The sequence below is a fragment of the Schistosoma haematobium genome, chromosome 1, assembly GCF_000699445.3.
Source record: "Schistosoma haematobium chromosome 1, whole genome shotgun sequence".
In the NCBI taxonomy this organism is placed as follows: Eukaryota; Metazoa; Platyhelminthes; class Trematoda; order Strigeidida; family Schistosomatidae; genus Schistosoma; species Schistosoma haematobium.
This window is the reverse complement of record NC_067196.1, coordinates 83,154,166-83,226,254: the sequence shown is the minus strand read 5'-3', so window position 1 is coordinate 83,226,254 and position 72,089 is coordinate 83,154,166. Positions and strand designations below refer to the sequence as shown.

At 39.1% G+C, this 72,089-nt stretch overlaps 1 protein-coding gene across 1 annotated transcript; it reads right to left on the bottom strand.

The window, feature by feature from the left end:
• Positions 1–19,769: 19,769 nt before the first annotated feature.
• Positions 19,770–58,716, bottom strand: MS3_00002290 (uncharacterized protein). Its single transcript, XM_051209862.1, has 12 exons — positions 58,519–58,716; positions 58,425–58,485; positions 58,277–58,386; positions 54,504–54,607; positions 49,376–49,592; positions 48,384–48,436; positions 46,324–46,691; positions 44,066–44,434; positions 37,443–37,811; positions 30,015–30,496; positions 26,776–27,133; positions 19,770–20,788 (listed from the first exon to the last, which is right to left on the bottom strand). Exons 1-12 carry the CDS (start codon positions 58,687–58,689, stop codon positions 20,592–20,594), a joined length of 2,859 nt encoding a protein of 952 aa, XP_051075334.1. The 5' UTR covers positions 58,690–58,716; the 3' UTR covers positions 19,770–20,591.
• Positions 58,717–72,089: the final 13,373 nt, after the last annotated feature.

Below are 72,089 nucleotides of genomic sequence, written 5' to 3'. Positions count from 1 at the left end.
ACAAACAATTTGGTTGCCCACATTTGTGAGTCTTACCAACCATTGTAATTAGATTTAAAAGGTTTAAAAAGACACAATGATCACAATGTGAACACAAGTGTTAGTCAGGAGTAAAAAAAGGTAATCAGGACAAAATTTAGCAAAAAATTTCAAACTTTAACCAAAGTACTTTAAGTTAAAGTAGACCAAGAATTCTGCCCCAATTAACCAATAAAGGGGAAATAAATGAGAATATGAGTTGGAATATAAAAGGAAAATAGTGAGAAAACGCGCCAAAATGTCTGTCTGAGGAAATTAATGCAGAATTTCTTCTTTATGTCGTTTCTTCATGTGTTTCAAACTTTGCTGAATCGTTTACTTTTCGCCTAAATACACGCCGACTTATCTAATTTTGCTTCCAATTTTAAAACACCTTTGGCATAAACCTAAACGTCCCCTGTATCCGCCTTTATTTCCGTAACACACCACACGAAAACTACAATCGACGTAAGGGGTGGTATATGTTTAAAGAAATCTACTGGAACGTAAAAAACCTAATAATGTACAATATCATAAGTAGCTGGTAGATGCTGGAGAATCAAAGGTTGCGTATTGTAATTGTATTTGCCAAGTCTTATTGTGCTTTGAAAAGATCTACAAAAGAAAGAACAGGTGATGTGTTATTAACTAGGCACATGTACTTAATTGCAAGAGCATTTAAAATTAAACAGGCTTTCTCAACACTACAAATGGTTCAAATGGTTCAAATGGTTGTGGACGGAATAGAAGAAGCTTTCGCTTAACAGGTTTCCGTATCTAATAGCAGGGGATCACCAAATCCTCCAGGCAGGAACCTAGGTATGCCAACAATAAAAGAGGAAAAGAAATTAGTAAATCATAGTGTGATACTATCCTTAGTCCTTAAGAATAGATCAAGTTGCCTCTTAAAGGACTCCTGGGAAGTTGCTTGGACTAGCTACCTCGGCAGCGAATTCCAGCATTTGACAACTCTTAAGGAGTGGAAGTTGTGTCTACAGTCCGTTCTGCTATGTTGTGTCTCCAGTTTTTGGGTGTTACCCCTTAGGCTAGTGTTGGAACTAAGCTTAAGTAGGTGTTTGAGATGGTGTCCAGAAGTGTTAAGGATACTATATGTCATCAGAAAGTCACCTCTAAGACGTCTATACTCTAATGGGTAAAGGTTAAGTAAATGGAGGCGCTCTTCGTAAGGTTTAGATTTGAGTCCTCGAACTGATTTTGTGGCTCGCCGTTGGATACACTCCAGGGTATCCTTATCTTTTTGGAATGAGGGGGGAAATACTATGTTTCCGTACTCTAAATGGGCACGGATAAAACTATTGAAGATTATATGGAAAGTTCTTCCGTCAAACTGGCCAAAATGCGCTTCAATGTTACCAGTGCAAGGCTTGCTCGGAAAGCATTTTTGTCACAGTTAGCGTAAGACTTTAAATCATGGGGCACCAGGACTCCTAGATCTTTTTCGACTTGAGATACTACTAGAGAGGAGTTTCCTAAGTTATAACTGTAGTCTGTGACATGTCGCAGATAGACTACTTTACACTTTGAAATGTTAAGGGTAAGTCCGTTGTCATCTGCTCAATTTTGAAGTCGAGTCAGATCCTCCTGATGTGCCTGTATATTGTCTTGGCTGCGTATCTCTCTCCTAAGTTTCACGTCGTCGGCGAAAAGTAACAGGTCTGATGTTACCTGTTGAGGAAGATCATTTATGTAGATCAAGAAGAGAAGACGTCCTAGTACTGAGCCCTGGGGGATCCCACTAGGACATTCCATAGCCTGAGATAAAGTGAAATTAACCCTAACCTTAAAATGTCGATTTTTCAGGTATGAAGTGAGCCAATCGATTAGAGGTGGTCTGATACCCAATCGTTTGAGCTTATTGATAAGACATGTATGGTTAACTTTATCAAAAGCTTTTGAGAAATCTAGGTAGATAATATCAACCTTCTCCTTGTGATCGAGGATCCTTGTCCATCTGTCCACCGCAGTCAGCAGGTTGGTTATACAAGAGTAACATTTCCTGAAACCATGCTATTGGAGTGAGAAGAAATTTAAGGACAGTAAATAGTCATTTATACCATCGCATATCAGGGACTCCATGATTTTTGAAGGTATTGAGAGAAGAGCCACAGGCCGGTAACTTGAAGGTTCACTGCTTCGACCTCATTGAAAATTGGTGTGATGTGAGCGAGCTTCCAATTTTCCAGTGGTTTACCTCAGCTTAGTGAGTGTGAGAACATCACGCTAAGCGGCGTTGCCAAGGTTGAGGCTGCTTCCCTCAGTATGGCGGAATGGACCACGTCTGGGCCAGGAGAAGTGTCTAATCTTAAGTGCTGCAGTTTCTGGAACACCAAGTCAGCGCTCAGGTTCACTTCGGAAAGTCCTTTGGAGTCGCAGATGAAGCTTTCGTCAGTATAGTTTATGTGGGTCGGTTGAAATGTCCGAGAGTATTGTCCAGCCAAAAGGTTAGCCGCGTCGCCGTCGTAGTTGGTCGGGCTGTTAAGACCTACCAGTTGGGAAACTCCAGTTTTGGCTTGACAAAGAGAGGCTGCATAACAGAATAATCTTTTAGGATTGGAGGCAATTTTGTCCATAAGCTTTGTCTGTTAATGAAGCCTATCTTCTCTTATAGCCTTCGTGCATATGTTCCTGATGTTTTTATATTGCCTGTACGCTCCGTCGTTGTCAGTTCGTTTGTATTCCGCCCAACAGTGGCTTTTGCGGCTTAGCAGGCGAAGGGTACGGTTCTTGATTATTGTAGGTGGCTCGCAGCTTTTGGGAACTGTTTGAGGAACTGAATGGTTTGTAGCTTAGATTCCTTTCCCCGAGTGAGCCGTGTGACTGTTCAATTCTCCTCAGAGCATCCTGTCATTTTTGTCCTGCAAACTGGGAGGAAGGTCAGGGTTGTCTTTGAAGTTCATGACTATAAGAGAGTCATCACGAACCGTTATTGTCTTCCCAGGTTTTCCGGTGCGCTCACGTTTAGCACCTCGTTGTTTGGGGGTCGAAGCACGTTTATGAATCCTTGGCTCTTTGATGACCGGACGAACAATCTTGGGGGTAGACTGTGAGACCAGATCACCAGTTGACTTCCGTTCAACAGCTGGGATGTTCAACTTAGACTGTGACGCCTGGCCCTTTTTAGCTCTTTTGACATGGGTTCAATCACCTACAGACTTTTTGGGAACCACTGTCGCGTTCAAGGACCTTGAGCTGTGAGACCCAAGTTTGCTGATGGAGTCGAGTACTGTCGTCGTATACATGGTGCTAAGTTTCAGCGTGTCATCATTAATGCTGTTGCATGCTCCGTCGTTGGTAGACCTGTCGACATCCCAGTTCTCGTTTTCAATGGGCTCTCTTGTTTGTCTACCCATTTTTTGACTGTCTTTTCCCAAGTTTGCAGACAACTTGCTCTGCAGACCTGTCAGTAGGACAATGATATTACTCAGCAAGACTGCAGCATCCGTGCTGCACGTAACACATTCCCACTTATGATCCGACTTACTGAGTCTGTTGTAAGCAGTTGCTGTGAGATCTGTGCACGCTTCGTGGAACCAACCTTTGCAGTTGTCGCACTGCATGCCAGATGTAACAGCAAAACGGTATCCAGGTCGTTTGCATGAATTTTTCATGACTGTATTGACATAAACTGTGTTGTAGATGCTAGCAAAAGCCTAAGACCGTAAAAAATACACTAAAAAACACACTGAAAACGGACAAAAATGGATAAAACGGATGAGATAAACTGAACTAGTCTTTACGTGAAAACTGAAAAAAACCGAATAGTAAGCTGAGGCAAAACCACAGTTAACGATTAAATTGGGTGAAACTCAAAAAAAGTAATCTACCGAACGTTTAGCTCAGGACGGATTCTTTTGGTCAGAAATGGTACTTTTGTTGCGTAAGAACACAGCAAAAGTTTGACAAATGCAAATCACGTTGGGACTAAACTTCCCGTTCGAAAAGCGCGTGGTTAAAGTGTTTTCTTTGCAAGTAAGAAAGTAAAAGCACGTTTATTGAAAACAAAATTGAACATGATAAGTATTCCACTGGTTATTTCTTTTCGTAACGCCTGTTCGACTACTGGGAATCAAAATAATCTCGTGAAATCTGAAATTTATTGAACAAAAATTTACAACGATATCTAAATAACATTTTTTAAACACAAACTAGTTACATGAAGCTTCACTAACGGTCATTTTCGTTAACACTGAAGACTGTACCTATAGAACATTAGAGAATAATTATCACCTTAAATTAATACGTACATGTTCTTGTTTTCTTCAATTTTAGTTTGGAAAGGACAGGATGCTTGATGGTCTGTGTTATTCCTGGCAATTATGGTCTCTCAGTTGATCTGACTTTCTCTTTAAAGAGTCGATGGATGGAGCCTCAACCGCGTGCTGAATTAATGAATTTCACTCGTTGATGATTCAACGGGAAAGTCGATAGTCAGCTGACAAGTAATTTGCTCTGGGCTTGTGAGCTTTTTTGGAGAGTCTTAGTAAATTCTCTGTTTTAGAAGACAATAGAAATGAGGGCATATCTGGTGCAAATTTTTCACTAAGCAATTTGAAAACTGTAATCAAGTCACCTCTAGTTCCTCGATATGACAACGGGAATAGGTTTAGCTTGGTTCAGCTTAGTTGCTGTTCCCTGAACCTCTTCAAAAAGCTCAGTGACTTTTTTTAAACAGGCACTAGCCGCTTCCATGTAGCACTCAAGTTTAGAACGCACAAACACTGTATACAAAGTCAAAAATGTTTAAGCGTCGACATGACTAAAAGCTCTAAGTATTCACCATAAGGTTCTAAAACCTTTGACGGCTATTGCACGGCAGTGTGCGGTAGTCTTTAAGTCTTGACTAACGATAACTCCTAAGTCATTATATGTCTGGACGACAGGTAGCTCAGTGTTATTCATCGTGTATGTATCTGTGCCTTGACGACCGATATGTATCACAACACACTTGGAAGTATTTATCGGCAACTGCCATGTTTGAGACCATTCAGATAATTTCTTCAGGTCATTTTGGAGTTCTAAGCTATCACCGTTACATCTTATCGTTTTCCATATCTTGACATCGTCAGCATATAGCAAGACTGATGATATTAGGCGATGAAGGTCATTTACATGCATGAGAAATAACACTGGCCCCAAAACTGTACCCTGGGGCACTCCACTAGGCACAGTTCCCCAGCTAGACAACTTTGAGTTCACCCGAACTCTTTGTTGACGCCCAACTAAGAAGTTTTTTATCCACATCAATAAATTGCTTCCAATCCCGACATTTCTTAACTTATATAACAGCCGGTTGTGCGGAACCTTGTCAAAAGCTTTGCTGAAATCAATGAAGGCCACGTCTACAGGTATCTTTTGGTCCTTAAGAGCGCACCAGCCTTCACGAGCGACTAATAAGTTAGTGAGACAAGAGTAACCTATTCTGAAACCGTGCTGCTTCTCCGAAAGGATCCGGTTTTTATCGAGATACTTAAACAGCTCCTTCCGAATAATCTTTTCTAGGATCTCAACAATCACACTAGTTAGGCTAACGGGGCGGTAATTCTCAGGTTTGCGTTTCGTAATTTTTGAAGACAGGGCTTACTATGGCGTTTTTCCAGTCTTTGGGTAAACGATCCTGCGTTACGGATAGGTTAAAGCATATACTTAAAGGGTTCGCAGCGAAGTTAGATAATTCCTTCAGTAGCCTAGGATGTAATTCATCGGGCGCCGTGGATTTACCTATGTCAAACTTATTAAGCAAACCAAAGACATCGAGTTCTTTAATGGTCACGCTATCCAGTTTTTGTGTGTGTGGGGCTTTGTATGCGCTGACAGGGAGGGTGCTTCTATGGTATATACATTGCTAAAGTTGTGTGAGAACACTTGGGCCTTGCCAAAGTCGTCCTCCACTAGTGACGCGGCAGTACTGTCTCCCCATAGAGCAGGAATATTTCCTCTTCTCTTTGTCCTTTGGTTTATATAAGAATGCAAGCGTTTAGGACATTCTATGGATTCCTTAACAATGTTTTCTTCGTATAACTTTCTAGACTTACGGGGGGTCGAGGCACAGGTATTCCGAACTTTTCTATACTGGGATTTGGTTTCATCAGTCCCCAGTAACCTAAATCTACCCCACATTTTTCTTCTCTTACGAAGAAGAATGCGGACCTCCCTACCGAACTATGGTGGGGAGTTTCTCGGCCCCCTTGGTATAGTCCAAGGGATGTGGGGTGTGGTAACTTTTAAGTATGAACTTCGAAATGCGTCCCAGGCCGTTTCAACCGAGGACTCTGGGTCTATTGTCAAATCTACTAACGATGCTGAGTGCATGTTATCTGGTATATTTGCTTTCCAAACGTTAGGTCTGGATTGGGCTGACGCGTGCTCGTGACTGACAGTTATATGGAAGTCGAAAATTAAAATTGCGTGATCACTTTTACCTAGGGGTGGCATATAATGAAGGTTCGCAACGTCATCCACATAGTGAGTGAGTATCAGATCTAGTAAGGATGATTCAGTGTCCGGATCGTACCTAGTCGCTTCTTTCACATGTTGCACTAGAGCACATATGATAACCGCATCAACTAGTTCCTGCTCGAAAGAATTTTCTGACGATTCAGTTCGCAGATTTTCCCAGTCTACCATAGGTGCATTAAAGTCTCCTAGGATTATACATCGACCACTTTGTGACCAAGTATCGAGACTGCTTAGCAAGACCTCATTTACCTCACAGCTTGGACTGCGATAGACCAAACCAATCAGTAGATCTTGTCCCTTACATTTCAAGTGGCAACTAATTAATTCACATGTACCACTCTCATGGGATATACTGTCGATAATGACAAATAGAATAACATTCATAAGGAATAGAGTAACTTTCCCTCTTTTATGCTTTTGTATTCTGTCGGCTCTTACTAGCGTGAAGCCCTCGAAATCAAGTTCTACATTACCTATAAGCTGCATCAGACACGTTTCTGTGACTGCCATTATGTCTGCCTTTTCGAGTCAGTCTTGACACCTAGTTCTGACCACTTATTGAGCAAGCTTCGGGCATCGGTGTAACAGATCCGAAGCCTATTTAAATGGCTTCGTGCTGCACCCAGAGTGGCTTCGTCATCATTTTCTGCCGAAACCTCACAACCCGAAAATTCACAATTTTTAGGTCCTTGTCGCCAGTGTCTAACCTAAATTGCAGTTCTTTTTTGGCTTCCCGTCGTCTTTTAAGCGTTTTGCCAGCAGCAAGTTTTTACGGACAAAAACTCCTACACCCTCTAACTTATGTCCGTTCTCTTAAATTGAGTCCCGTTCATTAGAAGAGTTGAATGCTACTTTAAGCAGCATGGCATGATTTGGTTTCAAGTTCGCTTAACTATCTAGTCTATACAACGTTAGCAAGGTGACTGTTTTTCATGTTATCTCTCATATCGTTAAAATAACCTTGGATCACGACGTCATGCAGTTTTGCAAGGTCTTTTTCGTTGACAGATGGTGACAGGAATTGATTAGTTAATGCACGTGAGGTTTAAAAAAACATATCCCACCTCATGTGCAGCCTTAAAACCTGCACTTTTGAAGTGCTCTTTCCGATAAAGTGCCGAGTAGCGTGAAATGACTGGTAACTTCCGGTGTCATGATGTATGACAAAGTATATCTCATTGACGTTTTAGGATTATCATCCATTAACTGTATCCACATGCCCATCTGCAGCTGCTACATATTTGCACTCAAGTCAGAAATGCCGGGCTATATGTTCTGCAGCACAGTATGCAGTCTATTAAATCTCAAAAACTTAACTCAATCCGGCACGTGATTTACTCGGCCGCAAACGCACTGCCTACACGCCTAGTCTTGAACTTTGGTGGCGACGTATCCAAATGTGTCGAACTCATTAATTAAAAATTTAAAAGCTGGCAAGTTTACTTGGCAATCGGCGAGATAATAATGCCAAACAACGGGAGTTTGGGATATTGGACATAGCTATTTCCAACCTGAGTCTCGACCACATCCACCCCAACGGAATGGTAAAGAAACCCTTATTTACGTTTCAGTGCACATATACAGAATTGTAGTGAAATGATTGAACTGACCTCTTTGGCTTTTCACTGGTTTCGTCCCTTGAACCGTTTGTCCGATTAACATTTAATTGTTTAAAGGAAACCAACATGATGGCCTTACCTGCCCAAAAACGATTGTTTTCTTACATTAAACGAAGAACAAAATGTAGTGATTGTATTCCTCCATTTATTGATGTATACGAATCCAGATATAATAGCTACATCATGACTAGAGAAATCTGAGACTTCATCAAACTATTTCAGCAAAGTCCACTACATGTGTAATGTCATCAAGACCTATAATAATCACACCACTGAGATATGGGCTATATGGCCTGTGAGTGTGAGTGAAGAAGTTGCTCTTCACTTGATCAGTAACCTCAAGCCTGATAGAACACTAGGTTTCAGTGGGCTACAGACACGATTGCTGTCATCTCTTGTAGACTTTTTCAGGACCGCCAATGATGTTGCTCAACATATCCCCCCATATTAAAGTCGCTATGGATTCGAAGGATGTTTTAGTCAGTCCCATATTTAAGTATACACAAAAACAGACCGTATCTAAATACCAATCTGTCGATATAACCAGCATAGTAGATGGTTGAGTTGAAAGAATGGTTCAAGCTGTCATTAAGTCACAAAAAATCACACAATCTGCTTACACCCTGGCAACAAGGGTTTCAAAATAAGCATTCATGCTTAAACAAACTACTGATTGCGAGAAAGAATTTGACTGAAGCTCAAGATGGAAGTTTGCCAGGAGATATGATATTCATAGATCTTAGCAAAGCATCTGATAAGGTTCCTAATTTAGGCCTTATGCAAAAGCTCTCGAGCTCCCGGATAACTGGAGCCGTACAAGAATGAACAGGGAGACTTGTTTAGGAAGGAAGGCAGAGAGTGGAGGCCATTAGGACACTATATGAATGGTAGAAGACCAAAAGTGATTTATCCAAAGGCGACATCTTTAATCTCTCCTGTTTTAGGCATGGACATTATACTTTGCAGATTGTGTCAGACTCTGGAGAACAATAAGATGTGGGGCTGATCATTTTGATCTTCATGCTGATCTAGACGAATTAGTTAGTTGATCCTGAAGTTAATTAATTCTAAAAGGTGTTTGCTAATGCAAATCGGACGAGTCGATAATCACCAGTATAGTAACAACTGTACACCACTTCTATATGTGCGCGAACACAGAGCTGACAGTTATTCATGACTTAAAAACAACTGCGTATTGGGGCGCAGAAGCTCCCGAAGTGTTATAAGTTTTGGGGCCACTTTTTCGAACATTCAAGTGCTGCGACAGGATGTCTTGGATTTTATACCTCACCTACGCAAGACCACACTTAGATTATTGTGTCCAAGCGGCCTATCCATGTCTTAGTAAGGATATTAAGACAATTCAGTGTGTTCAGCGTATGAGAGCAAAGATGTCAAAGAGTCTTCTCAAGCTGTCCATAATGAGAGTTCAAAACGACTAAATCTTTTAAATTTATCGTATCACAGAAAGTAGAGTAACCTTATCTTAGTATTCCATATATCTAAAATCTACTTGGATGTTAATATGTCACGTCTCTTCTCTCCTTCAAGAACTAGTCATTTTCAAGGCCTTGCAAAAAATGTTCAAAAACCGTTGTCTTATGAACTGAGAGTTCGGTTCCGTTTTTCACACCGAGTGGTCAAAGACTGGAACGCCTTACTCGAAGAGGTGGTACAAGCCCCATCAGTGAACATTTCAAGGAGAAACTGAAACTGCACAGAAAGGCGAACTGTCAGGATTAGCACAGGTCCAACAACCATCCTTATTGCCGATGACTGAAGTAACCAGCAAACTTAAGGACGCCGTGCGGATGCTCGAATTCAGATTCAGATTTGTGTACTGAGGACAGAAGATCTACGGCCCATGTTAATCCTTTTCTATCATGCCTCTAGAAGTGTCTAGTCTTCTCCTGAACCAGATGACATTGTAGAATTATGGTTTGATTAGATATTAGCATGTTTATATTTGCTTCTATAGCAATAGACCCAATCTCATAACTGTAGACATGTCATGATGTGGTTACCTATCTATAAGATCTTACGCGTGAGTCACGTAATATGACGTCTAACAATTCTGAACAACACATTTAGGCTAGATAGATAGTGATATATTCAATCAATAAGGCAATAGGTCAAATAGAGTGACCACGTCATCTCGATTCTTTGTCGCCGCGTTCACCATTGTTGATCTTCCCTTAGCGTTAAGTGTACTGATACTGTAGTGTGAATGCCAGGAGTAGTTTGTTCGTTCTTGGATTTTGTACCAACCATTTATGTTCTGATCTAGTAGGAGGCAAAAGAGGAGACAAATCAGGCTCAAAATCATTTCTTAGTTTCCGTACATCAACATCAATTCATATCTTAATCTGCTGTAGGACAGAGTTATGAGATCTAGCTTCTCAAATCTCTGTTATTAAAAACCCTGGAGTTCTGAACCTGCACAAATGGCTGACTCTTGTACTTTTCCCGGGATGTCCAAGTCATCGTTTAAACTGGAGATTGCCACCTGAGCGAAGTTTCAAGTGTGGACCTCACTAATATTGTGTATAATATCGTCAAGATATTTGTATCTAGCTTGGTAAATATCGATCCTAAAGCCCTTAGCCCCGGGGTCGAGGCATAGGGCTGTGATCTTGATGTCATAGCTTACTGTTGCCCCAAGATCATTGTGCGACCAAACTGCGGGCACCGACTCTTCAACAACCCTATACATATTCGCCTTTATATCCCTTATGTGCGCGTAGACACCCTTTACTGCTCTGATGGGCATCAACCATTTTTAGACCAGCTAATCAGATTATCTAAGATCTACGACCTAGAACAGAGTGTTAAGGAACTCCTCCAAGTACCAGTTTCCAAGATGAACACTTGGAATTTATTCTTGCTTTTTGTTTACGACCTACCAAGATATCCTTAAGCCATTTTAGGAGAAATCCGTCAATTCTCAGATTTTCCAGCTTCAAGAGTAATTCTTATTCGGCACTTTTCTAAATGCTTTGCTAAAGTCTACGTAGACAAATTTCATTTTCTGTTGCTTAGTGACTGTTCATTTCTGTTTGGTATTATGAAACCTGTTGTGCGAATTTTTTTATTCAAACCGTGTTATTCGCTTTTTAACAAGTTTCAAATCACCACGAACATCATTACGGCCTTTTAGAATAATCTCACCAGTATTTTGACTATAATATTATTGAGGCACACGTGTGATATTAATGGGAAAATTGATAAAATAGTAGCCGTAAAAGCGATCTCAAAGAAACCTATAGATATGTATTTTCAGTGTTTCCAGCTTCAACGTTTCCTAGTAGAAAAAGTCAGATGTGAGTCATACTTAGATTAGTTTACATTAAGAAATATCAGGTTTGAAGGACTGTTGAGCATGGAATGTCCTGTACTACTACACAAATAGCACATCCTGGCCTGTGAAAAGGTTTTAATTATTGAGATCGCATGCGACTACCAACTTACTTTGTCTTCACAATAACTCTAATCATTGTCAGGGAAAATTTTGATTCTTACTCATATACACGTTTTATTTTCACGTCCTTATGTTTCAAAAGTTATGCACCTTGTGTGCATATTTGGCACACACTATTTTTCTGTCCCATTATGCATGACTTATTTTGAGCTATATTGACTTATATAACACGTATAAAGCCTGATTTGGTGCTTCTACCTTCTCCTCTCTGTCTCGGTTATTATACTTCGCTTCATAATGTCGGTCTGTGAAAATGTTTCCTTGAAATATATCGCTTTTTGTTACCACTGTCTCCAGAACGGTGTTAGCTTTTGTGAGATAAACGTGAGTCAACTGAATTTTTATATACATGGCATATTGCATCGTTTAGTAGAATAGCAGTTAGAATAACAGGCCACTGACAGCCTTTTACGAGAAGATCAACGGAGTGCATCAGTACTATAATCCACAAGGAGTTTTTTTCAATAACCTATTGATTCGAATCGCGAATAAATTTGTCCGAGGTCTTGTGCAAACTTTTGCGCGTTCTACCTTCTGTGGATGTCCTCTTAAGCGTGACTCGTGACTGGAGCGTATCAATGAACTATTTGGGGAATGGGGACTATGAACAATATGATATATAATAATCACACTTCCCTTGATTCTGTGACACTAATCTGGTCATAAATGAGAAATATATGGGTGAGTTCAACGTGTTTTAGTTTTTAGTGTGAGTTCCTTGACTGATTTCGGATCAGATTACAAACTGTTTTATGAAGAACCTTCAACATTGACTACTTACCATTGTTTTAGAATTCCTATGGCTAGACGTATTTTAAGTATCACAAAGAGTGGTGTTGTTGTCTTATACAGTGATGGAAATTGTGAATATGTAACCTGCCAATTATTCACAATTATCGTTCTGAATTTGTAAGAACCGAGGGAAAGGTTTTCGGTTGTCTAGCAGTGTATTCTATATAAAGCAAGGTATCATTCAAACCAACTACTTTGCTGCAGATTATCAGCTCAAGGGAGAGTTTGACAATATAAAGAGTTATGCAGGTCAATAATGAACAGTAGGAAGGGAAGTGATCCAAGGATTGAGCCTTATGGCACTCCTCTTGCTGTCGGCCAAAATGAAATAGATGGTTTTATTCCAGTGCGATGATTTAGCTATAGTGAGTAGTCAAAAGTTATGTGTTGCAGAATGCATCATGTAGAAAAGCGTGCTAATGTCCAGAGAAAATGGACTCATTGAAATGGTATTGAATATATGACTCAATAATAACTTTTTTCATCACCAGATTAAATCGGACCTAATTTTAAAATACTCTAAGAACTGTGGGCTAGTTCATCTGTGAAGTTGAAATCGTGTAATTTGTATTCAAGCTGTCCATTGTTATCCGTGCATCTCCTCAGATTTCGATGTCTCCGTAATCCAGTCAACTACCAAGAAAAAAGGAAGATGAGAGAGTAAGCAGCGTTGTCTGACTCCGATCCTCACTTGAAATGCGTCTGTGAGCTGTCTTCCATGAGCGACTTGGCAGTGTATGAATTCTGTATTCTGTTGACGATTTTCTCAGCTACCCACAACAAAGTGTGAAGAATGTTCCATGAGGTTCTACTATCCATGCTGTTAGATCCTTTATCATAGTGAGGGAAGTTGATGTATGTTGACGAGTTCTATTCAGTTGGTTGGTAAACTGTGATCTGTTTTCCAATCCAGTCAGTAAATTAACATCCACTTTATTCACTCCAATAGAAGTGTAGGAAATAACTGGTAATGTTGCCCATAAAAATCAAATCTTTCTGCTTTACTCTCCAGAGCCGGTGAAATGTGGCTAGGCTCTAGCCTAATCAACCAGCAGTCGAGTTACTAAATATCGAACAGTCCGCAAATCTTCGCCAAGGACAACAAACGCGCAACAGTTAATTGCACGTCATGGACTGTCCCATACGGCAGTGGTCGCACCCTGTCCCTTGTACCTACATCTACTACTATATTTCTGTGATAAAGTCGTTTGAGTTGCACGGTCGTCAAAGTTGCCCTAGAACCTGGATACGACAAAAGGGTGATCCACATTATGAACTAATCGTGTAGTGTGACTTCGTCGTTGGATGGCTGATCACACCATCCCCGTCTAACTCGAATAGGCTCACAATCATATAACACAGACTATTCACGATGGTGATATACGACGTTTACTATACAGGTTGGGAATTTAATGTTTACAGGTCAGCTAAGTTCGTTTTTGTTTCGGCTATCATTTAGACGCCGCACACTAGAGATATGTTAAGAAAGTGATACCGTTCTTAAATAAGGGATGTAGAAGTCATGTTATGGGCGTTAAGAGACGGGACTTCAGGTTCTGCCAATTGCACATCGGTTCTTGTTTATCATGATTAATCAAGAATATTGTCAATAATTCTTTCAGTAGGTGAATTTTCGTTATTAGACCCAAGAAATGATGGAATTTAATACTTCCTATTAGAAGAGACTCGATAGGACATGCGGCCATCTCCTTTCAAGACATGGCATGCTTCAACTGGCTTTATGGAGCCATACTAGATATTAGAGATGTCTTCACGCACAAAACTTTTCTTTTGAATCTCATGAGGGTGGATTTTTAAAATCACATATAACTCGAGACATATGGGGTGAAAATTTATTATAACTGTTTCAGAACAGCACACACCTTAACTAACGTGTTTTAAATGAGGCCTGATATAATGTTTACTCGAAACGGTACTAGTAGTTTAAACTAAAAAACTGCCCCACACGAATAACTGAAAAGATCGAGAATGTTTTCAAACATATCAAGAGACTTGCGGCAGCATAAGTTGTGTAATTAATTTAGTCCAGAATCTTTAATTTAAATTAGTTTTTTCTACCTCGTCATTTTGTTTAGCTATTATATTTCCCGTTACTCCATACTGAGTATCGGAAGATTTGTATGTTTGAAATGAGACCCCCATTGCATGTGTTACCTCTCTCGGTAATAAACCTACTACAGCCCCATTGAAACCTTTTAATGTATATGAACGAGGGGTAAATGTAATCTCAATAATCTGATTAATCGAGGTGGAGTAAATATAGAGGATTCTCATCTCCTATTTTATGTGAGCGATCTTCCGACTGTCACACAATAGTGTCAACGGAATAAAATTTAACCATAGCAAAATTATCGGTCAATCTAAACACACCAGAAGAATGGTCATGGTTGTCAGAGGCTAACATCAATCTAAGGGTGTGCAGCATAACTTGACCACCGCGACAGTGACCGTATTCTGATTCTCGAAATCTGCGGCATCCTAACAATGAGCTTCCTTTCCATGTTACAAGTGATTAATACGGAAGGATACCTGGTTGTAAGTCTAGGGTTCGTTAGGCTAAACAACTACCAAGTGATTTGACTATGACGTATGTCAGTCATTACACCACTTTTCTACAACCCAAACGAAATAGGTAAGTATAGCATAACTACCGCAAAAAACCCACCTATTTTGGTTTTTTGTAAGCAGATTGAAAGTAAAGAGGACTTGTCACAGTGGTGATGATAAATAACTGATTAAAAAATTCGAATACTCAGAGTAGACAGACCAATATGCATTAAATTCAGAGTAAGTTGAAGGTGCCTATCAGCTAGTATGAATATTCACTGCATTATAAAACATGAGCGACTCACTTGATTAAGATTCCTGACTATAAGAAATCAAAAATCATAATGAGTTAAGTAGTAATAAAAGGGAAACGTTCAGTTAAAAGTCTTAATGGAGGACATGAGAATCATCTAACTAATCTCCCAATTACTGAAGGTAATACATTACAACCTTATTGAGTAGCATAAAGTGTTTATTACAGTCAAACATATTCAGTAGTAGACTAAAGCTTCAAGTACCGTTTTACGTGTACCTTATCATAAAACTGTTTCAAATTGATGTTGGTAGATGCACACTACTACCCGACCGAAGATGCTACCTTGACGCGGTGGTTGGGCTTGCCTATCGTGATGAAGCAACCGAGCTATACTGGCTGGAACAACCGTTCCTCAAGGTCCTACCATATCAGACAGGTCGGTTGAAGAGCGGTAAGACTAAAACCAACAAACCCAAGGTCCGAAGGCGAAGTCGTACTGCTGACTGTGTGGGCAGCCGGGAAGTGACATCAGCCCTCATACCCGTAACAGCACACGAGACCAAGTTGGTCACATTCAAATCCTTCCTACACCTCCTAATACCTCTCTTATCTCCATGACTAACCCTCCTCACGTCTCTTTATCACCTCGCACCGCTAGGGCAAACGATTCGAGTACGCGGAACGCTATTCCTGGTCTCCTAAAACCACGCTTTAATCTATATGTAAGAGCTTATAACGTCTGAACACTGCCAAATAGGATAACAGGCTTCCTTAGCTAGGACGTTAGAATCTCTCACCATCGATGTGTGCTGCGTCTCCGAAACGCGCATACAGGATCCGAGTAGCGTCATTCACTTGACCTCACCATGCCAAAATAAAGAACCAACTCGATTCACGCTTCGTGTATCTGGAAGCCCTGATTCTGCTTCCCGTGGCCTCGCCGGCGTAGGTATAGCATTGAGTCCTAGGGCAGAACTAGCTCTCTTAGACTGGATCCCAATAGACAGTCGTTTGTGCGCTGTCCGACTAAACGGAAAATTAAGGATCCGAAAGATAGGGACACTCGTCGTTGCCTCTTCGTCGTCTCTGCCTATTCTCCCACTGACCGCAGCGCAGATGATGTAAAAGATGAGTTTTACAGAAAGCTCTCCGACCTTCTCCAAAAAGCTAGGCGCTGGGATGTAGTAATATTGGCTGGTGACTTTAATGCTCAAGTAGGTAAACTAAGCGAAAAGGAAAGACACCTAGGTGGATCTTATGGTGTTGTGGCTCAAAGAACAGATAACGGCGACCGTCTGTTGCAGCTATGCCCAGATAACCGCCTGTTTCTTGCAAGTACTAACTTTAAGCATAAGGAAAAACGTCTTTTAACATGGCGACCTCCTAATTCTTCCCAACGTTGGACCCAAATAGATCACATCGCTATCAGCCACCGATGGAGGGGCTCGATAGAAGACTGTCGCTCATTCTGGAGCACATGCCTAGATTCAGATCATGCTCTGGTGCGAGCGCGTATCTGTCTGCGTCTTACTGGACGTAGGAAAGACGCTGCAAGGAAACCTCATAGGGCCCTACTTAATGATAGTCAAGCTAAGAGCATATTTCAGGAACAACTAGAAAAACAGTTAGGCAGCCATGTATGTGATGCCCACCCTGAGGCAGCATGGAATGATATCCGAAAAGCCGTGGAAACAGCAGTTATATCTGCTAATAAGGTAAACCACAAGGTTAGGGAGAAACACTGGATCTCAGCAGCATCTATCGCACTGACAGATGCTCGGAAACTCATTCCACCTGGCTCTGAATATGACGAGCGGAGTGAGCTTGAGCGCATGCTGACAAGAAGTCTACGCAATGATCGTGAACAGTGGTGGGTAGCGAAAGCAAGAGAGATGGAAAAGGCAGCGGCAATAGGTAATAGCAGACAATTGTTCAGACTTGTTAAGGAAACCGGTATTAGGAAACCGACCGTTAGCGAAACACTCTCAGAGAAAGATGGACATATTATGCATTCTCAATCCAGGAGATTGGATCGATGGGCAGAACACTTCAGGGATCAGTTCAACTGGCCTTCAGCCACACTTCGGTTTCTCACGATCTCCAGTCAACCTGAATGGCAAGTTAATGTAGGTCCTCTGTCCCTTTACGAAGTTGAATAAGCTATAGGAAATCTGAAACGAGGGAGAGCACCAGGCCCTGACATGTTTACTTCTGAGATTTTTAAGGTTGGTGGTTCAGTATTAGCAGTGAGATTAACTGAGGTCTTAGGTAGAATTTGGGAACTGGACGTAATCCCATCTGACTGGTCTCAATCACTGATTGTGCCAGTCTACACGAAAAAACAAAAGTCATATTGTGACAATCACAGAGGAATCAGTTTGACTAATATAGTGTCTAAAATATTAGCTTCAATAATACTTCCACGGCTAACTAAAGCTCGTGAAGAGCAGACTAGAGAAAATCAGGCAGGTTTTCGACCTGGACGTGGTTGTATAGACCACATATTCACACTACGCCAGGTTCTAGAACACAGACACACATTTAGACGCCCCACAATGGTAGTATTTCTCGACCTTAAGGCGGCATTCGACTCTGTCGATCATAAGGTTCTATGGCAGTGTTTGTCACTGAAAGGAGTGCCAAAGAAGTACATTAACCTTATAAAGGCTCTCTACTCGAACACAACTGGTAGAGTGAGAGCTTATGGCGAACTTTCGTCAGAATTGATTACCTCAAGTGGTTTTCGTCAGGGCTGTCCACTCTCTCCATTCTTGTTCAACTTTGTCATTGACGTACTTTTAGAGATAACACTCTCCTCATCTAGATTTCCAGGGGTTGAACTTCTACCAGGAGATTCACTTTTGACCTAGAATATGCCGATGACATAGTTCTATTTGGTGAAGACGCTGACAAAATACAGAGTCTTCTGACCACTATAAGCAACAATGCAAGCATGTTCGGGATGCGATTCTCTCCCTCGAAATGCAAAATGTTGCTTCGGGTTTGGGTTGCATCGACACCTGAACTAATGGTAGGGAGTGAGGTAGTTGAGTGTGTCGACCACTTCACTTATCTTGGAAGTCTCGTCAGTCCTTGTGGTCTGGTGTGTGACGAAATCTCAGCACGGATACAGAAGGCTCGACTAGCTTTTGCCAACTTGCGTCATTTATGGCGTAGGCGAGATATCCGTCTATCAACCAAAGGACGTGTTTACTGAGCAGCAGTTCCGTCCGTCCTACTTTATGGCAGTGAAACATGGCCGGTAAGAGTAGAGGATATTCGTAAGTTACTAGTATTCGATCATAGGTGTCTTCGAAACATTGCTCGCATATCATGGGACCATCGAGTAAGTAACGCAGTTGTTAGGAAACGGGTACTAGGTAAGGATGGCAAATCAATTGATGAAGTAGTGAAACTTCTTTAGTTGAAATGGCTGGGACACGTGTTACGTATGCCCAACCACCGACTGCCTCGACGTGCGATGTTCAGTGGTATAGGAGTAGGTTGGAAGAAAGCTAGGGGCGGCCAGACCAAAACATGGCACAAATCCATGAAGTCACTGACAAGTGGACTGATTCATGTTGGTAGGTGTAGACTACCTGGTTGGGGACCGCGAGATGATAGCAACCGATGGTTAGAGACCCTGAATGACATTGCTCAGGTGCATTCACCCTTTGTGTCCTCCCAAATTCTAATCTTCTGAATTCTTCATATCCCTTTCTCGTTTTTTCTCTTTCCAAATTTATTTCACTGGATTATACTCCTTGAATAACATCTTAAAATCCTAATTTTTCTGATTACAGCTTATAATTTTACTACATCTAGCACTACGGAATTTGAATCGACCACTGCATCTCTGTGCTAACGTGGTGTGGCAACTCGAACTGATGTACGTACGTACGAAGTTCTACGTTGTTACTGACTGACTGACAGACTACTTGGTTGAGGTCCGCGTGACTATCGTAACCAATGGTTGGAGACTCTGGGTGACATGGCTCAGAATCGATCACAATGGCGTAGTTGTATACACTCTGTCTTCCCTTCAATCGTAAGATTAAAAATACTTTATACATTTTTTTCTGCGAACTAAACCTTTCTTCCTGTACTATATCATTATATACAATCTTCCTTTTATATATTACCACTAATGAATTAATTACTTCTATGAATTCGGTGTTAATCTTGTTATGCTAATGAGGTATGGCAACTTGAACCGATGCACATATACGTCTGGTCGTACGTTGTAGCTGACTGACTGATAAATTACTTCAGATTAGGTACGGTCCAAAATAAAACGCGGGTAGAATACTGTCAGTCACAATACGGAAATGTTCATATCTAGAGTCTACAGTTAACTAGAATCCAACGTACCACATTTTCGTCATCAAGTTTAAATAGAAGAACCACTTCTTACAATGTGCTCCTCTATAGATTAGAGGTAATCACAGGATAAACTGTAAATAAATCAGCTATATTCTAAACAATAAACCATAAATAAATATAATTTTTATCGCATAAAACTAACCAAATCCTCTCATGAAAGTAGACTACAAGATAGAAGATAAATAATTTTTTATATTTTATAAATAAATAACTTTAAATTACTAAATGATGAATTTCTATTTTTTAAAAGAATGGTGTTCAACGTTACAAAAGAGCGTTTCAATTTAAATATTACAACATTATAACAAAACTTTATAGTTGACCAACATAATACAAATGATTATTTGAAAAATCCTATTCATTATACAAGAAACTTTATTTAAAATGAAAATAACACTACTAACTAATAATATGAAAACACTACAAAACCTAATTGTAAATCATTCATCCAAAAAACAAACGAGGTGATGTAATATAACCATAATTGGGAATATCAAAAACAAAAAAAGGAGGAGAAACACCGTTTATTCTTTTCTTTAGAAGAAACTGTTTAAATTTTGTTTTTCTCTGCTTAGAATGGCTGCCATATTGGGGGGGAATACATTTATTGAGTCACTTATATTGGATGCGTATTTAAATATAAAAACAAAAACAAACATTTCCTTTAAAAAAGACAATAGATAATTTCCTTAAATAAATATATCCTAATAACAAATTTTCAATTATAGAATTAGTAATAATACAAGAGAAAACGATACTAAACAGTTAGAAAATTCCTAGTATGATATATATATGCTTTTAGTTATTTGAGAATAGTACAGATTTTAAATTCCTACAAAGTGTACATGACTCTAGTAAAACTTAAATAAATAAACAAACAACAATATACATCCATTTAAAAAACGAAGAAAAAAAAAGTAAACTTGGAAATTGAACATCAACTATAAATGAAGAATAAAACAATATATAAAAAAAAACATTGTCCGTACTGAATTATTATTCAATGAGTTAAACTTGTTTTACAATCATTTGATAGACTAACTGAATTTGAATTAGTTGCTACGATTATTGATGGCTCAAATGTATTCAATTCATTAGAGAGAATTTCATTAGATGTAATAATTGTTTGATTTGTTGAAGATGGAATATTATGATTATGTATTTCCGAAACTGTTGGTGATGTAAATATCATAAAAGCTAGTAGTAGAGAATGAAGAGAATGAAATATAATCATGAGTCATAAATCATAATAAATAAATAAACAAATAAGTTACGACTATAACATCAATTTCCTATATCCTGTTGACTATTCAGTCAACAATAAAATTATCTTAAATCAAACTTCAAAAACGTAGTGGCAAAAAAACATTATACAAGTATAAGTAATTTATGTTATGACAGAGAAACGATGGTAAACATTTAATGTACATAAGATGATTTCAATAGATTGATTGTTTTCTAAAGTTGAAAATGTTATCTGTCTACAGTATGGTGGTAAATGAAATTTCGTTTGGATTCAAGAAGGACAATTAAATTTCACATCACAGTGTTATATGAATTACGGATATGATTTTGAGGAAATTTAAAAGTCGATTACACATCATTTTAATGACAGTTGATTGTCCTAAGAAAAAATAACAATCAAAACTTAAAACGGCGTTAGAATTCAGAAACTAAGCTAAGAGTGAATATCTTAATCTGAGTGATTGAGTAGATTACAACAGATATAAGATTTTAAAATGAGTAGAATACAACTATATACTTAAGAGGAATTAACATATATTCATTTCCTTGTCTTTATATATACTAGACTGAATTTTCGCAGTCTTATAAGTCATATAAATAAATACAAACATAAAATCCTTTAAAAATAATTACGAGAAACTTGATTTCAAAATGAATTACAACTTTTTGTCAAAACGCAATCAAAAGACGAATAAGTACATGATAATAAGATCATCTGAATAACCACTGTAAAACGCTGTGAGAAAAACGATCAAATAATTTTCTACAGATGGTAGTGTACCCAACAATTTGTATACTTCTCCGTTAGATACGTTGTAGGAATTACGAACAATGAAATCCTTGTAGAATTTTTATAGTTTATTAACATTACTGTTAAGAAACTAACAATTTATTGAATTATCTTACTGGTACGTGTTTCTTGACATTGGGTCTGCCTTCTGTTCGCTGGACAGGACTGTTCTCTAGGATTATCTGTTGGACAAGCGTATATCTAAGGAGTGTATCAACATCGTGAAGACCCTACATACAACAACTAAGGAAGAGTGAGGGTGTACAACCACCGCACTCCATTTTTTCAAGCAGTGTAATTACACAAGATTGCCCAATCTCACCATTTGTCTCCAAATTTGCCATTGACAACTTTCGGGAAACAGCTCTAATGGATGTAGGTAATAGTGGTGTACAATTTACTTCGAGAAAAACTTTTCGACCTACTGTATGCGGACGATATTGTCTTACTGTGTGATGTACCCAAGCCATGGAATTCGCACTTAATCAGTTGGCAGTGTATGTAGGTACGGGGCATGTACCTTGGACCTTCTAAGTGAAAAATACTTTTACAAGACTAGAAGAACCCCGAAATCTGTATTCACTCTTGGTAGTCAGTAGTTAAAAATAGTCGCATCTGAGTAGCTGTGTAAGTGCTGATGGTGGCGTGAATGATGATATCAATTTACGTATAGTGAAACTTAGAGTGGCTTATGGCGCTCTGACCCATCTACGAATCCTTCTTAATATTGATCCCGGTGTAAAAGGTCAGATCTATAGTCAGTCAGCTACAACGTAGGACCAGGCACATATGTGCATCGGTCCAGGTTGCCATACCGCATCAGCACAACAGGATGAACACCGGATTCATAGCAGTGGTTAGGTCAAAGGTGGTAATATATAAGAGAAAGATTGCATATAGAGATATAATACAAGAAGAAAGAATTGGTTCGTAGAAAGAAAGATATGAAGTGATTTTAATCTCTTAGTTTAAGGGAAGACAGGGAGTGTATACACCGACGCCATTGTGATCGATTCTGAGCCATGTCACCAAGAGTCTCCAACCATTGGTTACGATAGTCACGCGGACCCCAACCAAGTAATCTGCATCTACCAACATGGCTCAGACTACAAGTTAGTGACTTCAAGCACGGATCCCACGTTTTGGTTTGGCCGCCCCTAACTTTCTTCCAACCATCTCCAATACCGGATAGCATTGCACATCGTGGTAATCGGTGTTCAGGCATACGTAACACGTGGCCCAACCATCTCAGTCGATGAAGATTCATAACCTCATCAACTGATTTACCATCTTCATTCCCTAATACCCTGCGTCTAACCTCACTATTACTTACCCGGTGATCCCAGCAGACGCCAGCAATATTTCTAAGGCATCTATGGTCAAATACTAGTAGCTTACAAGTGTCTTCTACTCTTAAGGGCCATGTTTCGCTGCCGTAAAGTAAAACAGAACGGACTGCCGCGCAGTATACTCGTCCTTTTATTGATAGACGGATATCTCGCCTTCACCAAAGGTGACGTAAGTTGGCAAAAGCCAAACGAGCTTTTCGAATCCGTGCTGAGATTTCGTCCGATACCAACCCATTAGGGCTGATCAGACTTCCAAGATATGTGAAGTTGTCAACGCGTTCGACTACTTCACTCCCTATCCTTAGTTCAGGTGTTAACGCAGACCAGTCCTGAAGCAACAACTTGCATTTAGAGGGAGAGAAGCGCATTCCAAACATCCTGGCATTGTTGCTCAGTGCTACCAGAAGACTACATTTTGTCAGCGTCTTCACCAAACAGGACTATGTCATCTGCGTATTCTAAGTCGATAAGTGGACCTCCTGGTAGGAGATCAATACCCGAGAACTCAGTCGACGAGAAAGTTATTTCCATCAGTAGATCTATGATGAAGTTGAACAAAAATGGAGAAAGTGGACAGCCTTGACGGACACCACTTGAGGTTGCAAAGGTAGATGACAGTTCGCCATAAGCTCTGACTCGACTAGTAGTGTTCGAGTAAAGAGCCTTTACAAGGTTTATGTACTTCTGAGGTACGCCTTTCAATGACAGACACTGCCACAGAATCTCGCGGTCTACCGAGTCAAATGCTGCTTTTAAGTCGAGAAAGACCACCATCGTCGTACGCCGATAAGTATGCCTGTGTTCTAGAATCTGACGAATGGTGAATATGTGGTCGATGCAGCCACGACCAGGTCTGAAGCCAGCTTGATTCTCTCGTGTTTGCAGTTCACGAGTCTTAGTTAGGCGTCTGATAATTATCGAGGCTAGTATTTTAGATACTATATCAGTTAAACTAATCCCTCAATGGTTGTCACAGGATGATTTTAACCCTTTCTTATATATTGGGACGATAAGTGATTGTGACCAGTTAGATGGGATAACGTCTAACTCCCAGATTTTAGCTAAAATATTAGTCAACCTAGTCGCTAAAATTGGACCACCATTCTTAAAGACTTCTGGAGCCAGTCCATCTGGACCAGCTGCCCTTCCTCGTTTCAGATTAACTATAGCCTTTTGAACTTCAGCGAGAGTTGGGGGACCTACTTCAATGTTCCATTCACGCTGTCTGGGAATGGAGGGTAGTTGTAGAGTCGCTGAAGGCCAGCTGAACTGTTCTCTGAAATGTTCCGCCCATCGTTCTAAACGTCTGGACTGGGAGTAGATGAGAGTATCGCCTTTTTCCGATATAATCTCACTTACACCTGACTTATTAATTCCAGTTTCTTTTATTAGTCTGTAAAGCTGTCTTGTGTTCCCTATAGTCGCCGCCTTTTCCATCTCTTTTGCTTTCGTTGCCCACCACTGCTCACGGTCGTTTCTTAGACTTTTTCTTAACCTAGATCTGATTTGTTGTCGCTCTTCATCATTTTCGGAACCTGATGGGACGAGTTTGCGAGAATCCATCAGAGTGATAGACCTTGAAGAAATCCACTGGTTCTTTGTAACTCTGTGGTTTAAGTCGCTAATAGATGTCACTGCTGCTTCAACAGCTGCTTGTATGTCTTTCCAAGCAACATCTGGGTCAGCCTCGTCTTCAGAACTACCTAAGTGTGAACTCAGTTGTTCTTGGAACCTACTTTTGGTTTTCTCGTTACTCAACTCAGTTCTAATGGATCTTTTTAATGTGGCTTTTTTGCGTCCGGTGAGGCGCAAGCAGATGCGTGCCCGTATTAGGGCATGGTCGGAGTCCAAGCAGGTACTCCAGAATGAGCGACAATCTTCTACCGACCCTCTCCAACGATGACTGATGGCAATATGGTCTATTTGAGTCCATCGTTGGTTTGGTGTAGGGGGTCGCCATGTTAGACGATGTCTCTCCTTATGCTTAAAATAAACGATTGTCTGAGCACAGTTGCAGCAGACGGTCACCATTATCTGTTCGCTGTGCCGGAATGCTAAAATATCCACCTAAATGCCTTTCTGTTTGGTTTAAGCTACCTAGCTGGGCATTAAATTCACCAGCTACGAGTACTATGTCTGAGCGTTTAGCTTTCTGAAGAAGTTCGGACAGCTTTCTGTAAAATTCATCTTTCACATCATCTGAGCTGCAGTCAGTGGGAGCGTAGGCAGAAACGACAAAACGGCAACGACGTGTGTCCCTATCCTTCCGAGTTCTTACGGAGCCGTTTAGCCGAACAGCACATAGACGACTGTTGACGGGGATCCACTCTAGCAGTGCTTGTTCCGCCCTCATGCTTAGTGCTATGCCTACACCTGCCAGTCCACGAGAACTGGCCATCGGGTCACCAGATACACGTAGGGTGTATCTCGTTGGCTCTCCGTTTTGCCGAGGTGAGGTCAAGTGAATGACCACACTGGAATCCTGTATGCGTGTTTCGGAGACACAGCATACATCAATGGAAAGAGACTCTAGGGTTTTAGCCAAGGAAGCCTGCTGACCGATTTGACATAGGGTTCGTACGTTGAAGGCTCCAATGTGTAGTTTGGAGCGAGGTTTCAGTAGACCTGGGACAGAGTTTTGAGCACTAGAATCGTTGGCTATGGTGACATTTGAGGAGGAAGCCGAAGGAGGAAGTTTAGGGTTGAAAGTCGATGTAGGAGGAATAATAGGAATTGAAGAGGAAGGTTGATTATGAATACAGTGGTCTTGAGTGCTGTTAGAGGTATGAGGGCGGTTATCACTTCTCGGTTGCCCACACCGTATAAGGGTTCTTCTGGAGGTACCTGAAAAGGAAATTGGATTAAAGGTGGTCTTAGTGACCTGAGAGCGTGACCGCAGTGCCCAAGGGACAACTGCTTGAGGCCGGTCGCGCACGGCCTTTTCGTGAGAGGTTTGTGACGTGTTAGCTCCGTTCTTCAAAGGGCCTTACCGCCAGAGACGGAAATCCGTGAGGTAAGGTGAGGTGTGAGATTTTTAGGGTCGACCTTTTCTAACCCCACCCCTCCTTGTGGGAAGGCAGCATCGCTGTCATGCTGGTTGTCTGAAGGAAACACCTTACTGCTGTCACACCTCTGTACAGTCAGCAGTACGACTTCGCCTTCGGACCTTGGGTTTGTTGGTTTTAGTCTTACCGCTCTTCAACCGACCCGTCTGACATGGTAGGACCTTGAGGAACGGTTGTTCCAGCCAGTATAGCTCGGTTGCTTTATCACGATAGGCAAGCCCGACCACCACGTCAAGGTAGCAACAACGGTCGGGATCTATAGTACGTCGATGAGATCAGTTTTGCTCTATGCTTGTGAAACCTGCCCTCGGAGTTGTGGATGTTAAACGACTCTCTATTTGATTATCGTTCATATATTATTTCTCAACGGTGATCAATTATTCTTGTAAAATGACCAACATGATTACTTATATTTCACCGGCACAGTATGATTTTGTAAGATTCAACACATGATCACAATAGCATATTGTGAAACTTTGAACTATCTGGCTTAGACTCAAGTTAAGAATTCCTTCGTATCTAATATAATATGAATAGAATTATTATTGCCTTACATTTACTGTAAAAAGAGCAAACCAAGGGATATAAATATGTATTCATGAATGCAGTCAACCACAGTGGGACGACAGGATCTGAAACATTTTTAAACAACATAAGAAGAGATTTCGATGCATTTAGGTGAATTACATAGTACAATTACGTCAAACACTACAGTCTGAAAGTGTATCAACTTACATAAAGGGTTACTTTGTGATTGTATAGAAGCTTGATCACTGGAATATGATGATTTAGTTGGATTATTAGATGTTGTTGTAGGTTGCACGTTATTCGAATTCGTAGGACAGAAATTATGACAACTAGTTAATGTGTCTAATTTCGAAATGCAATTGACCAATGAACCAGAATTTAACGGAGGTATCGGTAATTTACTTGAAGATGATGATTGAGCAGATGTAACAACTTTGCTGTTTTTTTTGCTTTGACCAGAATTCTTAGGCAAAACAGGACATGGAGGCATAGCTGAACTAGTACTTTTTGATGACTGAGGTTGTCGAGCAGCTATCGCTGAACTTAAACGAGCGCTTAGTTCCTGCTATAGAACAAAAATTGAAATAAAACGAAAAAATTGGTAGGAAAGCACAATATCTCAGTGATATGTTATAGTTCGTGATTATAAACAAAATAAGCCTTAGTAATAGTGGAGAATTTAAAGTGTAGTTGTCAAACATTAGTGATATACTCAGTAGTATTACATCATATTTAAGATTGATATGCAATTGAGAGTAAATGTGATAATGAGAAGTGTATGAAAGTTTACTTTGAAGGCAGTAAAAAAACTTAAGGCATAAATAATCTATAACTAAAGATATGATTAACAACAAAATCAGGCACATATCTATACATATAAAAATTTTCTTCAGTATTTAATTAAACGTAAATGCCTCATTAGCACAGCAAGACGAACACCGGATTCATAGAGGCAGTTAACTCAATGGTGTAATATATAAAGGCCTCGGGCAATGGAGGTCGTTACTTCGCCATAAACCCAATTCACAGTATTTATGACTACAAACATGTAAATAAATAAAGTATAACTATGCATGAATTCTTAACTAAAATAATTATTATGAGATCGATTGTTTTAAAATGATAAATGAACTGATTAAACTGTGATATATATTTCAAATTACATGTTACAGTTTAACATTAACTTTAAAAAACAAACTAAGATTATTAATTTTTAAATAGCCTTATTTATTTATTTGAACACATAAATATTGGTACGAAGGGGCACCAGATACATATGAGCCACACATGTCACTTGATTTGTGTGTGGGTTATGATACTGCCCGGGTGCTCAAACCGAAGCAGGTGATTTTCCTAGGGAGGTACACCTAGAGCCTTCGACATAAAGGTCTAATCCACAAGGCAGTGGAGCAACGTAAGAAGATGCAGTTCCATGTTAGCTGGTGACCAACAATTGCTTCATATGCCTTTGTTGCTTCAGGATACCGGAGCCCATGTGCACCATTGGTTTGGAATCAGGATTTTCCAACTCTCCTAGGTGGATCCTCCGTGTCCACCAACCCGGTCAAAGCGTCGGAAATTCGCTTTTTGTCCTCGGTTTCGTAAACAACACCCTCGCCACGAGAAGACAGTGAGTAAGACTTCCCTGTGAGTGGGTGTATACACGTGGTCATATGAGAGCATTTCGAGAGGGAGAGCTTACTTTCACCACTCTCGGTCGTACCAGGGCACGTTAAACTCAACACAATCAATAATTTACACGAACCAATTAATCGTATTTCTGGTTAGATTAGAAGATTTACGTATGAATAATTTTAATTAGTTTATTTCATAAACTGATTAAAACCCAATTCACTTTAAAAACAGATTGATTAACCTAAATTGCAACAACAAAGAAAAGGATCAAGAACGAACATGCACGTTTCTTAAAATCAATGGCAATACGACAAAGACTGGAAGAAATTCAGTAGATGACTAAAGAATATAAACAAAAAGATAAGAATGTACAAAAAAACAGTAATTGTGATCAGTTCTAAACAAAGTCAAGTGAGATGATGACTGGATTGATAAGTTTATTTAAGTAAACCTTTACTAAATCACGATGGAGTAGGTTTATAGGAGATATAAGATCATCAGCCGATTAACTGGGTATGAAAATATATATTACAGGTAATTGAAGGTAGGATTTACGTGATAAATATTTAAGCAATATAGTATCACTGAGTTAATTTATTTGACGACAAGTGATTATAAAACTCAATGAGGGGATAAACTGACCACACATCTATTGGTTTAGACATTCTTATACACATGAAAAATACTAGAAGGTATGAACAAAATAAAGATGATAAGGAAAAACAGTATACATCACACTAAACTGGATAATAAATTAATATTACTAGAGTAGATTTAGTGTAATTACAAATTGTTTTTGAAAAAAACAACAACAGGAGTCTGAATTTTCACAATTGATTGATCACTGGGTGGTGATCAATGTCATGTGTGTCAAGTCCTTATTAGTGCAGATCGAATGCTATCGACCAAGTTGCAATGTGGCCACCAGTCTAGTTGACTCGACACTGCGTGCGCTATATTGAGATTAGATGGTGGTTGGAATTAGTCGACAGAAAACCCTGGACTCGGGTTTAGTGCTACTTGGCACTCGTCAGCAAGGTTTACCTGTAATCTCGAGGGAACTGGTGCGCCCTGACGGACTCGATCCTGTGTCACCCAGCTTCACAATCAGAGACGTTACCACTGAGCTATCCGGGCCGCGACCGACTTAGTGTAATTACAAATTGTTTTTGAAAAAAAGAACAACAGGAGTCTGAAATTTCATATGGGTCAGGGGCTTAGTACTGATAAAATTTTACTGTCTCATTACATTAACTAAATTTATCAAATGAACTAACTGTTTTAAACAAATAAAAGTCATAATGTATGTAACTAATAATTTTCCACTTATGAATACCGGTAATAACAAAAATGACTAATACGATCTACATTATCATGATATTAATAATATTACTAAAAGATATATTGTAAAACAAGGAAAATTACTAAAAATTTCTACAATCTGGAAAACATTTTTTACAGTAAAAGAATCCAACTAATCCATAATTAATTGATTTATACAGAAACCTAATGGATAAAAATCATTCAACTTTCAATCAGTGAATCACATGTTTGCATATTCTGTCAGTAATTATAGCTCAATAATGAGTAAATACACTTTTTGGATGGCAAAGGACTATCATTATTATTATTACTATAATCAATTGAAATCATGAATCAATCAATGTTAGACAACCATTGGAAACCTGGAAGCCCTAAATGGACGTTTCGTCCTAGTATGGAACTATTTAGCAGTGAGCAGTGGACAAAGAATGTAAATGATAATATGAAGCGATTAAAATTTACTTATTACTCAATCATTAGATACTCACCAAATCATTATGATCAACACTTTTAGTAAAATATGTAGGATTTGTTGACGGTAACGTAGAAGAAGAACATGAACTGGATGGATAGTCAAAGGTTGATCTAGTTTGGTTATTATTATTATTATTATTATTATTATTATTATTATTATTATTATCTGGAGTGAAAGAATCATTTAGAAATGTATTCGGTTGATGTTTTATTAAATTTGAATAGCTTAAATGTGATTCATGTGAAGACTTCGAATAATCTAACGATGTACAAAATACTGGTTGAGTATGATTTAAACAATTGGTTGAGTGAATTTTATCAAATGATCCTAGATTATCCATAAGATTTGTTGAATCATGTTTTAAATTCGAATTGGAACAAGTTGTAGTATAGTCTTTCGGTAGAATTGGAACTTTTCTATTTCCATTAGTTGAATATTTTGCAAAAGATGGATCATTGTAATTGTTGACCAATGTGACAGATTGATTCGAAGAATCTTGAGCAAAAATAGATTACAGTCAGAATAAATACAAAATGTAATTACATGTTAAAGCAATGTACAAACACGTAAAATACTGATTATTAACACAACAATCAAAATAATGATATTTAATATTATCAGAATGGCAAACAATTATGTAAAAATCAGTCCTAGTTCACCACGATTTTTCGATTGTAATGAAAATATATACAAAAACCAACCCAAAGCCGTCAAACTAAAAATATTTCTGTATTCACTAACTTTGAGTAAATTTAGTAACAATTTTCTGAGACTCTCCAATAGAAAGCCATAACAATCAATAAATAAAGTCTGGAATAAGACAGTAAATTGTAGATAATATTCCTTGAAGATCATGTTCTACATATATATTTGGCGCACTCTTGTACCCCCCCCCCGAATGCACTGGTACGGCCGAGAGTGGGGAGAGTCCGCTCTCCCTCTCGAAATACTCTCACACGGCCGCGCGTATACAGCCTCTGCCAGGGAAGTCCTACTCACTGCCTTCTCGTGGCGGGGGTGTTGTTTACGAAAATGAGAGGACGAAAAGCGAATGTCCGGCGCTTTAACCGGATCACAAACCAATGGTGCACATGGGCTCCAGTATCCTGCGGGAACAAATGGCGTATGAACCAACTTTCGGTCACCGGCTACCATGGGAATGCATCTCCTTACGATGCTCCACTGCCTTGTGGGTCAGACCTTTAGGTCAAAGGCTCGGGGTGTGGACCCCTAAGATAACCACCTGCTTCGACCTGGGAACCCGGGCAGTATCGCAGCCCACACATAAATGATGAACTCTTTATGTCTATGGAAATTACTTTTCTCGCTTCGAAAAACAATCAAATGATTCAAATTATTATCATTACAATTATTGTCATTATTAATACTATTATTATTATTACCATTATTATTATTATTATTATTATTATTATTATTATTATTATTATTATTTTCCACATTATTCACCCTCTTTTATACTTATACAGCGGCTCGTCTTTGGTGGAAATTCGACTGTATCTAAACGTCCTCGAGTCACTGTCCGGTTGAAAATTGTATGTTACCACCGAATACGAGAACTGAAGCAGTTTTTCTGAAACCACGTGCACCATTCAAACTGGCTGCCTTCAACGTTCGCACATTTATGCAGGTCGGAAAACAGATAGGACTGGCTATGTCTTTGGAAAGTCTCAATATTGATGTTTGTTGTCTATCCGAGACCCGTATTCAAGACTGGCGAAGTACTACAAATTCGATCTCCATCTGTCGCTTCAAAAAGCTTGTTTTACGTGCGCTTATCCAGGGACCCTGTGGCATCTTCGTCTGGTCTTGCTGGCGTCGGTGTCGCACTAAGCGCTAGAGCTGAGGCAGCACTAATCGATTGGATCCCCATTAACAGTCGGTTATGTGCTGTTACATTAGAGAGTTCCATCAAAGTGAGAAGAAATCGGCGTGAGAAACTATGTCTTTTCGTCATCTCCGCCTATGCTCCGACAGATTGCAGCCCGGATGCAATCAAGGATGAGTTTTACCACCAGTTATCTGTTCTTCTCCAGAAAGTGCGTTCGACAGATATTGTAGTACTAACCGGAGACTTGAATGCTCAGGTCGGGCGTCTAGGCACAGAAGAGAGTCGTTTAGGTGGCCGATGGGGACTCGTTGGTCGCAGGTCAGATAACGGGGACCGTCTACTGCAACTATGCACAGACCACAACCTGTTTCTGGCTAGCACTAACTTTCGGCACAGTCATCGCCGATGTGCCACCTGGCATCCTCCCTCTGCATCTCAAGCCTGGACTCAGATTGATCACATCGCGATCAGCTACCACTGGCGTGGTTGTGTACAAGACTGCCGCTCCTTTTGGAGTACCTATCTGGACTCTGACCATGCCTTGGTCTGCGCCAATCTTGCCTTACTTTTCAGTGGCCAACGAAGTGACCACCACCAAAAGATTGATGTTAGCAAGCTGGTTGCAACTTCTGTTGCAAGTAAGTATCGAACCGAGCTAGCCTCTAGGCTAGCTACCACTCCACCGAAAAGTATAGATGAGCATTGGTTGCAATTGCATGACGCCATGAAAATGGCGGGAACAGTCAGTTGTGGGCTTGCGAAACGTCCCGCTTTTAAGCACTGGGTTTCTTCTGGTTCCTTACAACTCATTGAAGCCCGTCGGTCTACTCCGGGTGACCGTGAGTTTGACCACAAACGAAGGATGTTACGTAAGGAAATTGGGCAAAGCTGGCGTAAGGACCGAGAAGCCTGGTGGTCGGAGCGTGCTAATGAGCTGGAAGCAGCAGCTGCATCTGGTAATTACCGGAAGCTCTTCCAACTCATCTGAGCCACTGGCAGCAAGAAGTTTGGTGTGAGTGAAACAATCTGCGAGGATGATGGGATGCCAATCACTAACATCCATCGACGTCTTGGACGATGGGCAGAATTTCTCGAAGAGCAGTTCAACTGGCCTGCTGCTCCGGCAACATCGGTTAGACTGTCCTGCCCTCAATGGCCGGTGACGACTGATCCACCAAACGAGGCGGAAGTCCGCAAGGAACTCCAACTCTTGAAGCGTTACAAATCACCTGACCCAGATGACTTACCTCCGGCTCTTTTTAAAGATGGCGGTGACTTTCTGACTAAGGAATTGACGACGTTGTTTACAAAGGTTTGGGAACTAGAGAGTGTACCAACGTCATGGAATGAGTCGATAGTTGTCCCTATCTTTAAAAAGGGTTCACGTCGTTCCTGTAACAACTATCGGGGGATAAGTCTACTTCCGATTGCGTCCAACCTATTGGCTTCCGTCATACTTCGTAGGTTGTTCAAAACCCGAGAAAGATTGACTCGCGAGGAGCAGGCTGGGTTTCGTTCTGGTCGAGGATGTATTGATCATATCTTCACCCTCCGCCAAATGTTAGAACACCGCCATACTTATCAAAGGCCAACAATCGTAGTGTTTCTTGACATCAGGGCTGCCTTCGATTCGTTGGATAGGACTGTTCTCTGGGATTGTCTATTGAAGAAGGGTGTGCCTGAGAAGTATATCAACATCCTAAAAGCCCTATATACAAACACCTCAGGCAGAGTGAGGGCATACAACCACCTTTCTCCATTGTTCCATTCGAGCAGTGGGGTTAGGCAGGGTTGCCCAATCTCACCATTCCTCTTCAACTTTGCCATCGATGACATTCTGGAAACAGCTCTGATGAATGTAAGTAATGGTGGTGTGGATCTGTTGCCTGGAGAAAGACTTCTCGACCTTGAGTATGCGGACGATATTGTCTTACTGTGCGATAATGCCCAAGGCATGCAATCCGCACTTAATCAGTTGGCAATCAGTGTCCGTAGGTATGGTATGTGCTTTGCACCTTCGAGGTGCAAAGTACTTCTACAAGACTGGCAGGATTCTAATCCTGTACTCACTCTGGATGGTGAGCAGATAGAAGTAGTCGAGACGTTCGTGTATCTGGGTAGCTGCATAAGTGCTGGTGGAGGTGTGAGTGATGAGATCAATGCACGAATAGTGAAAGCCAGAGCGGCTTATGCCAATCTGGGCCACCTTTGGCACCTTCGTGATGTTAGTCTGGCTGTAAAAGTTCGGATCTACAACGCGTCGGTGAGAGCAGTTTTGCTCTATGCTTGTGAAACCTGGTCTCTCCGAGTTGAGGATATTAGACGACTCTGTGTTCGATCATCGTTGTCTCCGAAGGATTGCTGACATTCAGTGGCAACACCATGTTAGTAATGCAGAGGTTCGGCATCGTGTGTTCGGGCACAGAGACGATAATGCAATTGGTGTCACCATCTTGAAACACCGACTTCGGTGGCTTGGACATGTTCTACGAATGTCGTCCCAGAGAATTCCACGTCGTGCATTATTTGCCGACTCTGGGACTGGTTGGAAAAAGCGGAGAGGTGGTCAGTGCATGACATGGTGTGGTGGTATGAAAGAAAGCTGCAAAGGACTGGCTTCTGTCGGTCCTTCACAACTCCCTGGTTGGGGTCTGAGAGATGGTGCTACACAGTGGCTAGAGACGTTATCAGATATGGCTCAGAATAGAAGCCAGTGGCGATCCTGCTGTAACCTTCTTTTACTTTCTTTGTAAAAAGTGGTTGTATCTTCCTAAACTGAAAGATTTCTTCTGATTGTACCTTTCCGTTCCCTCGTTACTACCACACTACCTTACACCAATCTCTTCGTTATTGTTCTCTTTTTCGTCTGCGCTCCTTAGTTTTTTTCTATTTCTCTTCGAATTCTCATTGTTTTGTGTGGCGCATATATATTGGCGCTCTCTTGTACCAATATTCATGTGTTCAAATAAATAAATGTTCTACAACCGATTTGATTAAGATTGCAGATGTGGAGCAATGTATTCTGGCTCAAAGGTCTATGAATATCGTGTTCATGAAGAAATTTAGATACAATGCACATTCATGGATATGAAATTCTGAAGAGTGCTGAACTAGGAATGAGACACTTCACTAGTTTTTCAGTTAATATCAGCTAGTGATTAAAATCATCCTAACATTTATTTGTAAGAAATAATCTACAAAATCTTCAACAATTCAGTAGGAGAATACATAAATAATGCTAAACAATCAAAATAATTATTGTGTAGAAAGAGTTTTAAAAAACTAGTAAATTTTCAAGTAACTATCAACTTATAAATAATCATCGTTAGATGATGAAACAACTTAGGGGATATCAAATAAAAAAGGAAATTCCATCATACATGAGAACAGGATAGATGTAATCTTAAAAGTGTATATACAAAACTAAATGTATTTACTTTCACAGATTAGAACTAAAAAATGGCCAAAAAAGGATGACGTAATTTCCACTACATAGAAATACAAATTCTTAATGTTATTAGCTTGTAATTAGTTTCAAATGGTATGACAAAACCCTACAATCTATACATGAGCACGTTATCATTTCCGGACTGTTAAAATAAATACGACTTATTCCTTAAATGTATGTTAATGCTTGCAGTTGTGAATAGCACTTATTGTATATTAGGAAGAGAGAATAACACTCACTATGTATTCGAAAGTTCAGTGGAAAAATATTTGGCAGTATTTCTATTAAATTTAATTATAAAAAGCAGTTATGTAAAGACCGAAAGCTATAGTCCTACCAATAATCAAACAAAGACTTTAATGTTACGTAAATGACACGGTTGTTATCTTCAAGAGAAACAGACTTAAAGATACTCGATGACTGATTGACAACATTTCACAATAGAAGAATCAACAGTTAACCAGTATCGTAAATACAGGCATGCAGGAAATCAAGTTACATAGATCACATACTACATTTACAGTAGAAAAAACTAAGTTTCCAAGATGAGTTGTGTCAAGACGTTATTCAGAAGAATCAAGACTTCTCCCGGTACTCTGAGTACACGAAAAAAAACGAAGCATATTTTCTCTGTTTTCTGTAAAAATGGTTACACAGAAAACTCCATCAAAAAGTGTTTAACAAGTTGAGGTACTTCCATAAGATTATCTGCGAAAGTAAAATTACTCTGGCGCGTATAAAAACCAATCCATAAATCACCTGAAACTTCTTAAAGCCTGTTGAAATTAACGTTACTCGCTACTAGACACCGTCATTTTATTTCATCGTACGCAGACTGAAAGGTATAACAGCGAAAGAATATAAATACAATATTGTTCATAAAATAAGTTGCATCACCTGAGACAGACAATATATTGGATAGGATGAGGACCTCTTTTGTTCGCGCATACACAAATACACTAACAGTGAAACACGACATGGCATATTATCACAAACATTATTGTACAATTATATATGATTAAGAAAATGTTAAACTTTCGAGTGGATAAAATTTAAAGAATGAAAGAGAATAACTGAAAACATTGTATTCAGATCAATACATGATCAAAAGACACCGATATAGATCCCGTCTATCATCCTGCACGTAAAAAGTCAACCAATCACGTGTTTAGGGTGACCGAACAAGTCAGTCAACAGGAATGGCCAAACAAATGAAAATAAAGAACAATTCAAAACCGACGGTTCGTAAGAATGAACTGATTTAGCTTTTGTAGAACGATTAAATAGCTTACCTTTATGTGAAATAGTCGTTGGTATTGTTTAGAGCAGTAGCAAAAGAGTTATGCGATTGCATACTCAGTTAACTAAACACAATTTAACCAGAAATCATATTATTCTTTACTGTTCTCCATTACTCTTTCCCCAGCTTTTGAGAAAAGACTTTGTTGTGTTGCGGGGAGTGCTGAAGGCAGTTGTCAGGATGTGTGGTGAGCTTGTTGAAATTATTATTAATACGGTTGTAGATAAACATCCAAAATCATGCAAACTTCCGGCAGGTGATATCTTATTAGATACCAATCATCTATTTCATATATATATTTCTCCTTGTATATTTTATGGTAAAACGAGATGTCAATATTTTAGAATCCATGCACACAATCTAAGATATAAAGGCTCTACAATGACTTATTTAGTAAATATCATATGTGACAAACAGATTATTAGGTCTGACCTAGTCAACAACTAGTATTCTTAAGCACGTTTCTAAACAAAAGTTGCATAGACCCAAATCACCTTTTGAAAAAAAAAATTTCATTTAATTCCAGGTAGTCTATCTATTTAACTTATCTGATTAACTTTTATATATATGTATACAGTTATCAGTTTCCTTCACTTTTTTGTACAAAAAACTTGTTGAAATACTTTGTGCTGAGAATTCTATATTCTACCAAAAATATAATATTGAATAAAGCCATTAATAATAATAATAATGATTTGATTAAACCATGTTATTATTAGATGAACTACTTATCACTACCATTTTCGACTCAAACAAAATGAACGAAAAAATAAGATTATCTCAAACTGACAGAAATTATGAATTCAACAATATACATACTACTAACAAATATCAAATAACTAACTTTTAGTGACATTGTCGGATAACTGAAGTTGATGAGATTCCTGATCAATAGAATGTAAGATTGTAGATATATGTGAACTCTGTGTAGTGGTCGTTATATTAGAAGTAATGGCAGTGTTAGTATCCAAAGGATGGGCGAAATGGTGATTTGACTTTTTTGTAAGATTATTGACTCCAGTAGAATTTTGTTCGGAAATTTCATGTTTTGGAGAGTTCATTACCACTGTTGATTCCATTGTAGCAAGTGAATCAGACAAACGAGCATTCACAGATTTCAAATGCTCATGTCTTGTTGTAAGACGAATTAATTTAGCTTCAAGAATATCATTTTCGCATTTTAATTGATGCAAACAATCCAATAATGTAACAACTAAAGTTTATGTATAATATACAGAATACAGGAATTACAGGCTTCTACAAAAACAGTAATGATAAATCAACTAGAGATTATCGAAATTAACTGAATCATCCTATAACTTACACATTGATGTATGCAGACTGGGGAATGAAAGCTTAAAGTCGGACTTTTAAACCAGTGAGCCACGCCTCTATATTAAATTATGTGGAATTGTTAGAAATATAAATAGTTCATGTCTTCTACCCTCAAATATAAACACTAACTGATCACTGACTAGAGGTCAATGTCATGTTTGTCTACAATTTAGTGTAAAACGAATTAAATTGATCAAGGTATAATGTAGTTACTATATCAGTGACTTGACACTCCGTGCATTATTTTTCGATATTATGTAATTGGATGTAGTTGACAAATCGCTCCGGACATAGGTCTCAACAGAACGGGTTCTGTAAGGGTCGGTTGTGCACAGACCACATCGCGACAATACGGATCATCGTTGAACGATCAGTTGAATGGAACTCGTCACCATACATCAACTTCCGTTGCTATGAAAAAGCATTTGACAGTGCGGATAAGAGAACCTCACGGAACATTCTTCGACACAGTGGTGTATGTAGCTGAGAAGACCGTCGACATCATACGGAACTCATATAACAGACTACACGGCAAGGTCATGCATATAGGGTAGATGATAGATGCATTCCAAGTGAAGACCGGTGTCAGACGAGGTTGCTTACTCTCGCCCTTTCCATTTCTTTTTATAGTTGACTGGATTATGAAGACCTGGACATCTGGGGGGAGGCACGGAATACAATGTCAGTTAGTTAGTAACAATGTAGAACTTCGTACGCACTTATATCAGTTCGAGTTGCTATACCACATTAGCACAGAGATGCAGTGGTCGATTCAAATTCCGTAGTGCTAGATGTAGTAAAATTATAAGCTGTAATCAGAAAAATTAGGGTTTTAAGATGCTATTCAAGGAGTATAATCCAGTGAAATAAATTTGGAAAGAGAAAAAACGAGAAAGGGGCATGAAGAATTCAGAAGATTAGAATTTGGGAGAACACAAAGAGTGGATGCACCTGCGCCATTGCAAACAATTTTGAGCCATGTCATTCAGGGTCTCTAACCATCGGTTGCTATCATCCCGCGGTCCCCAACCAGGTAGTCTACACCTACCAACATGACTCAGTCCACTTGTCAGTGACTTCATGGACTTGTGCCATGTTTTGGTCTGGCCGCCACTAGCTTTCTTCCAACCTACTCCTACACCATTGAAAATCGCACGCCGAGGCAGTCGGTCGTTGGGCATACGTAATACGTGTCCCAACCATCTCAACTGATGAAGTTTCACTACTTCATCAATTGATTTGCCATCCTTACCTAGTATCCGTTTCCTAACAACTGCGTTACTTACTCGATGGTCCCACGATATACGAGCAATATTTCGAAGACACCTATGATCAAATACTAGTAACTTACGAATATCCTCTACTCTTACCGGCCATGTTTCACTGCCATAAAGTAGGACAGAACGAACTGCTGCTTAGTAAACACGTCCTTTGGTTGATAGACGGATATCTCGCCTATGCCATAAATGACGCAAGTTGGCAAAAGCTAGTCGAGCCTTCTGTATCCGTGCTGAGATTTCGTCACACACCAGACCACAAGGACTGACGAGACTTCCAAGATAAGTGAATCGGTCGACACGCTCAACTACCTCACTCCCTACCATTAGTTCAGGTGTCGATACAACCCAAACCCGAAGCAACATTTTGCATTTCGACGGAGAGAATCGCATGCCGAACATGCTTGCATTGTTGCTTAGAGTGGTCAGAAGACTCTGCATTTTGTCAGCGTCTTCATCAAATAAAACTATGTCATCAGCATATTTTAAGTCAGCAAAGGAATCTCCTGGTAGAAGTTCAATCCCTGGAAAGGCAGATGAGGAAAGTGATATCTCTAAAAGCACGTCAATGACAAAGTTAAAGAATGAGGAGAGTGGAATACAATGGACAGCTTGTGTGCACCTATTCGATTCAAACGTCGCAGATGACCGAGCTTCTCCATCTCATACACACCAATAAACGTAGATAAAGACCAGTGTAGCAGCTGGCTCTACATCAGTAGGCCTCAACGTATACAAGGAAAAAAGATCCTGAAACAGAACATGGAGAACACCAACTCAATCGCACCTGATGAAGAAACTGTGGATGAGGTGGAAGCTTTCCCGTACGTATGAAGCATCATCGATGAACAAGGAGGATCTGACGCATAAGGAAAGGCAAGGATTGGCAGAACACAAGCAGCATTCCTACATTTGAAGAACACATGGAACTCAAAACAACTGTCTGTAAACCAACATCAAACTCAAAATCTTCAATACAAACGTCAAGACAGTTCTACTGTACGGAGCTGAAACTTCAAGAACTACTACAACCATCATCAAACTAGTACAAGTATTTCTAAACAATTGTCTACGCAAGATACTCAATATCCGTTGACCGGATACTATCAGTCACAACCTACTGTGGGAGAGAACAAGCCAACATCCATCTGGAGAAGAAATTAGGAACAGATGCTGGAGATGGATAGGAAATCACCAAACTGCATCAGGTGACAAACCTTAACTCGAAATCCTGAAGGGAAACGGAAAAGAGGAAGACCGCGGGACACATTCAGTTTGAAATCGGAAGCAGACATCAAAAGGATGAATAGCAACTGGAAAGGATTGTCTAGGACGGAGTTGGATGGAGAATGCTGGTAGGTGGCCTATGTTCCTCGACGAGTGGTAAAAGGCGTAAGCTGGAAGTAGTTCGATAGAACTATAAATTAATATTCCATATTCGACTCAGATTTTGCAGTAGTCTACCCTGGGTTCGCGTTGTGTGAGTGCTGATATTTTATGTCAATAAACGACCATTCTGCCTCATTACCCAGTTCCCGATCGTTTATCAAAATTGTCTGTTTATAACATGGTCTAATGTAATGGTCTAATTACGTAGTATAGTGGTCTAGTGTGTCCAGTCTTTTATTTAGTGCATCAAGTTACGTTATCTATTGTTGAGCGCGTAAACGCAAAGTAGAAGTTCATCAATGTTGTCAGTTAGTTTTGAATGAACCTTATAAGAACCTTGCAAGAAGTGATTACGAATAGACATGTAACTTTGCAAAGAAGAACCGGTAGAAGTATGGAACAGCGACGAGCCAATCAGAACTGAGGAGGGAACTCCCAGGTTTTTGAGCACAATTCGAATACTATGTATAACGATAGTTAAAAACACCTCTGTATACTGCTTAAAATGAAAGCGAAAACTTTTTTGTAATCATAAAGTGAAAATAATAATAATAATTAGTAATAAATATATTAAATACCTGATTCTGTTTTTACAATTTGCATAAAACATTCAACAGTATCTCTAGATCCCAAACATAAACCCTTAGTCCTGGAACAAAACTTATTGGCACTATGTTTCATGGACGAACTAACCAGTTAATGCAACTAGGATTTTTGCATGAAATTCATTCATCCACAAGGCCACAGAGCATCTTCGCATTATAGCTGATATCAGATCGTGATAAAACCCCTAACCTTAGACCCTTATGCTTACCCTAAATATCAAATTAAAACGAGGAACAATAAGTGTTATATCCGGTGAAGATTAAATTACAGGTAACTTCCAAGGTCTATTCATGGACTAATATTCTGTAAATATTCTTATTGTATAACTACTCAACAATTACACTATGTATATTTATATTCCCTTTATGATAAGCTTTATTTTGACCTATAATTTATTATTGTACGATTTACGGTTCTTAAGTTATGTTCAGTTTATTAACTACTGCCTCCCACATTCACAGCCACTTTTTGGGCTTATTTGTGTACAAATATTATTTCCTATTTTATGGTACGTTGCGGTCTATGTGATTGATATATAAACCAAGTATGCCTGAAATAAACGATTCGATTCATATTCGGAAGCTGGTATTGTATTCTGGACTCAAGTGGAAGGGCTCGGAGGACATAGGACCAATAAGGACGCTAAACTGCCCACACCGGTTGAACGTCATTGGTTGGCCTAGTGTGAAGATTCGTATAAGTCGTACTCGGATTGGTAGATAAGTCGTGTGATAGAAAAGTCAGACATCCAAGGTCATAACAATAAGGAACTCTTAAAAATCCATCTAGGTCCTTTAAAGAGTTCGTTTGAAAAGACGGTCGGTCCAGATTCATAATGACGAATTCATGTCGTTGCTTTTATGATTTAAAGGCAGAGAAACCTGTAGAAGACTTTAACACATTGATCAATAAAGTGAAATCAGTTCAGTTAACAATATTATTATTTCCTTTTCTATGGGGTATCTATCTACAAAATCTGTTTCCTGATTGGCCAAAAACTAGCTGAAAATTAGTCGCCGCTTTTTAAACCGTCCCTACACTATACTGTTACTGAAGTACCTTAATTACAAAAATTACAGGAAAGAAATAGGAACTAATTATATCATTTCCCAAGATTTCATTTAATCGATTGTCATAAAACATGTTTTTTGAATAAAACCATGTAAACAGTTAAACACTTAAAAATAATTAGCGCATCGGTTTTGCAACATAATATCTTTATAAACAAAGATGGATAGTGGCTAGCAGTGGAATCCAGGACGCGCGTTTCGTCCTATTTAAGACATGTCAGCTGGAAGTACCTGCATCTCAGAGTTGATGTTCACTCTGGGACTCGAACCCCGTACATGACATTTCATACTCCATCGTGTTATCCGCCTGAGTCCTGATAGCCACTTGTTTGTACAATGCCGTGAAGTCTAAATTCACTTAGTATTGTTTACTTGAATCTTCCCATGGATGTTTAGAACTGCAATTGATCAGTTTCTTATTGGCATATATGTATACTGTGTGTTTGCCTCGACAATGCTTATAATGCTTGTAAATTAAGGCAATATCTAAGCAATACGCATATATAACAATAAAAGACTGATCAATTGCAGTTCTAAACATCAATGGGAATATTCAAGAGAACAAAACCAAGTAAATATAACATCTTTATGTTGCTATCAAAATCGATTCAACCGACACTTTGTTTTACTGATTTTAGAAAACCTGATTGGTTCAAACCATTCGTTTTATGCTTAGTTTTTATTCCCTATTAGGATTATCCTTTATACCCGCCTGCTTATCATCTTGATGTCAATGTCCTTTTTTCTAAGCTGCTATAAAATATCACGAATGGATTGTCATACATTAGATTTCGAAGGTGATAGATCAGGGAAATACTACTATCCAATTACTTCAACAATTGTTACAGGACTGATGTTATCAGTCCGAAAATAAGTGGTGTTGTATTGTAAGGTCAGTGAATACCATGCTTCGAAGACACCTATGGTCTGATACCAATAACCTACGAATATCCCCCATTCCTAATGACCATGTTTCACATCCATAAAGTGGAACGGAGAAGACTAGTGCGCAATGAACTCACTCTTTGCTTGAAAGACAGATATCTCTCCTACACTGAAAGTGACGCACCTTAGCGATAGTCAATCGACCCTTATGAATCCGTGACGAGATTTCCTCGGACACCACACCATCAGTATTGATGAGACTCTCAAGATAAGTGGAGCGGTAGATGAGTTCAAATACTTCACTTCCTATCATTAATTCGGGTTCTGATGCAAGCCAATCGTGAAGTGACATTCCGCACTTGAAGTGAGAGAACCCGATCAGGTAAAATCCATACCTAAAACTATTTAATAATTGGCCAGTAGATGTGAATAGGACTTTAATTTCTCACTTTGTAAAGAATAAAATATTACCATTTTCTGACAAAAATTTGATTTTGAAAAGCCTATGAGATGAACATCTTATGAATGACGACATAAATTTAATCATAGGAATCTTTCAGATTTCTTTAATAGTTAGGAATACTATGCATGAAAGGTGTCAAAACCAAAAACAGTAGTACAATTTCGTTTCACCACCGCTTGATTTTAGCTTCAGACCACGTCATAAAGTACTTATCCATATTACAACTGTATCAATTTTATCAACACTAAAATTATTTTAAAATGTATACAGTGCATTCACTATTTAAAGATACCTGATAAATTCTCTGAAAAAACCAAACAAATTGTGTAAAATTGACTACTGAAATAAAGCAGTCATTCATTTTGGTATGTATAAATATACATACTGTAGAAAAGAGGAAGTTTCTGCGAAAATATTACAATAATCAATTGATAACACATACCATCTGTATTTTTTGCCTGTTGCATTAGTAAAGCTCCAGCTTGATCCCATTGCCATTCTAACAAATCATGCATTGTAGCTAATGTAGGTGGAAATGAACTATCGGATTTTGCTGAGATTGAGACTTTATTTGTAGGCGCCAATGGTGAGTCAACATACATTCCAGCTATATTATTTAAAACTGAACTATTCTTCGAATTACAAGAAATGCCTAAACCCCGTAATGATAAAGGTCGACGCGGTAGTATTAGAGGTAAATTGTCCTGAGAAGTTACAGGGATAGTGGAATCAGTAACGGAACTTTGGGATGATGTAATTGTACTATTCACAGCCGATTGATTGTTTGTTGTTGCTGATGATGACGGAGATGCTGTATAATCATGGCGAACAAGGGAAATTAAAATTAAACTATTTTGTGTAAATGGAATGATTTGTTCTAATGAAAGCAAGGTAATATTCAAAACTTTCATAGTACTATATACACCAACAGTTAATTTAATTAACAGACAAAAATTAAAACAATTAGTCCTTTTGATAAATGCAATGAGAAGACGAAGTTTATCAGAATTATGTGATATATTTGCGCAATACATTTCGAACAATCTGATCACACATATACTTGTTAAGACATTTTTATATGGAAATTAAAAGGTCAACTAGACATGTTAAAGGTAAGCCGTAATAAAAAAGAACTAATATTAAAGTACACAAAAACATTATGATTACCACTCTGGATAATAGATCAGTATTACCAGGGTAGGTTAAGTGTAAGAACAAATTGTTTTTGAACGCATAAAGGGGGTTTCAGTTTCCGTATAGCCAAGGCTTCAATAAACTTTAGATACATCTTTGAAGGTTTTTGTATAACACTACAAATATTGACTTGAAGTCAACTTTATGACCAGTCTCAATCAAATGTTTCGCAATGGAGGATGATGTCTGTCTATCCTGTGATCTTATTTGACCATATAAAAATGTCTTAACAAGTATATGTGTGATCAGATTGTTCGAAATGTATTGCGCAAATACATCACATAATTCTGATAAACTTCGTCTTCTCATTAGATTATCGAGACAAAAATTAAATAAAACTTTATTTCATAAGTTTTACTTCAAGTTTTCCGATTAAATGGGAAACTCTTAAAAGTGGAAAATTTGGTGTGTATAAAGTTATAGACAAAATATGTCGCTAATTTTTATATCAGATATACAATACCTTCTGAATGTAATACAACACTAAGGCTGTGAGACCTATACACACCTGGTTGTGCATGGCTCATCAACCAGCGAATCATAAGCAACATAGGATCTGGCACAAATGTGAATCGGCCTCATTCGCAACACCACAGCAGCACAGAAATGAATACCAAAGTGATGGTAGTAGATGTTGTAGTAGTGTGGTGCGTACTACTTATATTGACATAAGTAGTATATAACGACTGAAAGTGAACGCATATGGAGTCCTGACCTAGCAGGACGATGACGAGAATTGGGTGGCTGTGATCCCGAAAGACTGGCGGCGTAAGATGATACATGAGTGTCAACAGGTAGCACATACAGGCATAGCAAGAACGACGGATTTACTACGACAAAGTGCATACTGGCCAGGCATGAGAGACGATATCGTGCATTATTTGTCGACGCTGGCGTGGGTTGGATAAAGTGAAGAGGTTGTAAGTGTATCAAATAGTTTCATGGTATAAAAGAAAGTTTTACTGGACTAGAATCTGTCAGCTCTTCACGACTCCCTGGTTGATGTCCTAGAGACAGTTCAACATAATGGCTTGAAACGTCATCGCACATGGCTCAGAATAGAAGGCAGTGGCGGCTTTGTTGTAACTTTCACTTACTTTCTTCATAGTAGTGAGAACTTCTTTAACTGAAAGATTCCATTTTGGTTGTATTTTTCTAACTGAACGCCTCCCATTATTATTATTATTTCACTCGCATACGCTAATTTCTGTTCATTATTGTTCTTTTTATCAGGCACATTTTACATTCTTTATCTCTTCACAACCTCATTGTCATTGTGTGGCGCATATGTATATTCTAATGTCCCTTTGTACTAATGTTTGTGTGCTTGAATAAGTAAATAAGAGATCGGATGGATTGTGATTAGTAGTAGAATCCAGGATGAGAGTTTCATACTATTTGAGACTACTTACCACAAAGATAATAAGATATGGACAATATTATTACGATCTATGTACATGGGCTACAATTCTTTATGATTGCATTTTAGCACAACTAAGAACTTACTAAGAACTCGTTCTGTATCAGTAACTTCAGCAATTTTGTCTTTACTTAAGTTTACATCTATTTTGATCCGTTTAACATTTGGGCAGTCGGTTGTTGTAGATCCAGGAGAGCGAGTTTCACTATAAATTTGATCTTTCTGTACTGTGGAAGAGCTTTGATGACTAAATTCACTTTTGCATTCCGACGTAGTCCTCCCATCACTCTTTAAATCATCTTGAGTGTTAATAACCTCATCTGTTCTGTTTGGATCTGAAGTATATGGTCGCTGAGAAAGACGCAGCTGAGAAGATCGGCGTCTAGGAGGTTGGTTATTCACTTCACAAGACAATTCAGTCGTAGGGGACTTATATCCTTTGTCAACATCAGTGCTAGTATAAATGAACAATATTGAAATACTATTATAAGTTTAAAGTGATTAGTTCAAGGGGGAAAACAGTAAATTTTCATTATCTAGATGAACTGAAAAAATGAATTTTATGGTGTAAATGGACACTAGATAACAGATTGCAAGGTTTAGAAATAATAAGACTGGAATCTTTTGTTGTATATTAAAGCTCTATAAAACTTAATTGACAATACATGTGAACCTTTCGCAACCAGTGAAGAATACATATAATTCTTGCAAGATGGTAGGATTTATGTTAAGGTGTTCAGTAAATTTGATTTTCGGCTAACATATTCGCGAGTTAACATTTATAAAAAACAGAAAGATTTCGTTCAACAGTCCAACAATAACAATGCGATACCCAGTATTCCATTGTTCTGAAATGAAACTATGTTCGCCCTCCTTCTGAGACGACCTTTCGACACAGTGACAGTCTTTGATCAGTCAACTACAAAGTAGAACATGCTACATTTGCACATCGGTTCAAGTCACTATATACCATTAGCATATATATGAAATTGTAAGGCCAAATTTCACACTATTTAGGGCAGTAACAGTTTTAATGGTACTACAAAAGGTTACACATTGAAAATACTATTCGAGAGCAAAATATAAATTAGTGATATAAAAACCAAAGAAGTTGTAACCAATCGGGAATCGCAGAATATGGAGGAAGACAAAGAACCGATACACCTGCGTCATTCCAAACAATTTCCACTCATGTCATCCATAGTTCACAACCATTAATTATGATAATCACGTGGACATTGCTAAGTCCAATTTTCAGTCACTTCACGGACTGATCCATGTTTTGTTTTGGCCGATACTAGCTTTCTTTCAGACTACACCTACCCTCGAAAACGTGGGTCGTAGAGGTAGACAGTAGTTGGAAATGTGTAACACGTCCCAACCACTTCAGCTGATGAACACGGTAACAAATATTCCAGACCAAGTTTCTGTAGTTTATAATATCGGAGCTGTCTTATGTTTCTCAGTCAGCGGGAGCTTTCAACCCTAGATAAACGTAACTGCACATTTATTACTGATATGAACCAACACTATGTTTAAGCAGAGTTGTTATATTAACCCTGTTTGGCTTAGCCACAAATATATATATATATATATATATATATAAGAATAAACAAAATCAGTAGTATGCAACAAACTTATTAAGCGTATGTTTTACGCTGTTAGGTCCCAAGAAAAATAATGAATGGTAACTTTGGGATCCTTTTATGGACCAATACTAAACGTACATTTTTATCATATGATTGTTAAATAACTAAACTATTCATATTCATATTCCTCTTATTATAAACTTTATTTTGACCTATGAACCATTATTATACATTTTACCATTATTGAATTATGCCCTGTCTATTAGTCACTGCCTCCCACATTCACAGCCACATTTGGCCAAATTTTGTACAAATGTTATTTTCTATTTTATGCTACGTTGTGGTCTGTTTGATTGGTATATAAAACTCAGTATGTTTGAAATATAAGGATTCATATTGCATAGGCTGAGATTGGCGTTCTGAGCTTAACTGGCTGGGCTAGGCAGAAAGCAGGACCTATCAGTACTCTAGGCTGCTCGCACGCGTTTTACGCGTCCTTGGTTCGATCGATAATTCGCTGCTTCTGATTGGCGGCTTTGAGCAAAACATACGCTTACCCATGAGAAATAGCAGGAATTGAGTTCAGATTGGAAGCTTCAGACATGAATTTCTGAAAATGAAAAATATGATTAAAAGTCTTTTTTCATGCGAAATAAGGAGTAATACAAATTTAAAAAAGGAAATAGAGGTTGATATTTAGTTTCATTTAGGCAAATATAAATGTGTCACTGGACCTGCATATAAGCACTTTCATTATCGATCCATGTGTTTGAAAAAAATATACTTGGTTATTTCCGATAATTATATGAATAAAATCAGTCATCCTAACAACAGCAACAGAATATTCTATATAACAAAAATTATTGTCAACGTTGACGTTTATATCCATAATTAAAGATTCATAACCATGAATACTGGCTTCTCAGAAATGAAATGTCGTTACTAAAAAAACTAACTGATAATTGATGCTAACAATTATCTTTTTTAGAAATGTCTTAAAGTCCTATAACATTTCATATATACCTTGTGAATACATTTTACTGGATTCAAGTCAGTCAGTTAGTCAGTAACAATGTAGAACTTCGTACGTACTTACATCAGTTCGAGTTGCTATACCACATTAGCACAGAAATGCAGCTGTCGATTCAAATCACGTTGTGGTACCGGTAGTAAGAGTATAAGCAGTATTCGGGAAGATTAGGGTTTTAAGATGTTATTTAAGGAGTATAACCCAGTGAAATAAATTTGGAAAGAGAAAAAACGAGAAAGGGACATCAAGAATTCAGAAGATTAGAATTTGGGAGGACACAAAGAGTGAATGCACCTGCGCCATTGCAAACGATTTTGAGCCATGTCATTCAGGGTCTCTAACCATCGGTTGCTATCATCTGATTTCACTCAAAGTTAAATTAACAACAAATAAACACAAGGTGATATTCTCATGTGTATTTTCAGTTAATTTTCATCTTATAATAATCAAAGTAGACTAACAGATGAAGAGGGGATAAGATTTTAAATAGTTCAACTAATTAAAATAGACACAAGATACCTTTTTATGCTGCGAACAACAAAAACCATTTAATTGATATCTATAAGATTGTTGTTCACAACTATGATTCATTTCTTTAGATAATTCAGTGGAATCATCTGATAAATTAAGCGAAGTTTTATTTTTATCAGTTGTCTTGAATAATATTTCGGCAATTGATAAAGATGTATGCGCTTCCGTTGCAGGTAACTCGCTAAGTAAACCTTCTGCACTAGCACTAGGAAAAGTGGAAAAAAGCACAATTTATGTTATTTATTTTTTATTATTTATTTGATCACATAAACATTGATAATAAAGGGGCAACAAATACATATGCCCCACATAATAACAGTGGGGTTGTGAAGAGTTAGAGAATGTAAAACTCGTGTAATAAAAGAACAAATGACAGAAATTAGTGTATGATAGTGAGATAATAATAATAATAATAATAATAATAATAATAATAATTATTATTATTATTATTATTATTATTATTATTATTATTATTACGGGGGAAGCAGTTCAGTAAGCAAAAATATAACCAAAAAGAATTCTTTCAGTTAAAGAAAGTTGAAATTTATATAGAAATATAGATATCTACATTTGTTTCGATTATTACGTTTACAAATAGAAAATGAAAAGATAACGAAATCACTAACAGCCTGATTAGTTTGTTGTTAATATGTCTAACTGACACAATGAGTGACATTTTAAACTTTCTTCAAGGTTATAATATAGTAATACTTAATCATCAATTACAGGTTCCTATAATCGAGATTAAGCCGTACTTATTATGAGTTATTCAAATATTAGAGATAGGTGAAAAGCTGTTTTAAGCAATAACATAACAGCTGAAACTTGAACGTCCAAACGGCTAAGTTATAGCCTTATTTATAAAAGTCCCAGTTTCGTAGTATGTGATACCAAGTATGGGTTAGTAAAATAATGGATATCATACTAAACAATAGGTAATGTACAGTGATACGATATAGCCGACTAATAACTGGTCATGAAACTGACATTAAATGGCAAAACGATTGAGGAGTATGACAGACTTTTGAATAACAAAGATGCCACAAAGTAGTAAGTAGGAAACTGAGGTAATTTGAAATGCGCCAATAAAAGTAATTCTTGACTCTCCTGGTTTATTGTTGTCTATATTGGTTCCAACTACAGATTAGGAGTGAGTGACAGCAAATATGAACTTTTCAGAGGTTACTGAGTAATTACAACAACTGTTAATTTTTCCTCTTTTCTACCTAGTCAAACTTTACTAGTGCTTTTTGGAGTTTTATTGTTTACCTTTTTGTTAACCTAGACTGATACATTTATACATCAGATCAAATTCCACTTATTGGATGCCACAAATTGTATGATAAAAGAGAACCAACTCTTTCTGTAGCCTTTCTAGGACTACTTGCGATTCCAAGTACGGACAAAGAAGGTTAGGATATGGGGTCAGTAACCTCCTCTCGTAGAAACCGACCTTGCTAAAAAACGCCAACCAGAAAAAAACATTCAAACTATGCCCTGGAAGTTGAAGGATCTTCATTTAGAAGAATTATGACGACTCATGGTAAAAGCCAGAATTCTTTGTTAGTCACGAGGCTGGTTCCCCTTCTAACAACCACAGCAACAATTAATATAAATTAATATTAGCGGAAGAAACAGTGGAAACTAATCAACCAATTCATATTCACCGAAACTGACTAACAGCAATACTTCGAAGTCTTCGGATTAGTTGTGTTCAATTAAATGTTTGTGACATTACGGTATATGTACCAAACATTTTAGGACGCAAATAGCTAAAGAAAAACAGCTGCAAAAATATCAATTCATCTATGTGAAAAGTGCTTGCCAAGTTATGGTATTTTCAATGTTCCCTTGTGTAGTCAACAGTAAATATACAAAATATTACGAAATAAATACGTCCCATTACATACAATTCATTAGAGAAAAGTTCCATGTATTTGAACACCCACGATAACGTAAATAGTGACAAAAAATGGGTCATGTTATAAGCATAAACGCCCAGAACGATAAATAAAATAAATAAACGTCATTTATTCACTATATCACAAAGTATAACATGCTATATTTACACATCGGTTCAAGTCACTATATACCATTAGCATATATATGAAATTGTAAGGCCAAATTTCACACTATTTAGGGCAGTAACAGTTTTAATGGTACTACAAAAGGTTACACATTGAAAATACTATTCGAGAGCAAAATATAAATTAGTGATATAAAAACCAAAGAAGTTGTAACCAATCGGGAATCGCAGAATATGGAGGAAGACAAAGAACCGATACACCTGCGTCATTCCAAACAATCTCCACTCATGTCATTCATAGTCCACAACCATTAATCATGATAGTCACATGGACACTGCTGAGTCCAATTTTCAGTCACTTCACGGACTGATCCCATGTTTTGTTTTGGCCGACACTAGCTTTCTTTCAGACTACTCATACACTCGAAAACGTGGGTCGTAGAGGTAGACAGTAGTTGGAAATGTGTAACACCTTCCAACCACCTCAGTTGGTGAAGATTGACTGCATCATCAATCCGCTTCTCATCCTTACCTAGTAGCTTATTCCTAACCCACTCATCGCTCACTCCGTGGTCCAAAAATACACGAGCAATGCTTCGAAGACACCTATGGTCTGATACCAATAACCTACGAATATCCCCCATTCCTAATGACCATGTTTCACATCCATAAAGTGGAACGGAGAAGACTAGTGCGCAATGAACTCACTCTTTGCTTGAAAGACAGATATCTCTCCTACACTGAAAGTGACGCACCTTAGCGATAGTCAATCGACCCTTATGAATCCGTGACGAGATTTCCTCGGACAACACACCATCAGTATTGATGAGACTCTCAAGATAAGTGAAGCGGTAGATGTGTTCAAATACTTCACTTCCTATCATTAATTCGGGTTCTGATGCAAGCCAATCCTGAAGTGACATTCTGAGCCTGAGGAAAGAGAACCCCATCTCAAACATGTTTTCATTGTTGCTTAAGATGGTCAGAAGACTGTGTTTTGTCAGCGTCTTCATCAAACAGGACTACATCATCTGTGTATTCTAAGTCAACAAGTGAATCTCGTGGCCGAAGGTCAACCCCTAAAAAGCCATACGATGAAAGTTTTGTAGTTAAAAGCATGCCTATGACGAAGTTAAATAGAAATGGGAAAACAAAACAACCCTGACAAACACCACTTGAAGTATTTATTTTTATTATTCTTTATTTCAACACATAAATATTGGTACAAGAGGGCACCAAATAGATATGCGCCACACCATATTTGTGTGTGTGTGGGCTGTGATACTGCCCGGGTGCCCAGACCGAAGCAAGTAGTTTTCTTAGGGGGCCACACCCCGAGCCTTTGACCTAAAGGTCTGACCCACAAGGCAGTGGAGCATCGTGAGGAGATGCAGTCCCATGGTAGCCAGTGACCAACGACTGGTTCATACGCCATTTATCCCCGCAGGATACTGGAGCCCATGTGCACCATTCGTTTGAGAACCGGTTAAAGCGCCGGACATTCGCTTTTCGTCCTCTCACTTTCGTAAATAACACCCCCGCCACGAGAAGGCAGTGAGTAGGACTTCCCTGGCAGAGGCTGTATACGCGTGGCCGTGTGAGAGCATTTCGAGAGGGGGGCGGGCCCACGCCACTCTCAGCCATACCAGAGCATTCGGGGTAACCAATTCCGATAGCAGTTCGCCATTAGCCCTGGTTCGACCAGCAGTGTTCGATTAGAGAACCTGTACAAGGTTAATCTACTTCTTTGGGACGCCTTTGATTATAAACTAGTAAATCTCGCATTTTTTTATGTGTCAGGGTGGTTATCACTTCCTAACTACACACCTTAAAAGGATACTTTCTTAAGGTACCTAACAAGCGAACTGGATTAATAGCACTCTTAGCAACGTGGAAGTGTGACTGAAGAACCCTGGAAGCAACTGAATGCACATACAAGGCAATCCCGACCACCGCGTCAAAGTAGCAACTACAACCAGCAAAACACTTTAAAAAAGGCATCATTGGAACTATCATCTGCGATTCCGTCTGCATGCCTGTACTGAAATGTAACTCATTGAGAAGAAAAACATGTCGTTTGATACAGAGATTATGTTTAAACAGAGAAACACTAAACGGACCAACACAAACAAAGTTTAGTCCGCGGGGACATTTGAAAGTATTTTATCGTTAAGTTTTCATGTGTATAAGCAGCTAAATTATAAAATTCGACAATATTTGTCCGGTTACTTATTGTTGGGCTTAAAGTGGAAACAGACTATATATCTATGGAATTGCAGATTGTACATATATATCATCTCATATTCAAATACAATAACAAGACTTCGTTGGGAGTTCAATATCTTAATATAAAATTTTGTATCAACAGATATTCAATTATCTAAAAAAAAAAATACGTACTGATCTTTTTGAATTCATGAACCTAATTCTCTAGAAAATGTTATAAATAAAGCGCACAATTATTTACTATAGATAGTCAGCATCCCCTTTTCTCTTATCAAATGGAATTTTATGACTAAATTGGTTTATAGATAACTGCGTGATATTCACAGAGGAAATAGTTAACTTTCCAGGCACATATATAGAGTCAATCAGTGGCGAGAAATGGAGGTCCGAATACATAAGTATTAATTCCCATGAGAGTTGTCACAGTTAATACCACTGTTAATGGACGATCACGAAAATAAATCTGATAAAGATCAGTCTGCAATCAATTAAATTTAAAGTCTTAAAACACCGCATGATATATAACTGCACCGGAGCAGTGAATTATCATTTAGTCAACCCTAGCTCAGTTATGGGGGCATACGGCTTCAAAGTCGAACCAAAAAAGAAACCATTATTCCAACATTTTATGCAGTAACATTAAAGGTATGCATTAAGGGAGATTCAAGCTATCACAGTCATTAATAGATAAGAGAACTGGATTTCAAAAAAGTACCCAAAAGGATGTGATCATTCAAAACCGGTAAAACATGTGGATTAACGAGTAGCTTCTACAGAATAGTCTAACTGACAGTACAAAAAAGAGCAACAAAGAAAATCCCACGAGACAATTTAAGCTAAAGTAAGAAAACGGTCATTGCTTACCAAGAAACATGGAAGTATAAACGGCAATTTTTCCACGCACATTGGATACAAGCTCCGTAGTTCGCTAGAGAGCTTCGTTGATTTCTTTCGCAAAATATACACGACTTTAAAATATAAAAGTTAGAGGGAAATTTCAACAACAATTATTAACTATGAACAGTATCCATAGAGTTTAAGTAGTTATTTAAAATGTATTCTGTCAGAAACACTTAACTAATGAAATTTATGTTATCCGTGATTGTACTGTGGTTGGTTATCAACCCATACACAGTTGAAAAGAACGGCAAGATCGAGATAGCACTCAAGGCTTCGAGCAGAGAAATTAGTTTAGTGAAGTGAATCTGAAACGATCGTGGTGGTAGCGATGTCACAAATCATAGTCTACGCATTCATTTTATTAAAGTATAACCATTCAATAATCTTCCTAGTACTACCTTACTTTGGACGATTTTATGATTAACGTACAATTAAAATTTTTGACTAAAAATTCTGAAGTTTAAGAAACTCGCTAGTTATTACGAACTACAGTTCCGTTGAACTGTTAATTTAACAAATTCCTTCGCCTGTCTACAGAATTCCCTATCTTGAAGCTATTTTCAATATTCTGATAAATATGCTCTGGTTTTATTTAGAACAATACATGTTATGTAAGGAACAAAGCAATGAAATTCTTTATTTCTGAGCATACTAAATGGCGAATTTTGTTAGAATTTACTGTTAGGAAGATATTGGAACAACAGTTCACCAGTTTATGCTTTACTTTAAGGTTTGAATAACCGAGCAGCAGCACAAACCCTCAAAACTTTTGGCTCACAATCCTGTCATACTCACTGTTGCTGAGAATAAACGGAATGAACAAGCTAATTCTTTTCCATAACTAGTTAGGGGCGGCCAAACCAAAACGTGGCATCAGTGCTTGAAGTCACTAACTTCTAGTCTGAGCCATGTTGGTAGATGCAGATTACTTGGTTGGGGTCCGCGTGACTATCGTAACCAATGGTTGGAGACTCTTGGTGACATGGCTCAGAATAGATCACAATGGCGTCGGTGTATGCACTCTCTGTCTTCCCTTAAACTAAGAGATTAAAACCGCTTCATATGTTTCTTTCTACGAACTAGTTCTTTCTTGCTGTACTATATCCTTATTGCAATCTTTCTTTTATATATTACCACCTCTGAATTAACTACTTTTATGAACCCGGTGTCCATCTTGTTATGTTAATGAGGTATGGCAACTTGGACCGATGCATATATGTGCCTGGTCCTACGTTGTAGCTGACTGACTGACTGACTGAACTAGTACATCCAATCTTTCGGATAACAAGCGGGGTTAGATTACTAATGACTAAATAGTAACAAATATGCACGCCAACACTTTTGATCACATAAATATAGATATTAAGGGACAGCCCTAACAAATTCTCCCTTGTCTTTGTAATAAGCCTTTAAAAAGTAGTAGTTATTACTGATGGTTACATTCAATTCTTCATCGAAAAAATGGCATAAAAGGATATCGAAAGAATGTCCCATACTATTACGATAACAAGAAACTGATTAAAAAGACAGTGAGGATTGATTTCCACAGTCGTCTTAAAGTATTGTTAACGAACTCAACACAATTATAAGCCTACTTATTGTGAAAGAACTCTACACTCTAAAGTATTCATTTACCTTCATTATGAACATAAATCAGGCATATACATATTCAAAAGTCGTCTTAACAATGTTAAGCTACTAGTGATTATAAGTAAAAATAAGAGTCTGGAACTATATATTCCGTGAGATTATCCTGCCCTCGAATACCCTGGTACGGCCGAGAATGAGCAGGGTCCACTCTCCCTCTCGAAATGCTCCCACATGGCCACGCGTATATAGCCTCTGCCAGGGAAGTCATTCTCGCTGCGAGGGTGTTGTTTACGAAGTTGAGAGGATGAAACACGAATGTCCAGCACTTTAACCGGGTTGGTGGATATGGAGAGTTCACCTAGGGGAGTTGGAAGACCCTGATTCCAAACCAATGATGTACATGGGCTCCAGTATCCTGAAGGAACAAATGGCGTATGAACCAATTATTGATCACCGACTACCATGGGACTGCATCTCCTTACGACGCTCCACTGCCTTGTGGGTCAGACCTTTAAGTCGAAGGCTCCGAGCGTGGTCCTCTAAGAATACCACCCGCTTCGGTCTGGGCACCCGGGCAGTATCACAGCCCTCACATATATCAAATGAGACCTGTGTAGCGCATATGTATTTGGTGCCTCCTTGTACCAATATCTATGTGTTAAAATAATAAATAAATAAATAATATTATCCTATACTTGCGCTTAACAAGCATATCGTACGGTGATATATGGGACTCGGATTTAGCATACAATCATAAATATTTAGAAAGATTGTAGTATATGGAGTAAAACCTAATATACCGACGACTTTGGACAACTTGTCAGCTGATCAGGAAGTGTCATCTAATTATAAGACAACTAACAACATGAAATAAGGAAATAACAGCTTTGACCGTAATAATTAGTCTTCGCAAGTCCAATTATCCCTTCCAATAGAGAAAAAAGCAAGTCAACATATATACATACATACTAGGATCAGGGCTAGTAACTTTATAACCCTATGTGGTTATCACATCATAGTGTTCGCCACCCACTGACATCAGTTATAAAACAAAAAGCTTAGGGTTAGATACTAAGGTTTAAACTGGAGTTTTAAGTTGAGTCTACAAATTGGAGTCAGGGTTTTCGACACGAACTGGCATAATTTACAATGCAATGCTCCGCCACCTTCCTGTTTACAAAGTTGAGAAACTTAGGGTTGAGATTAAAAGCAAGAATAAGGAAGGGATAACATTATCTGGCTTCACTAAGCACTTGATTACGTAGTGAACAGCATTACGCAATTAGACGCATAATTTGCCTTAGAAGCAGGTATGCCAAATAAGTTAGCCTAAGAACTACCTGAAACTCACTTTGTCGTCATATAGTAGATATTTGGTTGGTTTTAAAAAAAGCATTCTAAGAACCAAAAATTGCCTGTTTTTACGTGGTTAACGATGATATACACGTTATCTATTACTGAACTTGAAACTTTTCGCAAGATAATTGGGGTACTGTCTTAATTCCGATTGGTTGACTTAAGGTCGTCATTGTATTGGACTTTTACCGTTAATTCAGTTTCTTAGTTTTCGCCAGTCTTCTTTTTGTTGACTACAAGTGATTTGATTATTTTTAGGACAGTTATCACGTGTCAAGCTTGATTTCCAATGAATTTATAGAGAAAACTGTCTTGTTCATAGGTCTCCATATAAGGAATACTTCGTGTGGTTCAGATCTGAATTTCCAATAAGACTAATTAACAGCTAACATGTGGTACTACATATGAAAAAAGTCGCACACCGAGTTTCCACATGGTTAATAACACATGTTCACCACCACAGAAGCGAATACTTTGTAAAAATTGGCGGTGAGACTATAATATATGGACGACCTTTGAGCGACGCTGAAGTGACCCTGGGGATGGACACCTACTAATTAGGACTAAATGAGGGTCATAAAGCAGTTAGAATTATCATTTACAGTTGGTTAGGGTTAAAAATTAGATTTAAGGTTTTAATTGCAAACTGACATCAGCTATAATGCCAAAACCCTATTTAGCCAAATGTACCGATGAATTCCGCGCAAAAATTCGTGACTCGTTATCTTATATCTAATTGGTCCGTCCATAAATTATAGTCTCGCCGTATAATCGATCATTATGTTACTCACCCGGCCAAGCCTATCAGGCATCACGTTCTCAACTGATATAAGCTCCATGGTGCTAAGATCAGTGAAAAATACTTCAGGTATGTATATTGCACAGATGATATGGGCCCAACCTGTCCTGGAATACATTCTGAATGAAGCCCAATCTTACCACATCGAACGCCGTTGCTGCGTTTAAATGCACCATCCTTAATTGGGCACAAATCGCAACGCTATTAATAAGTTTACATATGACTGTATCTTACGATTTTGCTCATGCGAACTTGCGACTCGCATTTCCTACAAAACCAGTTATTAACACCAGTTAGTTTCGGTACGCCATAACATCCCTGATGAACAATTGTATTGCAGTTGCCACATAAAATCAGAGAATTGGATGGATTTTGGAACTCCAAACTGCAAACACAACACCTCATTGGTGACGAATCTGAAACGCGCTCCCCATTACGTCCTTGTGGAGTAGAGCAGATTTAAAAAGATACTTTGAATGATTGTCAAAGTTACTTTTGTGATAGCTTTTCTTTTAGGTTTTCGCACCATCATAAGCCAGTCATTTTGTTACACAAAGCTTCAGATTTCGGCACTAGATGATGTAAGCAATTACTTCTACCTCGAATTCAGCATAATAGTTCACATAGTTCAAATGGTCCTGGACGGAATAGAAGAAACTTTTGCTTAATGGGCTTCCATGTCTAATAGCAGCTGAGCAGCAATACTTTTAGGCATAAACCTTGATATGTTAACGATAGTAGGAGAAAAAGAGAAATTTGTAAATAATAATATGTTATCCTTAGTCCTTAAGAAAAGTGTAGCGGTAAATAAATCTCCAAAATAAATAGCTCTGTAAGTTTTCGACATTGGATGCTGACCATATGTTTTAGTCGACTCATCTAGCTGAAGGCGCTCGGTCAGGCATCCGCACCAGATCACGTGTGGTAACGCTGTGCTCAACATCTACCGCAATCGCTAGCCAGATTAGATCAGAGAATTCCGATATATTGGTTATCGCCAAATACACTCTTCCGATCTCCTCGACTCTGTCTTTTGATATCTCTTGGTGGGTAGGCTTCGTATTAGGTGTTACTGGTAAAAGCGTTGTCAAACACTGAATACCTGTGCCATCTTCATTGGTGAGACCGACGTGATCTGGTAAACCTAATTGCAACTGTGAGTCTGTTCCATTTTGGGATTTTTTATATATTATTTTTTAAATTTTTATACATTGTGATATTTTCCCCGTGTCTCAGGATATCTATATATTTTTCTTTCGTATTCTCGTACTTAATATTCCCCTGTGACTGAACAGACCCCCAAGGTATTTAAGATTAAGACTATGTCCCCAACCTCGTTCTAACTCATGCCCTTCTGACCAGACAACATCGAAGCCTGGTTCTACTACGCAGAAGCCGACTACCACGAGCACGGCGTGATCGACACACGTGCACAATTTCCTCGCAGTAGTCAAGGCACTACCGCGCGAATTCAACAGGTACGTAACACCTAGTATGTTTATTAGTGATGTTTCTGAACCGTACGAAACCTTAAAGCGTTCGATTCCTAAACGAGGATACCTAACTGATCGACAAAGGTTAGACCAACTCTTTAATAACATAGATCTGCAACACAGTTCTGCGACGGACATGTTGCAAAGGATGAGAGAGGTTATCGGCCAAAGAACCTTCGATGATGGCCTATTCAAACAATTTTCTTGTCCAAACTTCCTCAACAGGTGCAAGCTGTGCTTGTCTCGTTTCACAACAACGCCTTGAACGAGCTGGCTGCATCTGCCAACCGCATCTTAGAAATCACCAAATCTTCTAATACCGAGGTTTTTTCAGTCAAAGAAAAGCCTCAAACGACTCAGAATGATATAACAGAGTTATGGCATACACTTACGCGTTGTCTTAAATTTCGTAACGACCGTAAGCGACCAAACACCCCATGTAGAAGCATTTCACGTAGACGTCCTTTCTCTAGACCATGAGAGACGGTTAATCCCGAGTGGTGCCTTCATCATAACCAGTTTGGAAAGTCTTCCAGAAATTGCAGAAAACCCTGCAATTTTCCCAACTCAAAGCCGACTGACTCGAAAAACAACTCGGGAAACTTCCAAGCCGGCACGCGTTAACGGCAACCGTAGCCGGCGAACATAGCCGTCTGTTATACGTCTCAGATGTGACAACGAGAGTTCGCTACCTCGTCGACACTGGCGCAGAAGTTAGCGTTCTCCCAGCGAATCCCAACGACCGACTTCACGAATCGATCCTAAACTTACAGGCGGCAAACGGGAAACCTATAGCTACGTATGGCAAAAGGTACGTTTACCTTAACGTGGGTTTACGCAAACCCATTCACTAGATTTTCGTTGTTGCAGATGCTTCTGTGCCAATCATTGGTATGGACCTTTTACAACACCATAATCTAATCATCGATACGCGCAAACGGAGGCTAGTAGACGGAAACACTAATTTATCCGTTTGCGTAACTTCTTTTTCTGGTCGCAGATTATCCCCGGTCACAGTTAAGCATACGATAGATCCACTTTATCAACCACTACTCGATAAGTATCCTGGGATACAACAAACACAACCGAAACTACCCTGTGTAACCAGCAACGTTACACATCACATCACGACTACAGGATCACTTGTATTCTCTAAAGCACGACGACTAGCTCCCGAAAAGCTAAGGTTGGCGAAAAACGAGTTCGATCACACGATAGACTTAGGAATCATACGACCGTCAAATAACCCATATACATCTCCGTTGCACATGGTCCCTAAAAAGGACAGCAACGATTGGCGTCCAACTGGTGACTATCGGCGACTGAATTCAAAAACCATTCCCGATCGTTACCCGTTGCCTCACATTCACGATTTGACAGCTACCTTGAAAGGTACAGCTGTCTTTTCGAAAATCGACTTGGTTAAAGCGTATATCCAAATCCCTATGGCTACAGACGATTTACCGAAAATAGCTATCATTACTCCCTTCAGGCCCTATGAATTTTTGCGAATGCCCCTCGGTCTCAGAAACGCTGCACAAATATTCCAAAAGTTCATAGACGACGTTTTTCGAGGTCTCAACTTCGTACGTGCGTATGTTGACGACTGCCTATTAGCAAGTTCGGACAGAGAATCACATCTCAAGCATCTGGATCTTGTTTTCGACCGACTACAAAAACATGGCATTACTGTAAACATTCAGAAATGCCAATTCGGAACCGACTCATTAGACTTTCTAGGACACACTATAGATGCTCAAGGAATCCGACCCCTTAGACACAAAGTAGTGGCCATTGTGGATTACCCAGAACCGACCACCGTCAAGCAATTACGCACGTTTAGCGGCCTCGTAAGTTTCTATAGACGCTTCATACCGAAATGCGCATTACTTATGAAACCTCTTACCGACCAACTTCGTGGAAATGCGAAATCCATTAATTTGAACGACACCGCACGAAAAGCATTCTCCACAATTAAGGAACTTATTGCGAAAGCAACAATGCTTGCATATCAGGACACTCAAGCACCCATTAGCATCGCAGTAGACGCATCCGACTCGGCAATCGGAGGAGTCTTACAACAATGGGTTAACAACTCCTGGGAACCTTTAGCATTTTTCTTCAGACGGTTGCTAGACACCGAATCGAGGTACAGCACATTCGGTAGGGAACTCCTAGCTATGTATTGTGCTGTACGGCATTTTCAACATTATATCGAAGGCTGTGAATCTGTAGAATTATGGTCTACTATGATATTAGTACTGCTCTAATAATAGACCTAATCCTAAAATTGTAGATTTGTCATGATATAACTGCCTAATCTATAAGATCTTACGTGGAAGTCACACCATCGACCACACCAGCTCACTGTATCGTATCAATTACCAATACATGATGTAGAACAAGGTTAGTCTAGAGAAGGAACAATATATTTAATATGAATAGAAGATATAAGGTAACATTCAGAGGGACCACGCCTGCATGGCCGAGCCATGCCATCCGATCAACTCCAATTCATTCAACTCATTCTCCGCGCCTTCTCCATTGTTAGGCATTTCCCCGAGTTAAATATTGAATATCTATTTTCTGAGTAGTCTCGTGTTCACAGCTTTGTGGATTGTGTGGCTATTGTCCAATGCCACTACAAATCCACTCTTTTCACTGACCATAAACCACTCACCTTCTCTCTAAGCTCTTCTTCAGACAAATACTCTCCCCGTGAGTCTCGACAACTGGACTACATTTCACAGTTTACTTCAGACATTCAACACATTTCTGGAGCAAACAATGTAGTTGCAGACGCCTTATCTCGCATAACTTCCTTGAACAGTTTCCAAGGAATCGACCTTCTGAAACTCGCCGAGCTTCAAAAAGAAGACAGTGATCTTCAGCACGAGTTATCGACCACAACCCTCAAGTTACGTATCAAACAGATGGGAACAGGTAAGGAAACCTTACTTTGTGACACATCTACAGGTAGGGATCGCCCAGTCGTGCCGAAACGTTATCGACGCAACGTCTTCAATGCGTTGCACAAACTTTCTCATCCAGGTGTTCGTGCAATCATCAAGCTTATAATAGAACGGTTTTGCTGGCCTGGAATGAATAAAGACGTGAGGAAGTGGGCACGCTCCTGTGTAAGCTGCCAAAAATCTAAGGTTATCAGACACAATAAATGTCTCTTAGGCTTATTTAAAACTCCCGATGCTCGTTTCGACCATGTTCATCTGGATTTGGTAGGACCTTTACCAGATTCAAATGGATTCTCTTATCTCTTAACCTGCGTTGACCGTTTCACTCGATGGCTAGAAGCAGTACCCATCAAGGACATTATTACTGAAACAGTGGCCCGCGCCTTCGTCGGACGATGGGTAGCAAACTTTGGCAGCCCTACAACCATCACTACGGACCGCGGACGTCAGTTTGAATCTGAACTTTTCCGTCGTCTGACCACACTTTTAAGAACCACTCGCTTCCGAACGACTGCCTACCATCCACAAGCAAACGGGTTGGTAGAACATTTTCACCTACAACTACAAGCTTCACTATAAGCTGCAAACGTTTCACAGTGGACCGACGGTCTTCCACTCGTCTTACTAGGTATTCGCAATGCAGTGAAAGCTGACATTGGATACACTGCGGCTCAACTCGTCTATGGAACGACACTTCGACTTCCAGGAGAATTCGTGGATCCTTCATCCTCTTCAATGAACATGGATCTAACCTCCTACACGAACAGGCTTACAAACGCAATGCGTTCAGTTAAACCTGTTTCCACTCGACCTCAATCAACTGATGTTTTCGTTCAACCTGACTTACAATATAGTACACGCGTCTTCGTATATCGAGGGCTGCATCGACGACCTTTCGAATCAGCACACGAATGACCTTTCAAAGTCCTTCAACGCAAACCTCAGTACTATATAATCGATGAGAACGGAACCGACGATAACATCAGCAACAATCGCCTCAAAGCAGCGTATTTAGAAGGAAATCCTATCTACGTCGATTTTCTTTCGGTACAATCGAACGACACGGCTCCTACACTTATAATACCTCATCCGGCAGCCAACACGCACGATGACTATTCGACAGTATCTGTAAATAAATCTAAAACAACGCGCTCTGGAAGAAGAGTAAGATTTCCAGAACATTTAAACGACTACTGCACGTAAGGCACTACTCGACATTTAATATTATCTCGATCTTTCTTTTTACGATATATATATTTTTAAAAAAAAACAATTTTAATATGCTTATATATTTACATTTTTATTTTTAAAAAAAACAAGCAAAAAACAAAAAAATTTTAACGCTATTACGTGTGCTTGGGTTTATTTTCCTTTTTTCGCCGACATTGTGTTTTTACGCACATACGAGTGTATTTCGACACGCACTTACATTTTCTTTTTTCATTTCCAGGACGGCTGGAAAAGAATGATGCAGTTTACGAGGAGCCGAAACTTTCATTGTACTTTTTAATTTTTTTAATATGTTGTACCTCGGTCCCATATAGTAAGGAAAGACGACCAGACGCTGCTACACTTAGTAAGCTATCAGAAGAGTGTTTACCAACGACAAACTCGTTGGGTTTAAACTTCTGGCTGGCCACGTCTTAGGGTCGTCACTGCCCCACTAGGGGGGGAGTGATCTGTAGCGGTAAATAAATCTCCAAAATAAATAGCTCTGTAAGTTTTCGACATTGGATGCTGACCATATGTTTTAGTCGACTCATCTAGCTGAAGGCGCTCGGTCAGGCATCCGCACCAGATCACGTGTGGTAACGCTGTGCTCAACATCTACCGCAATCGCTAGCCAGATTAGATCAGAGAATTCCGATATATTGGTTATCGCCAAATACACTCTTCCGATCTCCTCGACTCTGTCTTTTGATATCTCTTGGTGGGTAGGCTTCGTATTAGGTGTTACTGGTAAAAGCGTTGTCAAACACTGAATACCTGTGCCATCTTCAATAGGTCAAGATATTATCCTTAGTCCTTAAAAATAGATCAAAGTTTCTCTTAAATAACTTCTTGGAAGTTTCTTGAACTAGCTCAGCCGGTCGCTAATTCCGACATTCGACAACTCTTGAGGAGTAGAAGTTCTGTCTACAGTCCTTTCTGCTGTTTTTCGCCCCTGGTTTTTGGGTGTTACCCCTAGGTTTGTGTTGGAGCTAAACTTAAGTAAGTGATTAAGGGGATGTCCAGATGTGTTATGACACTGTGAGCCACTAGAAGGTCACCTCTAAGACGCCTATACTCTAACTGATAAAGGTTTAGTGAGTGGAGGCGCTCTTCATAAGGCTTGAATTTAAGTCCCCAAACTGATTTCATGGCTTGCCGTTCGATACGCTCCAGAGTGTCCTTATACTTTTGGAGTGAGCGAGGAATTACTATGTTTCCGCAAATAGTTTTAAATTTTCCCTAGTATTACAGTAGTATGGTAATTGTTGAGTAGTGTTATAGTCTTTTTAAGACTTCCATCCTTTAATTATCCAATAAGAACTTTGTACCCCCAAAGTTTCCTTTATTAAAAAATTCTTTTTCAACGAAGGGAACTGTCAACGAAATCACAAGTAATGAGGCTTCTTGCAGTTTGACCAACAGGCTCACACAAAAGGTTGTTTTTTAAACCATGGAGCTACTGATCAGGTTTCATGCAAACAAAGTGTAGGGTCAGTGAAGACATTCGGATTTTGACAACGCATTTACACGAAAGTGATGGCCTGCTCGAATATCTGGGTTACTTGTTCCTGTCATTCAGATATTTCAACAAGTCACCTGTTTTTGTTTGTTTTAACACACTATTATGTCTTTTAATCACATAACCCATTCAAACGCATTTATGAAAAAGCTGTGGTAGGCGTCGGCTCGCGGTTGATTATGATCACCACTACAGATGGAATACGTACTAGTTACCAGGTTAGACCTCTCCAGAAACCAAATATCAGGAGGCGGTTGAAGGCTGTAGTTAAGACGTATTTGTTGGCGATCTCGTGATATCGAAATAATACCGAGATCGTGCCAAAATCTACAAGCGAGACTACTGAGCGTACGAGAGTTCGTGCAAGGTCGCAAAGAACGGAAGGTAGTATGTTTTGGTGCACTTAAACAAACAGGCACAGTAAAATAATCACTGATGGACTTGTTTATTATAATTGTTTCAATTATACCAATCGCGATCTCTTCATAAAAGTAGGTCACTACTAACTCATGACCTTTTTTAATAATAATAATAATAATAATATATTTCTGCATGTGCAGGTACACACCGTTTTTACAGGCAAGATCTATAAATTACAACATTTGTTGGTTCGCAAAATGCTTCCCAACATATTAAGTTTTTAGTTGTTATAAAGTGAAATCGTAGAGCGCTTGCTGTAGACTATGACCTTGAGAGGGCGCGTACGTCAAGTTTGCTCCAAACGTCAGAAGTTTCATAGCTGTGCTCTCAGAGCAAGATTCTGAAGAAGAAAAAAAGAGAAACAGAAGAGCAGCAAGGCACTTGGATATGAACGCCAAAGGTTGCTTAACATTGTGTAGTAGAACGGACAGAGGTATAATAAATTAGAATAAATTCATATTATGTCTTGTTAGAGTGAAGTGAAGTCAGAGGCTCCACATTAGAGAATGTACTAATAAAGAACAATGAGTTGTGATGTTTAACAAGTTGGAGTAAGCTCACATGAAGGAAGGGAAGTCAAGGTTGGTACGAGGAAGCGGTTTATTAGAAGGGTGTGTATATAGAGGGTGAAGTGTTAAGAATACTAATGACTATATCTCTTGTTATCTATTTTTTTTCTATCCGATGCCAGCCACACAATCATAGTGTAAAAGTCCGAGTTAGCATGTTATAGGTTGTCTTAGTAGAATAGCTAATCCAGCATAATATTGGAAACATGAGTCTGAGTGGTGAGCGTAGGAAGACAATCTATATCGCAGATTGGTTGACTTATTCTCAATCATGAGGAGCCTGATACATACAAAATGCTCTGTCCCCACAAACACGGGTAGATTGAAGTTATCGCCCTCACCATCAATGCTTGCTGGTCAGTAACTCCACCCCCCTCCTTTTGTGATGTTAGGCTCATTTAGGCTTATTTTTGTATATACGTCATACCTCACACAATCCTCTGTTTCACAACCTGTTGGAAAGCACTATTTCTATAAGTACCATTTTACAAGCTTATCAGGCAGTTACAAGCTATGGACTGTGGGTAAAGCATCGATGCAGTGCCTCTGTTGACTACAGTATAAAGTATAGTTTGCCAATCAGAGTATAAGTGTTAAGAAGGGTATATTATAGGATAATTGTTTATTTAAGCAGGCGGAAAAAGTACAGAAGTATATGAGTTGTGGATAAGGGAACGAGTGGAGAAATAATATTAATTGCTAGTCAACATAGTGTACAGAGGAGTAAAAAGTTAATACAGGATAAACAGGAAGGAACTCACAGTAACTTGGTGCTGATGTTATTTTCTGTTGTACATGTTACAAAAAGTGCAATCACCGACATCATGGCGGCTAGCAATATTCATTGAAGAGAATGAACATAATCAAGACGTCAATTCCTGAATTGAACAGTTCAGTTATACGTTGGCTTTGACATATAACTGGCGATCACCCAATATTTATCGTCAGGATCGATCAAGAAATAAGAAAGTGAACCTGTTAAAACAGTTTTTGTTGAGGTTTTATATTATGCCAAGAATACGGTATTGGACAAAGTTACCAGTAATAATAGAAATAATATAACCTTTATGTTCGAAGTATGTCAACCCAGTCAAATCAGAAGTCAGAAATGAAGAGGTTCGAAGATATATTTGGAAGGCTATCGATACATCGAGAAGCGTTTTGTCTAAGATGGCTAAGGATGCGTAGCATGACGTACCCACTCGTGATCCAGTGCGAATGCATGAAAGAGATTCTCAACTATGTGTGTTAAGAAAAACAAATTAAGGTCAGAATCAATGTCAAAAACTTGAAAAACTCTTTATTTTGGGGATTTATTTGCACACTGTAGTGACTCTAACGACCGAACTGCCAGTATTCGGTTTGAACGCAGGACTGACGAACCAAAATGTGTTCGAATAGGCCAGACTACGTTCTTCTGTATAGCTTACAAAGCGTTTTTGAGACACTCGTATTAAATTATATCAAAACATCAACTCCATGCTCAATTTAAACGGTTCTAATTTAGGAAATACAACAAATTATATCAAAAATACAAAATACCTCAAACGGTACAGCCTGTGCTTTACAGTAAAAGGTTTCCCTAACGCAAAACAGCGCGCTTAACAGCAAAAGAAACAGTTAGTACTAAAGGGTTCGATACCTGAGAATCAACAAAAATATTCCCAACAAGATATCAAATATCTGTCTGCAGGTATTCCAGCAGTCCTCCAAAGCAGACAGTCAGATGGTTAACAATCACACACTGAACCACGCCGTGACCTTGAGCTTGGCCAAACACGACCTTACTGTCAATAGTCCGGCAACACGCAATAGAGAATTAGGTAACAAAGGATAAGTCTTCAATCAAAATCGCATAACAAAAGCTCAGACGAGGCAGACTGAAGAACAAAAGATGTAGCTAAACGAGATCTGAACAAAGGTTAAACTACAGGACAGGGAGAAGAATGAAAGATTTAAAATTTGATGTTGGCTTAAAGACAGTTGATTTGAGTTGCGTGTGTTTTTCAACTGAAGAAATGCTATCCTCAATCCGCCTTCACATCTGCATCAAATTCTCCTTGTTCACCGATGATGCTATCCAGGCACGTGAAATTTTCAACCCCTTTTCACAATTTCCCAATCAAGTGGGATTGGGTTGGTTTTCTCCATGTTGAGTTGCACGATCTTGCTTTTTAAATTGTGTATGTTGAGGCCTACTGATGCAGAAGCTACTGCTGCTACACTGGTTGTCATGGCCTGCATTTGTTGGTGTGTATGGGAGAGAAGAACTAGGTCATCTGTGAAGTCCAAACCGTTTAGTTACATCCACGGTGTCCAGTGTATTCAGTGCTCTCCTACAGATATGGAGGTCTTCGTAATCTAGTCAATCACCAGAAGAAAGCGAAATGACGAGAGTAAGCAGCTTTGTCTGACACCGGTCATCAGTTGCAGTTCATCTTTCAGCTGTCCGCCATGCACCACCTTGCACTGTAGTCAGTCGTATGACTTCCAGATGATGTTGACGATCTTCTCAGATATTCACATCATAGTGTCGAAGAAGTCTCCATAAGGTCCTCCTGTCCACACTATCAAACGTCTTCTCACAGTCAGTGAAGTTGATCTATAACGTTGAGTTCCATTCAATTGATTGTTCAGCAATGATCCGTAGTGTCGCAATTAAGTCTGTGAACGACCGACCCTTACGGAATCCAGTCTATTGATCTCCAACCTGGACGTCTATTGAATCTTTCATCCGGTCGAACAACACTCTGTTTTAAACGTTTCCTGGTAGTGATAGTAGTGTGATGCCTCTTTAGTTCTCACATTTGCTCACATCTCCTTTCTTCGGTATCTTCATGACGAGTCCTTCTTTCCAGTCTGTCAGTGGCACTTGTTCTTCCTCTCAGATCTTCCTGAATAGAAGATGGAGCATGTTTGCAGTTGGTTATGTGTTTCTTCAGCAGATGTGTTGTGTGGTCCTACTGCTTTCCCATTGTTGAGTTGTCTGATACCCGGCCATCCTTGTTTCCTCTGTCGTTGATGGAGTGACATCTATAAAGTTTGTGTGTACTGCTTAGACGTCCGGTGGATTCAGTGGATCTGGCCTATTCAGGAGTTCCTCAAGGGGTTCTAGCCAACTGTTCCTCTGTTCTTCAATCTCAGTGATTGGCTTGCTTTCATTGTCCTTGACTGGTCTCTCTAGTTTGTGATATTTCCCTTCAAGTTTGTTAGTTGTTTCATATTTCCTCCTCTTACAGCTTTTCCTCTGTCGTTGCTAGGTCTTCCATGTATTTCGGCTTGTTGACTCTAATGTTCCACTTCACTTGCTTGTTTGCTTCTGTGCATTCAGTTTGTGCCTTGACTTTCTCTGTTCTTGTTCAATTGTAGTTAATTGATGTCCTGTTGTTCCTCGTTTCTTGAATCTTAACCAGAGATTCGGTGGAGATCTATTCCTTGTGATGATGCTTCTTGAGACACAGAACCTCATGAAACGTCGAAGTTAATTCTTCTTTCATCTATTTCCAATCGTCCTCCATAGTAGTTTCTTCTTCTTCGAGCAGATCTTGTAAGGCTTGAAACCTGTTGTTGATAACTATGTTGAGTTGGTATTGTCTCATAGGAAGGCTGTATTGAAAATTCTTAATTGTGTTTGTCCAATTGTCCAGTGATTCCTTAGCTTCAGCTTCATCTTGACAACAACCAGGTAGGTGGTTATCTGAATCTATGTCAGCTCCTCTCCTGGTTCTCACGTCTTTCCCTTACCTTCTGAATTTTTTATTGATACAAATGTGATCTATCTGGTACTCCGTGGTGTGATCCGGTGAGATCCGTGTAAGTTTGTTTATGCATTTATGTGAGAATATTGTGCCACCTATAACTTTTGATGAATGGGTATAAATTTACAAATCTGCCACCATTCTTGTTTCTTTCTTCTTGTCCATGTCGTCCGATGATATCTTCACACATGGCGTTGTCCATTCCGATTTTGGCGTTTAGGTCTCTCATCAAGATGGTCAGGTCTTATTCTGAACGCTTCACTATGATTGATTGCAGGTTCTCATGGAACTGATTTTCATTTTTTTTGTTGCTATCATTGGTGGGTGCACAACACTGGATAAATACCATTCTGATTCCATCTTTCTTTGCCTTGAATGGTGCTTTGATGATTCTGGATATGTCGAGATTCTTATCTTACTAGCGCTTTCGTGCTTCTTTGGACATCATCAGCGCAAGTCCTTGAGTGTGCGGAGCGTTAACTTCCTCATAAACAGAGTACAGCAGCATCTTTCCAGAATCTAACGTTCTATGTCTAGTTTGGGTCCAATGTGTTTCACTGGTTCCGAACACGGTCAGGTTGTATCTCTTCATTTCCGCAGCTCTTTAACTTGTTCTCCCGGTCTCGCACATCGTCTGGACACTCTATGTACCTATATTGACTGTTGCCGTGGTTGTTAGAAGGGGGATCGACCTCTAGGTTTCGGAATAATCTGGGAATTCAGCATGAGGTGTCATAATTCATCTCAAAGAAGATGCCTGAACTCAAAGGATAGAGTTGTAATGGTTTAAAGTGTTTTGTGGTTAGCGTTGTTTTAGCAGTGTTGTTTCATACGGGATCGGGTTGCTCATCAGACGCCCGACCGCTAGTTTGTCGGTTCTCATTTCGGGAGTTCACTGGACCCCTCATTCAATTCAGCTACATTTTTAAAAACTGCCTAGTGTTGTTAATGGTCTGATGCCTCTAAACCTCCAACGGTTACCAAGACCTTTTGTTAGCATCTTGGCGGTTGTTCGCCATCTACAGTTTGTTGGCACTTGTTCTTCCCCTTAGCAATTACCCCCATGTCTAACTTCGTATCTCACGTGTTGAGCTTTCTATTCCTCCTGCTTTTCTACTCTTGATTTCTCTGATGGCCATGTTGAATTCCTCCTTTGTTGTGAGTTGATATTCGTGGGAAGGTCTCTAGCTGCTGCTTCGGTATCCCATAGATTACGTGTTCTTGAATTTAAGTGATTGGTTTCCCTTTTTTCTAACTGATTTCCTTGCTTTACTATATTGCCTTACAAGCCTCCTGTTCGTACCAAATAGTTCCTTGACATTTCCACCTTCGGATTTTTCAGATGTGCTTGACAGGACTACCACATATTCCCACACGTCTGCCACAATACGTTTCTTCACTTCTTTGTTCACTTTTATATATTTGCCCAACGCCTTGAATCTTACTGCCCTTATTCAGGTGTTGTTAGTTGGTGTCTGTTCGTTTCTTCTTTCTTGAGTGCTACACAGGCTACCTACAAAGATCGTCTGTTTATGCCGGTCCTTTTTGGGGCCCAACACCTACTGGTTTGTTGAAATTACTACCTCTGAACCCATATCCAGTTGTCTGTCATATTAATTTCCTTTTATTCTGGTTGCGCTTGTTAGGTTTGTAATGTATTCCTAACAACTACAATGAACTCTCTGAGCTTGTCAATATTTCCAGTGAAGGCTGTATTGTAGTTCTGCTTTTATCATCACCTAATGTTTCTTTAGCTTCAGTTCGATCCCAACCATCACCAGGTGGTGATCTGAAGCTAATATCAGCTTGCTACTCCGTTCTTACGTCTTCTATGGATATTTGGGAATTTCACTGGTGCAAAT

Coding starts and splice junctions, on each gene's coding strand:
- MS3_00002290 (XM_051209862.1), bottom strand. CDS start 58,689: ATGAGGTGTTGTGTTTGCAGTTTGGAGTTCCAAAATCCATCCAATTCT. Junction 46,692..48,383: donor ATTCCTGCTATTTCTCATGG/GTAAGCGTATGT, acceptor CATTTATACTAG/CACTGATGTTGACAAAGGAT. Junction 20,789..26,775: donor ATCACAAAGTAACCCTTTAT/GTAAGTTGATAC, acceptor CTCTACTACTAG/CTTTTATGATATTTACATCA.